At 43.6% G+C, this 71,365-nt stretch overlaps 3 protein-coding genes across 5 annotated transcripts; all 3 read right to left on the bottom strand.

The window, feature by feature from the left end:
- Window positions 1–3,545: 3,545 nt before the first annotated feature.
- LOC149285461 (ADP-ribosylation factor-like protein 8B) lies at window positions 3,546–8,543 on the bottom strand. Its single transcript, XM_089495392.1, has 7 exons — window positions 8,421–8,543; window positions 6,256–6,336; window positions 5,598–5,671; window positions 4,400–4,493; window positions 4,030–4,097; window positions 3,677–3,747; window positions 3,546–3,595 (listed from the first exon to the last, which is right to left on the bottom strand). Exons 1-7 carry the CDS (start codon window positions 8,541–8,543, stop codon window positions 3,546–3,548), a joined length of 561 nt encoding a protein of 186 aa, XP_089351518.1.
- Window positions 8,544–22,664: 14,121 nt separating this feature from the next.
- On the bottom strand, window positions 22,665–26,415 carry LOC149285460 (class E basic helix-loop-helix protein 40-like). Its single transcript, XM_089495442.1, has 5 exons — window positions 26,351–26,415; window positions 26,062–26,131; window positions 25,052–25,159; window positions 23,969–24,080; window positions 22,665–23,401 (listed from the first exon to the last, which is right to left on the bottom strand). The coding sequence occupies exons 1-5, from the start codon at window positions 26,413–26,415 to the stop codon at window positions 22,665–22,667; spliced, it is 1,092 nt and encodes a 363-aa protein (XP_089351568.1).
- Window positions 26,416–30,413: 3,998 nt separating this feature from the next.
- LOC149285459 (inositol 1,4,5-trisphosphate-gated calcium channel ITPR1-like) lies at window positions 30,414–65,652 on the bottom strand. 3 transcript variants are annotated; one of them, XM_089495399.1, is made up of 61 exons: window positions 65,561–65,652; window positions 65,304–65,374; window positions 61,193–61,308; window positions 60,671–60,757; window positions 59,704–59,862; window positions 58,920–59,018; window positions 58,713–58,796; window positions 58,094–58,240; window positions 57,275–57,370; window positions 56,914–56,958; window positions 56,056–56,210; window positions 55,801–55,900; window positions 55,492–55,652; window positions 55,274–55,415; window positions 54,970–55,128; window positions 54,248–54,420; window positions 54,015–54,134; window positions 53,729–53,923; window positions 53,391–53,642; window positions 53,135–53,276; window positions 52,811–52,961; window positions 52,486–52,676; window positions 52,276–52,402; window positions 52,093–52,151; window positions 51,753–51,914; window positions 51,502–51,666; window positions 50,618–50,683; window positions 50,401–50,538; window positions 50,110–50,235; window positions 49,795–49,995; window positions 49,346–49,597; window positions 49,087–49,212; window positions 48,866–48,994; window positions 48,191–48,311; window positions 47,789–47,976; window positions 46,791–46,939; window positions 46,595–46,706; window positions 45,744–45,776; window positions 42,823–42,831; window positions 42,052–42,078; window positions 41,303–41,350; window positions 40,843–40,966; window positions 40,574–40,761; window positions 39,100–39,283; window positions 38,621–38,874; window positions 38,188–38,388; window positions 37,596–37,706; window positions 36,552–36,647; window positions 36,330–36,452; window positions 35,615–35,722; window positions 35,301–35,493; window positions 34,970–35,092; window positions 34,692–34,867; window positions 34,329–34,493; window positions 34,023–34,218; window positions 33,867–33,944; window positions 33,602–33,756; window positions 33,285–33,450; window positions 32,701–32,861; window positions 30,750–30,911; window positions 30,414–30,500 (listed from the first exon to the last, which is right to left on the bottom strand). In XM_089495399.1, exons 1-61 carry the CDS (start codon window positions 65,650–65,652, stop codon window positions 30,414–30,416), a joined length of 8,226 nt encoding a protein of 2,741 aa, XP_089351525.1. The 3 variants fall into 3 exon arrangements, with proteins under 3 accessions (XP_089351525.1, XP_089351526.1, XP_089351527.1); XM_089495400.1 differs by lacking the exons at window positions 41,303–41,350; window positions 42,052–42,078; window positions 42,823–42,831; window positions 45,744–45,776; XM_089495401.1 differs by lacking the exons at window positions 41,303–41,350; window positions 42,052–42,078; window positions 42,823–42,831; window positions 45,744–45,776; window positions 56,914–56,958.
- Between the last annotated feature and the right edge of the window lie 5,713 nt (window positions 65,653–71,365).

The raw sequence follows: 71,365 nt of genomic DNA, 5'->3' as shown, positions 1-71,365 counted from the left end.
CAAGCCACCAAAATTCTAGGTCAGTTGCACACAGTTCTAGCTGTTGGTACTATCCCACCAGAATCAGGACAGTTGGTAACTAACTGGTTTCCCATGCATCCCTCCATATTAGGCAGCCTTTAACAAACACACTGACACAGGCATATTCTTTGAACCGGTTTATTTTAATTGTTTCATCTACAACTCACCACGGTGCAGAGTTCTGGCTGGAAATGAATTCAACATCATCTTTGCCATAAATAAAATACATTAAGCTTTGATTTAGAAACAAATTCTGTACAATTAAAATAGCCTATAAAACCCTCAGCTTCAGCGCACTCTAAGGGGGGGGGGTCAGAGACCAGACCAAAAGAAATTCAAGTATATTTACAAAAAACATGGACATTTACATGCACTTACTGAAGCGTCAGGATAGCGGGGGGACGCGGGACTATGAAGTCTTCAACACACACACAATCTCCCTTATACCGCTAAGGAGACTAGTCAATGCATTAAGCATTACCCAACATGTATAGAATGCAACACACAACTGGTGCTAAGAACGTAAGGCACCATGAGAGGTATGGGGGGGATTAAAGCAGATGTTACATGGGTCAAAAACAGGTGGCTCTCATGTTTGAACACTACAACTCTCATGATCCTCAGCATACACTAAGTATATTTATAGGCTCAGGATCATGGGGATTTTGTTTGGTGACTGATTGAAGAGCTGGCTGTTGATTAAAAGCACAATTATGTGCATATGACCGACATAACTAAGAATCGTCACTAAGTGTCAAGAGGTTTGATACTGAACAATCACATGAGCGTAACTACGGGCATCACAGAAGTTGATGGCCACTTTCAGGCTCAGACCTTAATCAGCCCTTGGTGTGATCTTAGATTCAGGATAGCTCTATGCCCATCCCATACACATTTAATAATCGGTATAATAAAACTTCCTCACGTTCCATCTAAGTCTCCGACCCTCCAGTTTTAGATTACGGCCACTTGTTCTAACATTTCTCCTCTGAAATAAATGTCTCTCCTGTACCTCGTCAAATCCCTTTATGTATTTAACTGTTTCTATCACATTTCATCTCTCACTTCTTCCCTCCAAGCCTTACGTATAGAGATTATTCATTCCTGATCATTTTTATCCTGTAAGCCATAGTAGAAAACATAAATCTATTCTTTCATGGCTGCTGCATGCTCCGGGGTCTTTAGGAATATATTTTTGCACCGTTATTAAGTTCATGTGAGAATCCAGTATGTCACCATCGAAAAAAAAATGATATGTGATATATATATATATATATTATATAATATATGTATGTATATCTACATATATACAGATCGGTACATAGCAGTAAGTGCGTGTATTGAAGACATAAAAGCAACAAACATTTTTGGGGAACTGAAAATAGATCCGGGTCGTACCGTTCATTACTTTTACTCAAGTCCCAAGTCTTTCTCCTGAAATTAAAGCTTTTCACGTGACAGGCACTACAGTAGCCAATGCATTCTGTCATAGCGTCATTATTTTTTGAAGAAGGCTTGTGACCGGTTGATGAGTTGATTCTGCTTAGTGGAGGAAAAAATAAACTGGTTTTGGGGAGAGAGGAACAAATTCTGACAATTTAGTTCAGATTCTGTACAATTTAGGCACAAGCGAACGTAGAGGGGTAAAAAAAACTACTTGTAAATAGCAGCAGTGAATGGTTAGCTATACAGAGGCTCTGTGTGATCACAAAAACTATGACTATGCTGGAGGGAAGAGGTGCTCAAAAGGCTTTTGTACGGTGCTTGTTCTAGGGGCAAGAAAGGAAGACAGCTCCGTGTAGGTGCTACGACTTCGTGTAAAGCTAAACATACCGGGCAGAAGAAATCCTACAGTACACTCGCATTCATCTAGCGTTAATAGCTCTGCGTGCTAAAAGGGTTGTATATTGTCATATGTGCCACACACTGCTCTGCACACAGTACCGACAGTAGCTACATCCGACAGTGTACCGTATGTATATATATATATATATATATATATATATATATATATATATATATATATATATATATATATGAATTTAAAAAAATTGAAGGCATCTCAGTGGAGGAAAGGCCACCCTGAGCAGTAACACCGGTGCCTGACCTCTGCAGTGGCAGAATTACAAAGCTAGGTTTCAAAATATACTCCGACACTCAGGTATATATATATATATATATATATATATATATATATATATATATATATATATATATATATATATATATACACCTATCACGCAAACAGCTGGCTACATTCAGTGTGTGCCCCTTCACATTAAGCCAGCTCGGACAGATCCACCTCTCACTTACTCAACGACAACATGATCGCAGAAAGCAATAATCAGCGACCCTAATATTTCCACATACTTTTAGAAGAGCATTACACAGAGTTAGTAGTTAAGGTTTCAGTAGTAAAAGTCTAACCTGTATACCACACTCATGCGGTTGTCTTATGAGAAGACGACTTTGGAAGCCACCAAAACAACACTAATGTTCATTCTTCTATACCGATTGTCTTCCACCCCAAGGGATGTATACATTTAGAGTAAAAGGACTGCGTCTGTCATGATGCTGGGACTGTCCAAATCATGATCCTGCTAGTATATCCAGAATCCCAAGAAACAAGGGACACAGGATCTTTGGATGTAAAGGAGTCGTAGCATAGGCTAATTCCAAAGTGAAGAATAAAATGATGGGTACAAAGCATCCGACTGCATAAACTAGTCTGTCAATCATATTATATATTGTCTGTCTGCCATGAGACCTAAAAATCTTAACGGGGCTTCAATTTATTTGCTTAAATTCTCTAGCACTAACAACCAGCACTGCTATAAGGCTGTTGTGTATATATTCACTATCTGCTCAGTGAAGCTGATCTTAGGTTATGACCTCTTGTTCCAACACCCCTCATCCGCTGTTCTTCCTGTCATATTTCTAAATATACACTAGTTATTCATGTAAATTATTTTCTCATTGTCCTCGAGGTCTACAGCCTACCTGAATTACATATGAATCAAGACCATACTTCATTCTACGTTATCCTCAAAAAGCACAAAAACGATCAACGTGAATGAAGCTTGACGGAAATGGTTATTTCAATATGAAGAGGGTAGGAAGTGGACAGACATGCCCTGATGTGAACAGCAAGAAGGATGATGCCACTTGTTGGAATAAAAGGCATAGTATTGGTTCTTCCCATGGACGAATAAAAACATTTGGGGGTTACCTTATAAGTGGACAATTAAGGGTCAGTCCCTTCCTATGACGGACAGCAGAAAGGGAACAGGTCTTTTCCTTTAGATCAAGAGGCAGAAGGGAAAATGGTCTCTTATTAGACGGCCACAGACAGCTAGGTGGAAGAGCCACAGACGATAAACCTTAAAGTCTGGAACCAAGCACATCCTCGATGGGCATTAAGGAGAGCTTTCAGGGATGCACGTTTTAGGGGTAGGGCGAGTCTCTGGGTGCAGAGCAATTGCGCTTGTCCAAGAACGCAGAGCAGCAAAGACACAAAGTCGATTTTAGCTGCGACGTGACTTGGAATGCTGGATGAGCCACTGCAGAGTGATATCTGAAAGGAAAAAATATTAAAATGTGACTGCACATAAAGTCACCGGCACAGCACTTGCACATAAACTTCTCTGCCTCTCACCTATGTTATCCTTTTCTTTACACGAAATGGAATAGCAGCAGATTTCCCTGTCCTGTATCGATGAAAGGTTCCTAGGCAGGGTGAAAAGGCACATATTAATATTTGTTATGATCTTAAGTAACCCACATCTGGAACAGATCCAGGAAAAATACAGAAAAATTGAGATTATACATATTAATGGGCAAATGAACCTTATGTAGCAGAGTGGCACACCGTATGAAAACCTGGCACACAAAGAGATAGCAACATGCATTGTACCATTACAGAATCATTAACAGTGGGATCTGGGACATTACGAAGCTACCACTATATTTATAATTCCCCCATTCACCCCCCCCCCAACCATCAAATACATTTTTTCAATCAGCTGCTTCTCATCCAGAGCGCTGGCAAGATCTCTCTTATTCCCAAGCACCAAGACCTGAAAATAAACACAAATATTTATTTCAGACACAACCATGCCTTATTGGATAGGTTAGCAGTGTTTCTACCTAACGTTTATATACATCTTATAAACATAATATAGGATGTAGCTATTATAGTCCCTTCTACAAATGTCTGCTTTGATTTATTATATTTGATATCAATTTTACTAGCACAGTTCTCTGCCATTTAAATTTCATTTATCGTCTCTGGATGACGGGGGCACTTTGTCTGTTGTCCTTGTAGCCCATTTCTTTTTATTTACAAAACAGTGTGGATCTGGAAGGGGTAATAACTCACCGGAATACCCTGTAACTGGGGTTTGTCCAGGAGATTATGCAGTTCATTCCGAGAAGCTTCAATCTTCTCTCTGTCTGCAGCGTCAATCATGTACCTGCCAAGGGAAACCAATGTCGGTCTAAGTGAATCCGAACCAAAAAGCGAACACAGCACGCTAATGTGAACCATCAATGAATGAGGTAACAGGGTTTACTCTGTGATAAAAGAATGAATGAATGAAAACCACATCAGCTACTTTCAGGCATCAGTAATGTCATCTCAGAGCATCCTAGATGAATCTACCTATAGAACAAGCAAGCCAAAGCTTAAAAAATACATCTCAAAATTGGCGATGGTGAAATTGACTCTAATTTGAACGTACTTTCTTTTGTTAGATCTAAAGGGAAAAAAAAATTGGAATGTACGAGCCTCAATACCAAGGAGTTTTTTAGTGATTTTTGTTTTTTGTGATATTTGGGTTCCGTATTAAAGGTTTTCATCGCGTGGAGAAAAAAAATAAATGCAGCTTTATGCTTTTCATGGCATATAAGGAAGACACAGTCTCCAATGGAATTTTTTAACCGAGGACATAACTTTTAAGAGCTTTAAAGGAATGAAAAGAAGGTGCTTGACATGTTTACATTAAGAGTTCAAGAGACACAATGAGTTTGCAAAAGAGTCTGATACACGGGCCAACGCCAGAAAAGCAAAAAGTAGAACGACTGCAAATATTGGACGGACGTTAAAAAAAACTCTACGAGCAGATTTCAAATTTAATAATAAAAGTAAAACTGAATTTCTATGAGCATTGGGTCGGCAAAACTGGAAAATATAACACGCATAGAACACACTTGATTAAAAGGGTTTTAGGGGTTAAGCACTAGAATATAACATGCATTCTTAATGTATCGTAGATGCAGTTTTTTCTCCCCATATTTAACTTAGAATAAAATATCCTCCCCTGCTCGCAAGTCTATTTTAGCTCTAAAAATATGTTTGATGCCCAATACAGCCATCATACACTTAGATCAGGGGTGTCCAACCTGCAGCCCTCCAGCTGCTGCAGGACTACATCTCCCATAATGCTCTTTCAGCTAAGGGGCTGGCTGAGGAGTATGGGAGATATAGTCCTGCAGCAGTTGGAGGGCAGCAGGTTGTACACCCCTGACTTAGATTTTCCCTTGACTTGCCCTGATGCACAGAACAAATGATAACTTACACTATTGCATTCACCCCACGACAATAACGCTCCCACATGCTGCGGAAACGCGGCTGGCCGCCAATATCCCATATCTGGAAAAAAAAAAGAAAGCGCCGGTTATATTAAATAAACGGATGTGTTTAGCCATGTACAAGAACAGCAGTATAAATAAATATTAGTATAAAGCAGTATAAGATCATAGAAACCTGGAGTAAAGACCTACAATGTGTTAAATTGCGCTGTGCATGTATAGGCAAAGAACCGAGTAGAGCTGACCAGGCAGCTGCACACACCCAGAGCTGGAAGCCATGCAGAGCATCTTACAGCCATTAAATCCGAGTGCTACAGCAGTGGTAGTCAACAGGTGGTGCTTCATGACATCCATTCGTATAAGAATAATAATAATAATAAAAAAAAGTCTGACTGGCAAAGGATTGTGGGAGCTGTAGTTCCACAGCAGCTAGATGCCTGTTACCCCTGTTATTGTGCACAGTGGACAGATTAAGACAAGTACTTTTGAAGGAGTAAAGGATTGCTTTGTGATATAAAGATGCTGCAAATGGGTCATGTTAAAATAATATATTTACAGAAGAAAGGCACAAAGTGTGAATACGCTGGAACCAATTAATGCCATTTCCACTGTATGCAGTACAGAGTTAATAGAAATACGGCTGACCTTTATTGTAACGTTGCCTTTGGTGACTTTGCGCATGTTGAATCCTACGGTGGGAATCATATCCTCGCTGAATTGACCTGACTGGGGAGAAAAGACAAACCATGAGACGTAAGAATCAGCATAATCACACATTACATCATAGCCCTGTTTACGACAGTCACCTACTCAAGAAATGAATCGTGATGCTTACAACAAATGTGATTAAATATGAGCTTTGATGTTGTTTTTAAGTGAAGAAGCGCATTACTCATCATGAGGTCATTCAGACTAAATAACTAATTCCTTCAGAGGCTGAGGTCATTGTAATGTTCTCCTGCATGGTCTGGAAACGTTTAACGAGCAGAATAAGGCAGGAACCTTTGCTGAGGTCGGGGAAGAGCTCCCTATAGTTAAGTTTGAAGAGATCACTGAACGATGTGTTTCTTCCATGTCAGCTCCAGTTATTCTTCACTTTCTGGCTCGGAGGCAAACATTTAGAGGCCACCAAAGTACAGGCAGACAACGCAACTAGATTGGATGTCATTTTCAGGAATGATTGGGCGTGGTGGCGCCCTTTAGATGTCAGAGACTCTTTTATTGCCAATAATCTGGTGCATAAATGAGAAGGGCAGAGTCACACCGTCTTAAGGTGATACTCGGAGTGTTATTTACTGATACGCCAGGTTAATCGGAGAAACCCAACATACATTGTATGGCCAGCAAGGATTGATGCGGACATTCCTGGCAACACATATCAGGGTCTATTCACTAAGAGGAGAGCTGCCTGAAGAGTTTGCAGGAGAGCTCCTTGACTTTACCATACATTAAAAAGGCTAGCAAGATTCAGCTTCTGCAAGAGCTAGGCTGGCCCTGTATAATGCATAATTAAATCAACAAGATGTCTTCAAGAAGTCTCCTCACCCGCTGAATTATACACTTCACATGGCCAGTTCAGCCCTTCTTACTGGAGAGAACTGCTAGCGTTGGCCCTTCATGACGACTAGTGAATTGAGAGTTACAAAATCAACTCTGTCTTTTCCGAATAAACCTCACTGAGGGTACAAGTCCAAGAATCGCCGCTGATATAGAAATCTCCGCCAAACTGAACCTGCTACCTGCACGAGGGGACAGCTTGGTTTAGAAGATGAAAAAGATGCAAAGAAATTTTCAGCCAACCATATAACTATACAGAAGCACAAACTGTGGTGTCTTTTGCACGCTTGCTTATTTTCTTTGATGGTATTCCTGAATTAAAATGACCAATTAACTCTGACAGCATTCATAATAGTACTCATGTGTTATATGACGCAATTGAACTTCTGAAAGAATAAGGCAAAGGTATAACGTTTTAAACATACGTACACACATATACACACATACCTATCTCTCTATTACTGTCATGTGGCCCCTTGAGTATGTGCTTACACATTGCAGACATGTTTCATATAGATACTCTGTATACACAAAATGAAAGATGAACTAAGGGAGACAGCAGGTAACATATAGAACCGTGAAAAGATCTTCACCTAAATGTAGGCCAGGAGAAGACACAACACGTTTGAATTGTTTAAAACCTGTTCATCCGGCGCTGGGATTTATCAGAGTCGTTAGTATGTATCAAGGTGATTAAGATATTAGGGTGTTAATATAAAAAAAAAAAAAAAAGTCACAGCTTTTAAATACTTCTGCTAAACATTTTAACACCACGTCGGAAATCCTATACATAAGAGCAACATTAAATATATATATATATATGTTGTGCCCTGAACTATAGTGAGTGATCGCAAATGAATTAAGCCAGCGAGGGGTTAATAGGGGCACATCATCCTCTCTCTCTTATATTTAATGATCATGTCTAGCACCATTACTACATTTACACATATAAACAGTATATATGTAAAAGCTACACAATACTACGGGAGCATACAATCCATCGCAGGGGCGGCAATGTTACTGGAAGCAGCTTTACATTATCTTCATGTGCATTGAGCGATGACCATCTCCAGTTTAAAGGGTGGGACTCACTAACTCCCATCATACACAGCCAGAGGTGGCCCGCCCCAGCATGATGGGAGTTATGGTACAAGGCAGCTGTAAAGACACGTTCCCATTCCCTGAGGCTCCCAGCTATGATATTTCAGCTTCCAGTCCTCCCACCCGACCCCGGTAGCCAGACCCTCTCTCACCGCTATGACATTGACAAACGTGGTCTTGCCCGAGTGCTGCAGCCCGACCAGGGTGAGCTCCATCTCCTCCTTCCAGAAGAGAGAGCGGAACCAGTCCAGGAGTCGGGACAGGAGGGACAGCATCGCGGAGGCTAGGCAGGGGCACCTGGGGTGAGGAGACTGGGCGGCTGCAGGGAGTCCGGAGATGGGAGATGGTGAGGAGTGTCTAGGAAGTGACCAGCGGAATCAGGGGCATCAGTGCTGTCACACACCGGAACTGTCAGCTGGAGGCTTCACGATCCGGAAGCGGAAGTGTCTCTACTCACATAGCACGCGAGTGCTCCCCCTGCTGGCTGGAAGCAGTACATATAGACTGATTGTATGGAGTGTGGCTTTTGGAGCTGACTGGCGGCCACTAATACATATAAAGAGAGATTTATTGTACGAACTAATTTGTAACCTTTTACTTGCCTAAAACTCCAAGAGCAACATAACCCATCAAGGCCACAGAAGTCTCTTGTTTATATAAAGAAGGCCTTTTAGAGCTCTTCTGTACACAATACCTTTGAATCCATGTGTGTCTGAAATATGAAAGATGCTGCTGTGTGCCATACCGCCTGGCATCTTGGTCAACTAAAGAAAATTACGCTCAGCCATCTTGTTAGACTCCCCACAATGTTTCCAGAGAGCCTTTACATCAGACACCAAACATGGGAGGCCATGGGAGGTAAAGGTACCTCTCCGCTATCATACGGATTAAAGTGCAGGTCATGACGAGAGTGCCTTTAAATATATAACAATAATACACACCGATCAGCTATAACGTTAGGACCACCTGCCTGATATTGTGTAGGTCCGCCTTTTGCTGCCAAAACAGCCCTGACCCGTCAAGGACTCCACTAGACCTCTGACTGTGTGCTGTGGTATCTGCACCAAGACGTTAGCAGCAGATCCTGTAAGTTGTGAGGTGAGGTCTCCATGGATCGGGCTTGTCTGTCCAGCGCATCCCACAGATGCTCAACTGGATTGAGATCGAGGGAATTTGGAGGCCAAGTCAACACCATGAACTCGTTGTTCCTCAAACCGTTCCAGAACCGTTTTGGCTTTGTGGCAGAGCTCATTACCCTGCTGAAAGACGCCAATGCCGTCAGGGAGTACCGTGTCCATGAAAGAGTGTACATGGTCTGCAGAAATGCTTAGGTGATATGTTCGACATCCACATAAATGGCAGGACCCAAGGTTTCCCAGCAGAACATTGCCCAAAGTATCACACTGCCTCCGCCAAAGTGCATCTTGGTGCCATGTGTTCTCCTGGTCAACAACGCACCTCACCATCTACGTGGTGGAAAAGAAAATGTGATTCATCAGACCAGGCCATCTTCCTTCATTGCTCCACGGTCCAGTTCTTATCCTCACGTGCCCATTTTGGCAGTGAACAGGGGTTAGCCTGGGCACCCTGACTGTTCTGCGGCTACACAGCCCCATACGCAACCAACTTTGATGCACTGTGTGTTCCGACACCTTTCTATCAGAACCAGCACTAACTATTTCAGCAATTTGAGCCTTTGCCCCCCCACATGCATCAATGAGCCATGGCTGCCCATGACCCTCTGGCTCGGTTCACTGTTTTTCCTTCCTTGGACCACTTTTGTTAAGTACTGACCGCTGTAGACCCGGGAACACCACACAGAAGCTGTAGTTTTGGAGATGCTCCGACCACTGGACAGTATAGGAGTGAACAGTCTCAATTTGGTAGGTATGTTTGCAGTAGGCCACTTAAGTCCTGCAGGTCAGTTTTCTCTAACAATGTCACAATTTCATGAAAAAGGGTTAGGTGTAGGAATTAGCATGATGGGTGATGGACGTTAAATCATATTATGCCAAGATTTGTATACTATATTGCACATGGTAGGATCTGTCATTTTTGTCAGTCGCTCCAATTTTGTCAGGAAAGCTGCCCAACAGAGTGGCGTTTTGGTGGCCGGACTAAATTTCTCTTATGACTCGTAAAGGAGATGGGCACGACTACCTCTTCAATAGTTTTCATTGACACTAGGTGTCAGCAAACTCAAATATTCCCTGAGCTCTCTGTACAAATGCGATGATTCGTGCATTGATTCTTTTTTTCAGATACTGTTTATTGCTTTTATATTGAATTGACAGCTTTAGTATGCCGGTTCTCCAAACTTTCGCAGGAGATCAGACTTCCCAATTCCCCTGCCCCTTCTTACCGTTTAACGTGCATTGATTCTTAGAAACAGCTGTTGCTTTTCAAAAAATATTTTCTCGTTTTTCACGAGATACCTCATTTCTTCTTGGATTTTGTATCTGGTGGTATATATAGCACTTTTTGAGCAGCAAAGTCTAATTTTTCCAAAACACTGATTGTATGAGGGTTCTAAGGAAGCTTCATCTGTTCGCAGATGACCCAAACTTTGTAGCAAGGTTGACACTCCAGTAGGGTTCCATTAAAGGTCGACACTCCAGCCACCATATTCACTTTAAATGCTGGCATCTTCTTGCATATCGGAGGAAGATAAATAGAAGTAACCACCTCCATGTCGTAAGTAACACGCATACGGGCACACATATTTACAGACATACTCTCCCACTAACACACACTTATTCTTCCTAACACACTCACACTCACTCAAACATACATGCATACAGCTTTTTTAATAGCCAGTTGTATACTCTGCAAGCAGCCTTGTTTTTACAGCGATGTTTTGTGACCCCATGCATTCCCACCTCCAACTTGGACCAGCCATGTTTGAAGAGTTTTGGACCCCCCCCCCCGAGTCCAAAAACCCACCCCTGGCATAGGAGGACACTGAAGAATCCCCACATATGCTTTGCCTGTCCCCCAGCTAGTTTGCCTGAATACATTGTCCTACACGTGCTATATTTGCCGCCAGTGATCTCCAGCAATGGCTCGGCAAACACCACAGGCTGGGAAAACGATCCCATTGATTTCTATGGGAGCATTAATCTGCCACTGATTAGCTGATTGAGGCAGGCAATAGGTGACAGCAGTGGTCGGGCCACGGAGAGGAGGACAGCTTCAGCTACAGTACTCCACTGTCCTTTCAAACAGCAAAATGACCTGGGGACTTTTTGGGACCTACCGTTTATTGTAGCAAAAGTATAAAACAAAGCATTTAGGACACAAAAATCCAAAAGAGAAAATGCGGCCTTGAAGTTCATTTGCTGAAAACTGCATCAGAATAAAGGGGTGAAATGCTATTTTCCTTCGTTTGGATGCCCAAACCCCCACGCCATTAATATCGCACTGACGTGAAGCTACTCATAAAGATTTGTTAGACGTCTCCCTTCCCTAACGCATGGACTTCAGATCGCCTCTAGGCATGTGCATGAGAACACGTCACTGCATGTACCTTTTTACGGGATGTTGACACGAAGAAAATATTTTCCATTTTTTTTCTTCATTCTGAGAAAGCCATTAGTAGGCTGAGCCGGCCTTTTCCATTTTTATTTTTATCTCTGCTCAAGGGATCTACGATATCCTCTCGGCCAAGTTTCCCAGAACGACTTCAATGAAACTGGAAATATCCAGCGGTGCTCAGCGGGGATGCCCCCTTTACCCCTCTGCTGTTTGAGATGGGGCAGGAATTCCTACTGCGTGCTGTCAAAGGCCAAACATGTACATAGCATCCCCCTTTATAAATCTCAATACATTTATACAGGCCGACAATATTATCGATGAGCCACCTCTATCGCATTCATTTTATCAACAAGTACACATTCTTACTGGGTTTAAAATCAAACCAATGGGAATGGTTCTTATTGATGCCTATGTGTATGTGTGTATATATATATATATATATATTTATACTGTATGTATATTGATATATATACATACTGTACACTACCATTTAAATGTTGTAACATAATTGCAAAAGGCTTTTCTAACAATCAATTAGCCTTTGAAAATTAAGCTTGGATTAGTGAACACAACGTGCCATTGGAACACAGGAGTGATGGGAGTGATAAAGGGCCATTGGAACACAGGAGTGATGGGAGTGATAAAGGGCCTCTGTACACCTATGAAGATATTCCATTAAAAATCAGCCGTTTCCTGCTACAATAGTCATTTGCAACATTAACCCCGTCTGCGCTGGATTTCTGATCCATTTCATGTTATTTTAATGGACAAAATGTGCTTTTCTTTCAAAAACAAGGACATTTCTTAGTGGCCGCAAGCTTTTGAATAGTAGTGTATATATAAAACATGCGCACACAAAGGAATCCTGGTGCTAAGTTTTAGAAGAGTCCTTATCACTATAGCAGCCAATCAGATGGACCATTCAAATAGTTGCTATAGTGACCCCATCACGTTTCAAACTTTGCTCCAGAATCACCTTTTATACATGTCCCTCAGTCACTGAAACTGTAATTTAACCTTTTCTACCCAGGAATGGTCTTAACTCCGCATTTTACTCAACTGTATATAAATAACTACAGGATATCCTAATTTTTTGTTTGTTAGCCAGATGGCCACCCCAGCAGGTGATGGACAGTATTCTCTGTGCTGTTCTTGTATTCTTTTGCCTGTTACCAGAAGGTATGTTTTCTGCCCCAATCTAAATATCTATCAAAATGAGAAAGGGAAAAAATACTGTTGAAACAATAAAAATGCTAAAAAAAATCCTCTTATCCTCCTTTGAGTTAAAAGAAAAATAATTACACAAAATAGTGTATATCAGTGTAATAAAGACTGCGAACAATCTGGAATGTGGCAGTTCCCCTTTAATAACCTTTAAAAATGTTAATGCGATAACTTGTCTGGACTGCTAATTCGCCCTCTTCTTAGTAACAAGGTTGGGAAACCTATTGAATTGGCCACACGTGTACAGCCCGTGTGCATGCGCATATCATGTACAAGCAGCAGAGGGAGCAGAAGTCCCGAGCCCCTCCGTTCTCTGAGACTCTGACCGCTCGCCGGCCCGTGACGCAGATCGCTGTATCTTGTTATCCACCCACAGAGTGAGTCACTGCCCTGAATTCCTATCTCTGCCCCCTTCCCCAGAATAAACAGCCTGCAGACAGCCCTGAGCTGCCAGCCCAGCTCACAGATCACTCCGTCACGTGCAAAGTGTGGCACTGACCTGCTACACACCTCCTCCGAGTGCAGAACGTGGCCATGAAACCCCCAGCTCACACGTATCGCATCAGCCAATAACACAAAACACGAGCACGGCATTACCTGTGTTTGCCTTCCAGAGCGCTCCTCCACACGCAGCAGATGTGATCCCCCCCCCATTTATTATAGCAGTGGAAACTGAACTCTAATTTAAGCATTATGAAGAATACTTCTTAAGAAGAGTCACTTTTTTCACAGAGCGCTCTAACTATGCAAACGTGCTTTTTGTATTTCAAGATTGGCCAGAAAAGTGCACCAGGCTGCAGGACCGCTACGCTGGTGTACAGACAGCGCTGGGCTTTTAGCAATGAGATTTATTGGGGCGTCATCTTAAACACAAGTAATAAAAAGCATAATTATGCATAAACGTGATGTAATATTTATGTATTTATATTGTAGTCATAACTATGAAGTGTGTCACAGGCTTCTCCCCGCATCTTCTACGAGGCCCTTAAGACAAATAGGAGCGGCTTTTTTTTAATTATTATTTGGTAGCGCTACCTCTCGGGGCTGGACTGGGAATTAAAATCGGCCCTGGCACTTTAAGGCCACCAGTTGTTCTTACACCGTCATGTGCCTAACTAGGAACTCTCCGGGATTTCGCCTGGAGACCTTGGAAGCACTGCTTCTTTGTTCTCCGGATTGACACCCGAATCCTCCGGGTCCTGACATGCCCCACTCCCCGCCGATTTCCCCCTTTAATGGAAGTGTGTCCCATGACATCAACAGGAATGTCCACCGATGTCAGCAGGTAGTCATGGCTTCATCCCTCAAGGGAGGGCTCTGGGTATCATGTAAAAACTTGACATGTGACTGTCTCAGTGGATTGTGGCTTGACATCACAATGAATCATATGAATGCCGACAGTACAGGCGCATGGATTTTGGGGTCTCCTTCAGTTTCATTGGCCAGTGGTGGTATGGTTGGCTGGATTACCCACTATAACGCCACGGTCCGCCACAGCTCAAAGGCCCATTGGTCATGTGCCACATGGAAAATCCAGCACTAGATACAACATTTGTACAAACTCTTATAGACGTTATCAGGCTCATTAACTTATTTATTAGTTATTAATTCTCCCCCTGCTTTTTGCCATGGGGGCTTTAGTTCCCCCTAGAGTGAATGAAACACATACCCCCGGCTGTGGGGTGTAGCTGCTTCTGTTAGTTTCATTGCCCTGATTTCACATTGTGTACAAACCCCATTCGTTATCAGGCTGCTTGAGCCGCACCCGATGGGAACTGATAGGAAAGTGAGACGGACCCGTTACCTGCTGTTCAGCCAGGAGTTCACCTAAGTGCACGCGAGATGCATGCGGGGGCGGAAAAGGGGACATCATAAACTAACACGGTAATCACAGCGTGTCACGATTCTGTTACCGTGTTTCTTCCTGTGCTTACCCTTCACGCATGTACTTGATGGGTATTAGTGTTATAAATCACCCATCTGAGCTTGAATATTAAACCTGCCTTCTGATTATTGTTTTTGAAAACCATAGAATTCTTAGGAAACCGGAATTTCAGTTTCAGACCAAAGTGCTAGAATGATATAAGCGAAATGTCACACAGCTGCGTGCAGAAGGCATGCGTCACACGGCCGCACACAAGTCAGACAGAGAGAGAAAATCGATTTTCACAATCTTTGATCACGTAGCTGCAGCGGTCACAGTTTTTTTTTCAGCTGTCTTAAGAAACGTCTTCCCCCGGATTCCATCTTTCTGGTTTAAGGTTCTAGATATGGCAATATCTCCATAGATCTATCGCAATCAAATTTTCTCACTTGTCCACTCACTATTACACTTTCAATTACCACATGCCTTCTGAGCTTACTCAAGAATATAAAGATTGACTCATGTTACTTATTATGAACCGGGCTGGATTTACTTGTCTTCTGTCCCTTGGGGCAATTTTGTGGTTGACTGAGTGAAAAGTTGCTGATCATAGATGAGAAGGGAAGAATTGTGCCCTAACTTCCACAAAAGGTTTGCCCAGACTGATTGATCTTCGGAGTCAGACTCAAATGTTGATAAAGAACAACGACGAGAAGTAATTACTTCACTCCATGAAGAACATGAGCCTGAGACCCTGAGTACATAGTACTATATCATAATTATATATAACTGAGCAACCAACCTACATCAACTTATTTTAGCACCAAAGCAAGCATTACTTCTTGGGTCTCAAGGAGACCATGAAAGGTGACTATGGCTACTTGGCCATAGTCATCTTCCATTCTGTCTTTCTACTTGCCAGTTCTACACACCACATATAACACCATAACTTCATAACTACTCTATCCAGTGATGGCATTTTGTTTACCCAAGTTCCAGGAACCATTTATTCAACCTTTGTCTTCTGTCCCATTTGATTTTATCCAATAGCCACTAATGCTGCTTTCTGAAGCCATTATTTTCCATACCACCCATCCCATTTCTCAGAAAAATACAAAGATCAAAACACAGCAGTTTGAGAATCATATTCAACATTTGTGTCAATTACAGCATTTCTAAAGAAAAACAAGATTTATAAAAACATTAGTTATGGAGAAAACCACTTAAGTTGTGCTTACAAATAGAAGGTGACATGATCCATATGCTACAAAAAGCTATTAATTTGCTGAACGAAGGAGTTCATCCAAAAATGTAAAATCAGATAACAAACTTTAAGGATGTTGGCTGGCAGATCCCTACGTTCACCGAGCTTACCATTGGGTGCTGGAGTGATGCTGATCGCATATGTCCAGCCGCATGCTCATACCTGGGAACTCTCTGGGTTGTGCCTGGAGACTCTGGGTGAAGCGTCGCGTCTCCACGTCAGTGCGGGACCTCCTACTCATGTCCCAAATGGGGGGCTCTGGGTATGCGCATGCCGCAAAACTATAAAAATGGGGTGTGTGGCTTCATGTATCCAGCCAGTTGGATTACTTCTTCTATTTTGGAGCCACTGGCCTTAAAGTGTCAGGGCTGCGTAGTCATCCCCCATTGTGCCTTGATCTAAAAAGTAAGTAAAACTCAATATTTTTATCTCTTTTTGACCAGCAGTTTAGAGACATGTAAATGGGAATCTTGAGCAGGGCCATCTTTACCTAATGTATCATGTTGTCTTAGTTTTGTTGGACCCTTTGAACGTATGGACTAGAAGAAGAGATGCGGACATCACTGGTTCTATATGAGGAAACGGTAATGATAATATATTTAGTAAGACATAAAGAAATTATGCACAACTTCTAAAAGTTCAGAAATTTACTTTCAGAATAATTTTCACTGTAAACCAAATCTAGACCAGATCATAGAAGCCAAAAGTGACATATCTCAGTTTGCATGTCCCCACCCAGACTCTCATTATAGTGGAAACATTTATGTGTTCATGCAAAGACAGGTTTTATAATTATCGAGACAGTCTTCAAAATGTTTGGCGATACTTTATACGGCAGGGGAATGCAGTCACATTTACCTCCCGACAACTACCCGCTTGGTTGCCGTATCTTGGATGGTTATGCGATATTGGAATGCGAGTTATTGCAATATTAAAGACTAAGTGTGATGCACCAAGGAGTGGAAGTTTTATAGCTGTGAGGCTGTGTGGGTACAGGGTGTGAGTCTGTGACATGAATTTTGGGGAGCGGGTCTATAATTTGGTGTGCAAGGTGCATTGCAACAGATTGCATTTGGCCATCCATAAGATTGAGGTGTTATGGATGAGTAATTCAGGAGCATGATGCGGGTAAGGTACCAGTATGACAGACGTCGTCTAGTGTTATGTATTTATTAGAATGAGATTGGGATATGATGCAGCAATTATACATGAGTTATTTGCTAAATCAGGAGATCCAGGAATGCTGAGAATTTACAGTATCTCACAAAAGTGAGTACACCCCTCACATTTTTGTAAATATTTTACACTTGGCTACAATGTAAAGTAGTGAGTGTACAGACTGTATAACCCCTCAAAATAACTCAACACACAGCCATTAATGTCTAAACCATGGCAACAAAAGTGAGTACACCCCTAAGTGGTGGGGAGCAGGTGTGTTAAATTTGGTGTTATCGCTCTCACACTCTCTCATACTGGTCACTGGAAGTTCGACATGGCACCTCATGGCAAAGAGCTCTCTGAGGATCTGAAAAAAAGAATTGTTGCTCTACATAAAGATGGCCTAGGCTATAAGAAGATTGCCAAGACCCTGAAACTGAGCTTCAGCACGGTGGGCAAGACCATACAGCGGTTTCACAGGACAGGTTCCACTCATAACAGGCCTCGCCATGGTCGACCAAAGAAGTTGAGTGCACATGCTCAGCGTCATATCCAGAGGTTGTCTTTGGGAAATAGACGTATGAGGTTGAAGGGGTGGGGGTCAGCCTGTCAGTGCTCAGACCATACGCCGCACACTGCATCAAATTGGTCTGCATGGCTGTCGTCCCAGAAGGAAGCCTCTTCTAAAGATGATGCACAAGAAAGCCCGCAGACAGTTTGCTGAAGACAAGCATACTAAGGACATGGATTACTGCATGAGTGCTGCCGGCACTGGGGAGCTACAGTTCATTGAGGGAACCATGAATGCTAACATGTACTGTGACATAGTGAAGCAGAGCATGATCCCCTCCCTTCAGAGACCGCAGGGCAGCATTCCAACATGATAACGACCCCAAACACACCTCCAACGACCACTGCCTTGCTAAAGAAGCTGAGGGTAAAGGTGCACTGGCCAAGCATGTCTCCAGACCTTAACCCTATTGAGCATCTGTGGGGCATCCTCAAACGGAAGTTGGGAGAGATCAAGGTCATGGAAGAGGATGCCAGTGGCAACCTGTGAAGCTCTGATGAACTCCATACCCAAGAGAGTTAAGGCAGTGCTGGAAAATAATGGCGGACACAGGTTGTTGCCAAGGTTTAGAGGTTAATGGCTGTGTGTTGAGTTATATTTTAAGGGAACAGCAAATGTACACTGTTATACAGGCTGTACACTCACTACTTTACATTGTAGCAGGGTGTCATTTCCTCAGTGTTGTGACATGAAAAGATATAATAAAATATTAACAAAAATGTGAGGGGTGTATTCACTTTTGTGAGATACTGTATGTGAAGAATTAGGGGTGTGAAGGACCAAGTTGGGGTGAGGGACAGTATTAAGACACATTTAGACCACATTAGAAGACTTCGTAGGATATCTAACTGCACTCGTGTTTGCCTAAAGGGGGTCAGAATCATGAATAATGCGGACTACAAACTATGACATGGCAACTAACAGAATTTAGAAATCAGTGGTGTCCTCCACAGCTGACGTTCAGAACAAGGCCAAGAGTTGTAATATTATTACAACTCTTATTATTGAGGGTAATATTAGTAAATTTGGACCTTGCGAGTATCCGTAAACAGGGGTAAGAGGGGACATTTTGCCTCTGGATTTATGCCTGGGTAATTGTAATGATGGAAATGTAAAAATCATAGAAAGATGGAATTTAACCATTTGGCCCGCTTAGTCTGCCCGTTTGTCCTGATTTAAAGACCTCAATCAGTCGTTGGTCTCGTCAGGATAGTTTTATGGCAGTCCTATACGTGTCTAAATTTCTTCACTTATTGACTGTACTGTATATTACTTAGATTCGGACATTGTCCAATAATAGAACACTTTCTGTGGACACCCAAAGCTCACAGAGATACCACCTCGTTTAGTCCCCTTAGTCACATAGAGACAGCGTTACTAATGTAAGACATCCTCCTGTCTCTTTAATCGTGATGTTCCAGAATTATACGGCTTGCATCATTAGGGAAAAAAGCGCCTATGGGAGCCTTAACTTGCGCTTGGAGATCATTTCCAAACTCCACGTACTTATGGGAGACTGGATTCCCACACGGTGATGCCTCTCCTCTGCTGATTCATAGCAAAGACAAACCTAATACTGCATTCCCAGGCAGGAAGTGTCTCAGCCAGAAGAAGGGGGAGGGCGGGAGGTCACAGGAACCCTCTCACCCTAACGGGCCAGCTGCCAAAGCTGTGTCCCAACCACAGCAGGTCTGTGCCCATAAAGGGTTGGAACACGCCACGGGGAGCTGCACACACTCACGTTTCATGAATGGGAGGGAAGGGTGAGGGGAGAAGAGAACATGATGTTACAAGAACAAGAACTGGGAGCCGTTTATTGAAAGCGACAGTAAATTCGTACCCAAACACCTGCTTTGTACGTAATACCCCACACGGTACACTGCGGGGGGGGGGGGGGTCGCTGCAGTGTACAGGGGTCACTACAGTATGGAGGTCTTCTCGTTAGTCACGTACACACACAAGCCAGCAGCTTTAAATATTTGTGTTCTCTAGTATGTTAAGCAAATAACCTTAACAGGTCTGTCATTCTTTGCCCAGGAGGATTAGTCACATACCGGTAAAAACACAGAAGTGTTTTGAGTTTCTATGGCAACATCCTATCAGTGCCTGATTTTTTTTTTGTCACGTGACGATTAAGTATTTCCAGGACAAAAAAAATGTTAATGAGGCAAATTTGACAGTAAATTGTTTCTAGTATGATTTTTGCACACTTCTACACTTGTTTTAATACTGCGTCCTGCCCCCCATGTCTGATATTCTGGAGGTCGGATACATACGTTTCTTCTGCTAGAAAGGAGCGGCAACTTACTGGGTATATTCACAAACTATGAGAAGAGGAAGGTAACATGGCTGCTAGCAAGAGGTACACAAAAGGTGGGTTTCCGATATATACATATTGGATATGTGTTCATGTGCAAACATTATTCCATTTGGAGCACAAGGACTTGACGCCATCAAGGTGCCACCATCCTTCTGAGTGCTATTTGAAGCCATAGTCCCCCCCTGTTCCCCTTTTAAAGAATGCGCTGCCGGAGTCCTCCATAGTGTTAATGGGCCAGTTGGGGGGTCTGCCTTTTCACCGGCCCGCAGTGCAGTGGCGCAGGGAGCCCTGATTGCCCAATAGGATTGGCTCGCTGTTATGCAGCAAATGGGCTGCCGCTCCCCAAGACCTCGGTCAGAATATCATTTGGAATGGTCAAAGAGGGGCACTTGATTTAGAGGGTGAGGTTAGGAGGGGAGAACATTATAGGGGCTTTGTGACCGAGTAACATACCCGGGAACTCTCTGGCTACCCGGAGCCACCCCTTGCGGGATGCAGGTAGGAAGTCCCGCTGAAGGTGGGCAGTCCCAACGACATCGCGGGACATACGCCATTTTTGGAGGGGTAGTGGGTGGGGAGTGAGGCGTGGCGCAACGCCAATCCTGTGACCCTGAAATTTCCTGTGGTGACCCAGAGAAGTGGTGCTTCCCCTGCAAGTCTCTGCGCATGACCCGGAGAGTTCCCAGGTATGCCTATTAATGACCATTTACATAACTGAGAGATCTAAAAAAAAAAGCAATAATCTTTACATAACATACGGGGACATCAGGGGAAGAAGAAGGGACAAAGAGATTAAGGTCCCAAAGGAAGACCAATCCTCCTAAACAGAGACAGTTGGGAGGTATGCTAATATATTGTTAATTCATTTATTTAGTGTTCCTGATCTCATCCACTTAAAGGAGTGGCAGTGAAGGGATAAATCTCAGGTGGAATCCCAACTCCAGGGAGAGACTCGGTGGGGTCAGAATGACCATGGAAACAGATTTCAAGTTATTTAAAGTATTGTACAACTCTGCGGAATATGATGGCGGCATAAAACCCCAAAAATAAGAATAATCAGAAGTTTGTTGAGGCTTCAGGGGAATGGAAGATAAGGGTGAAGCTGAGACGCGCCAAGGAGCATTATGGGAAGAGGAGGAGGTAGGGTGAATCAGTGGAGGGGGCCGGTGGCGTTGGAGCAGAGAGCACAGTGTCAGCAGGCTGCTTTTGAACTGCTGCCAGTCACGTCTCATTCCAGGAAGCAGGGGATACATTTAGCTCCAGGCTGCACATGAAAGCAGCAGTCGGAAGCCTGACTGTGTCAACATGCGCAGGGTGATGGGGAGGTGACACTGTCAAAACAAGTGAAGGGGAACTGATCTGTCTGCTTGACATCAAAGGGCCACAGCTCCTATATCTACCCCCCCCCCACCCTTACCATGAACCTAACCCCTCCCTTACAGGGGGTTCCTGAGAAAGGGCTTATTGTTTACACACACCTGGAGCTAGTGAGTCACACTATGGAGGAGGTGACCCTGAAAACGAGGGTGGAGGTAGACTAGACTGATAAGCCGCAGGGCTGACGTGAGGCAAGCGCAGAAGAAATCTGTGAAATAACCGGATTCAGCTTTATTACAGCCAACCGTGTGTTCTGAAGAAGGGACCTCTGAGGTCTGCTTATACAATGGACTGTAAGCTTGCAAGAGCAGGACCCTCTTCTTCTCCGCATTAACGTTATTGTCCATTTTAATGTAATTGCTAAATACGTGCACTGCCCCTATTGTAAATATATTGAATATAACAATACAAAAAAAACATAAACATAATACAAATCATAAAATGAATTATAGAGAACAACATTCATGAAATAAAGATTTTTTTTTATTTCTCATAAAAATACAATATTTATAACATTTCACGGACATACCCTCCTAGTACCCTCAGGGTACACCAATGGACAGGTATGAACAGGTGTATTTAAATAAAGTGCTTTGTCGTGTAGTCTCTGTACCCACTATTAGGGGTGGGCAGAGGATCGGGGCTAGTTTGCGAAGAGGTGTCTTGATGTGTCTGGTAAAGCCCCTCCAGAAGTGTTTCATTCCTTGAGACACTTTGAAACACAGGGTCAAGTTCAAGTCTGTTACCTCCCTTCATAACTGTCTACATAGTTTAGAAGCCTCCGACCCACTCCCAAAAACCGCCGGCCACCTGTTTCAATGCTGAGAATGTTTCTTCACATCTCTAAAGATGAAGGCTCACATTTGCAGCCTGTGGTGTCTGGCAAGATGGGACCAGGGCTGGTACATGGCACGTCTCTTTTCCTGTCATCTGCGACCTGGCGAACCAGCGGACTACTGCACATTGTCCATGGTCCGCAGACAGCTGGCGCCCACACCATTTTATTCTCACCAAGGTGGGCTCGTTTTTTCTTCTGATGAATAATCTACTGGTAGCGCTGCCTTACCGACATCCCTCCTGGGGATCATTCCTTAGAATCTGTACCTAGTTTGGGCATCTGTTTCAGTGCATGTAGCAATGCAGAAGAGTCCAGCGATGACATGGCAGGAGAGTGAATTTGCTGAGCCCTGTCCTGACTCAGTAAACCGGAGTGCGATAGTGTAGGGTACAGCATGGGCATAGATCCTGGATACCAGCACTTCTCCAGCATGGGGAGATAGGCAGAGGCTGAAGGTGGGATGAGATAAAAGGGCAGGCAGAGAGGATGAGTAGGGTAGGATTCTGTTGATTGTAGGTCATTGCTACAGAAGCGGTCCTCCCCAACGTTGGTGTCCAACCTAGGTCTCTTCTTGGGAACCTCATCTTCCTCTTGTTTGATGATGCGGTCCAAGCTTGGGGAACTGCTCTTTTCTTCCTTCCAGGTACCACTCTGCTCATGCGAAGACTCCACTTTATCTGCTTCCCCTCCATAACCACTATCCGTGTCTGTGTCCGTCCCGCTCTGTTCCCCTGATTGAAGAGGGGCTGCGCGCCGAATGACCGGGACACAGTTGGTAGCTTGTCCCTTGAGGACTGGTTTGTCAGATAGTTTTGGTGTCCTAGATGGGCTCCGGCTGAGATCGGAAGCCACGCGGTGCAGGTGAGCAACCAGTTCACGTCTCTCGCCACCCTCGAGGAAGCGAAGAGCCTCCTCAGCACAGAGCTGGAAACCAGAGAGGAACATCTCCTCGCCCGACATTCTGCTTCCATCAGAAGGTGAACCTGAGAAGATGCGTGAGAAGAAGCAAAGCCATTAGGATATGAGGAAAGTAATACATTGGGCTTGGTTCTGAATTCTCCAATAAAGGCATTGATAAAGAGCCAGCAGGTGAGGAAGGGCTGCTGCTGACTCATTTTGCAGACATTTTTAGGTGCAGGGTACACTGACCTACCTCATTCCCCTAATACTAGTATTAGAACACACAACATCACTAATATGCAGCACTTTATAACAAAAATAAGTGTGTTTTATTTTATAAAATATTTAAATATCAACACTTAAGAACGTATAAGGGTTAAATAAAGAACAGACGGTAAATCTGTTTCAGCATAGGAGAAATGTTCCAACAAGAGGTCATAGTCTAAAATTAGAGGGCGAGAGGCTTAGGTGTAATATAAGAAAGTATTCCTTCACTGAGCTGGGGGTGTATAAGTTGCACAGCCTTCCAGGAGAAGTGGTAGAGGTAAGGTAAGGGTTATGTTGGGGGAAAGATGGCAGACTACATGCATCTTTTTATATAATCTACAGTCGCAAGATGTTGGCTGATTTAAAAAGGGGAAGTTACTTACCACGTTGGAGGGTAACAATCTGCTTTTGCTGCTGCTCAATCAGACTGGATAAAGACTGGACATGTTTCAGGGTTAGCTCCAATACAACAGCTTTCTCCAGGTGCCCCAAAGTCTGCATAAATAAATTAAGAGGGGCAGAGAGGTTAGTGAAGTCTCACAATGCCCCAGTCATCAATTCAGGAATAAGTAACCCAAACTTATATAACCCTAAAATACCGCTGTTATTGATATATGGACACTGCTGGAAGGTACTACATACTCCAGTAGATGCTTAGGCTACCCCAGGAAGACACCTTCCCAGTGACACCTTGAGAGGCTTCAACATCTCAGTGCGAGTTCTGGAATAGCAGAGAACGTCTAATACATGAGTGATGTATTCCAGGCATCGGGGGCCACGAACAGACCAGGACTCCGGCAAAGCCTTTGCTTTAATCAGTTCCAACCAGTTTGGTTGAGATGCCGGAGCTCATGTGGGGATATCCAGAAGATCCGGCCTGGTTGTGACCCTCGAGACGCGGCATTTGATACCCCTCAGTATTTTAAGTGCTGAGAAATTCCAGCGGACGGGTGGGACACAGTGCGTGTTCTCCTTGGCAGTATCATTTGGCGGTCCTGGAATAAGCTTTGGCGGTCCTGGATGAGCTTGGATCTGGAAGGTGTGAAAGCCCATAAGCAGTTCTGAAGCTCGTGCGTTTTCCCCGTGCTTGTAGAATGGGCGTCTTTGTCCTGTGATGATCACATGTTCGGTGTGGTGTCCTGCGCCAGTCACATGGATCTGTGTTGCTTCCCATGGCTGTCACATGCATCTGCTGTAGCTTTTATTTACTTCCATACGCTCGCCTATTACTTATTAACCCGTGAAGCCCTATTCTATGTGGTTAAGAAGTCAGAAGAGATTTCTGAAGCTTTACTGATAATCTCCATTAATTGATAGCATCTTAAAGTGTAAGCTCTGCGGTATAGAACCAATATACAGTATTTAAAGCATACATTTTTCAATCTCAGATCAGTTTTTATGTCAGGCAGAGCAATCTCATCTACGACCCCGGACCCCCCAGAAAGAGCCATTAAGGTCTGACTCACCGTCAGTTTGAGATGCTCGGGTAATAAGTCCTTTAGCTGAGAAATACATTCATTAATCCTATCGCGGCGCTTCTTCTCAATCAACCGGTGCGGCAATTTATACGTGTCCTGGAGAAAGAACGGGATAAAGCAAGCTTAGACATAGATTTTACACAACAACATATCTGTTATTGTGTCTAAACCCCCCCCCTTGTAACACGTCTTCTACCCGGCAAGTGAAAGGATCTTAACTACATGTGACAGTACATGTGACATATCACACTGCACAAAGTACACACAAACCCGCACATTTACACACAATAAAGTCAGCACAGCGTGTAATAATCACCCACACGGATAACAAAAGTGTGCAAATACAATAACACAACATCCACACAGATCCGATACAGAATTCAATACATCAGTCCATACAGCCCTTAATCAGTCCTCCACCTTATAGTCCGAAGCCATATTCCTATCCATACATGTTTAAATTCCCCCATTGCCACATCTGCTGGGAGACTGTTCTGCTTATCTACTACCCTCCACACAGATCAATAGCTACAGGTAGTGAAAAGATCCTGGCCAACCTCCGATAAAGTAGAATACATTATGTTACGCTAGTTTATTAGCAGAGTTAGGTACGTGTTTACCGTCCATGACTACGGAATCCAGCAACCGCAGATCAAGACTTGGACACTCGTTGGAATCATAACCTGACAACCTGCGTCAATTTGCCTTTTTTTATTTTGTAACCACTTATGAAATCTGTTGACCCTTCCGTAAAAAAAATAATACGACCTGTATTAAAGGTTTTCACTCAATAAACCCAATATTGATTTTATTTTAACATTCCGTGGTTTAGGGCAAAAAAATGGTAATTCTGTTATCAGACTTAAATTACTTTATTACGCAAAATCTACCCCCCCCCCACCTGATGTTCCTAATTCATTGCAGATTCCTCCCCAATGGGTTCATTATACAAACTAATTTGTTTTGTTTTTTGGTCAGAGCTGCTCGCTTAGACTCACCTTGCTGTCTTCACATCTCTTTAGACCTTTTCTTGGTTTGAACACTTGATACATGTGCGAGAAATCCACCCTGCAATATAAAGAGACAACTCAGTACCCACGAGAGTCGCAACAGCTTAAACAACCAAACAAAAACTTTGCAACACAAGATACATTATATATACAATATACAATATATAATATATACTATATAGCATGTATAGCTTTTATATGATACATTGTATATTTATTTGATATATTATTATTCAACTATTGGCGGACCATCATACGTCCACGGCGGAAAACTTACCCAGACAAGGAAGGGGATCTTTCCAGACAGGCAGGAGGAGGCTGAGCACTGGGAATTCTCTCCATGTCTGTAAGATACAGCTGTCGGGTCCGTCCACGTAAGTCCCAGGTAGTGCAGTTCCTTACACGTCCAGCCCAAGTTCACCAGACAGAGTCTCAGACAGCTAGTGTTCCTCCCAGAGAGACGGCGCAAGCAAGTGAGTGCTACTCCACTGGGCGATGGTGTTATGAGCTGTAGCTTCTGGCTAGATGGGGGGGGAGTGGACGCTTGCTCTGGTAGGAGGGAGGTTGGTGGCGTGTCCCTCCCTGTGACAGCAGCACGCCTTGTGCCAAGTGAGCCAGCTGCTGCTTCTGTCATATGAAGCTCACGTGCTGCTCAATGCTGCATCTCGTACAGGGAGGGAGAGGAGCGTGAGCGAAGGGAGGGAACAACGAGACCTGTGTTTGAGGAGCTCTGATCATGCGAGGAGAGTGAGGGAGTGGGGGAAAAGGAGAGGGAGAGCTGTCGGAGTCTTAGGAAGCAAACTTATAGATAGGTAATAAATATATATATACACATATATATATATATATATACAGACACACGTATATACATATATGTTCTGTGAGCATTACATGCCCCTGTTCTGCATATTATGTATATGAAACAGAAAAAAATGTTCTTAAACAGAAGGGATCCCCGCATTCATCTCCGTGTTTTTATCATTTAGTATGAAGGATTATATCCACCCTTTATAAAAAGAAATGATCATCACTGCAAGATTTTATTGGACCGTGTGGGGGAATAAATTCATAGAGGGGTTTATTCACTAAAGCGGGAGTTGCCAGGAGTCTCAAGTCGCTCACTTCACTTATGAAGGTTCATCCTCAGTGAGTTGAAGCTCCAGGAATGATACCTGATTGAGCTTCCGCAGGGTCAGCTCGGTCCCTTCCGCCGGATATATTTACCAGGGATTGACCTTTAGAATGCAAATTCAGGGAATCAAAGGCAAAACTCGCGATTTAGTGAATAAGCCCCACGCAGTGTTTGGGCAGGTGGGTGACCCATTCACAGAAAGGACGGGGGTAGGTAGAGGTACACCGAATATTAATTCTTTCAACCAGCAGACCAAAACCCCAGAAAACCGAGATGATTTGCAAAGTTGCTCAAGTAAACAATGTGGCAGGGAAACAGCAAACACCCGTCCTCCAGGACTCCGGTCTGATCCCAGCACGCTTAATCCTCTATTCCATCAATGAAACGCTGCGAGTTAAGCCGGATTGTGTATCCGCAGAGAGCCGGTTATATAATGTGAGCTCTCACGAACAGGCACATGCCGAGCCTTGCTTCAAGGCAAGAAGCGCTGACGTTTTTAGCGATTAACCAGTTTATTTCACAGCTGTCTGCTTGAAACCGGACGGCTCCTCTGAAACCCTACGAGACGCGTTCCGCTTGGCATGCGTTCAGCAGTACAGTTTAGCGTAAGCCATTAGACCTTGGGGGTTTTTTTTACTCATCCCAGCTGCGAGCCTCACGTGCATTTACAGAACCCCCAGGCCGGCCCTGTGTAGCAGAGATCTGCCCAATGTATTTACTAGGAGACTAACCCAGATACTGAAGCTTTTGGGGCAACCAAGCAACCTAGCCCGGTCCGTCTCTTTATAAATAATTTATGGCCCATATTAGTTTTAATACCTTCCATCAGACGTTCTGCAAGAGGTAAACGTTCCAGAACTCGGAGATCCCTTCTATAGATTATACTTCACATCTGAAGACTTAAAAGAAGACCCAACGTTCTTATCTTATATCACAAGCTTCCTTGGATCATCTCCTCCGGGGCCAATATATAGTTAGATTTATTGGTTTATATAGCACCATCATATTCCGCAGTGCTACACAATATCCAATTTGGAGGCAACTTTACATACACAATATTTCGATTAAATATAAGATATTCTGGTTTAATTCATCGCCAGAGGCTTGCAGGGATCTTACAATATACTAAAATGCCCCCCCCCTTCCATTCAGCATTCTGCGCTGAAATATACTCCAGACACATGAAATAAAATCAATCCCACGTCCCTCCGCAGCACCGCAGCGTTCCTTCGCACGGCCCAGACACCTCCACACGGAGATCAGCGATGACGCAACTCACACGCCGGGAGGTTTTTGGTACGAGACGGGGCAGAGGAGGCGTTGGGAGGGGAGGAGGGGAATTCCAGGACTTCGAGCATCAAACACCGAACAGAATGACCAAGAATCACAAGTCTGCGCATGGATCTCAACAATTTACATTGTTAAGCAGCCCCCCCCCCAAAAAAAAAATATGAAACACGCATGAATTCTACATCTGTATTCCGGCACAGATATTTAGAGACACTGCTTGCCATCTATAAAGTGATTCTGATGCAGTCATCACCATAGCGACCAACAAAGTGCCCTGCTGATTGGGCCATTCTGTTGGTTGCTATGGTTATAAGATCACTTTTTCGAAGTTTGATTCAAAATGTAGGTTTGACTCCGGATTCATTGTTTTATCATAATGTCTTGTGATAATTGCTTGTGAAGTCTTGTCCACTAACGAGCTCCATTTACATGTCGCTACTTTGATGACGAAAGTTACATTTGGAGAAAAGGAACCCTGGAGACGCACTTCAACCGATGATCCCTGAAACCTAAACATGGCATCGAAGATGTGATATTTCAATGACAATTCAGGCCGGTCGTCCTCGATGATCCTCCTAATTCAGTGGTTTAGTTAAATTATAGAAATGTGTTGCTTGTACAGACCCCCCCACTGATACTTAATATTACCAGACTGTATATTAAACAAAACGATGGAAGATGAGCCATTCCGCCCATTTTTCCCCCAACGCAGGGAGTGTGTATAGTGTTTTCACCAGCATTGTACTTAAAACTGATAATCATTTTGGGACCACGGTGTTGTCAGGTAAGGGTCTTACCCTTATCTAGGGTATAATAGAATTTGATGGCAGATAAAACCCATTTGGCCCATCTAGTCTGCCCAAAGAATTGAGCCAGTCCTTGGTCTTGGTTCCAAATGTCTATCCCATGCATGTTTAAATCCCCTCACTGTTTTGGCCTAGCTACCACTTCTCCTGAGGGGCAGTGCTATCTACCACCATCTCGGTAAAGTAAAACGTCCTTATAGTAGATCTAAACCTCTGACCCTCTAGTTTCAGATTATGACCTCAAGATGGCTACAGAATTTGAACAAATACTACGACGATCTATTTCATTCAAGGCCACAAAAAAAGTCAGGCACTGATCAGACTGCTTCATTTTTATTTTAACCTCAAACTCGCACATTTACAAATTCAAGGAGACCCATCCCTGCACCAGAAAACAGAGTGTGTACAAATAAGAGCCACGGGGATGGGGAGAAATGGCTATAAATAGTGGCTGCCCCCCTCTGAAGAAGCAGGAATCCATCACAGCTGTGGATCTGCAGGGAATGCTGGATTATCGAGTCCAAAACCTGACTGCTCCTCAAACCCACCCAAATATACAGCATTTCACATAGTAGTTTTCTGGGAAATCAGCGTGGGAAGCACAGACGTTATCACCGCCGGAGCCTGGTGAGGTCATCCTGGGCAAGGAGCCACTTTCGGGGGGACAATCTACATGCTTCGAGGTGGATGCCTTCCAGTAATCCTGCTTGGGGGGCGGACGGAGAAGTCTCAGGAAAACGGGCCGAGGTTGGAAGCCGTTCTGCACAGGGTACCGTATAATTATATAGTGATCCGTACACTCAGATGTCATGATTTACAAAAAAAGTTTCATAAATAGAATCCTTTAGATTTGAAATATATAAAACAAACGCCTTCTATCAGTTCAATATATATATTTTTTTAATCCTCGAGTGCAAAGTCTGATTTCTTCTGGCATTCTGACGGCATTCTGACGGCATTTGGCACACGATTCACATTTTGTTGCCATCAGATCCTTGAATGAAGTATAGTGGTGGGACAAGGTGTGGGGGTCCAGGACAAAGTGGGTGTGGGGTGGGGGGGTGTTAGAGGCTGCCGTCAGATACACAGTCATCACGATGCAAGGCGAGACTCTACGCTGGCTGCTGGGGATTGATGTTAAGATGAGCGGGCTGTCCCAAGAGACCGATCCTCTGTTTCTGTTTCCGCTGTTCTGTCATCTGGAGAGGAACAAAATAACATATGTGACTACCTTTTTTCTTAAGCACACCATTACACCCACGAACATGCAAATAAGGTGGGGAAGTAGGCATGGAGTCACTCAAGTCAAGGACTTTCTTCTGGAGAGACCATCCCCAGAAGTTTACCTAGCAGTAGATATATACGCAACTACTCAAGCAACTTGGTCTCCCCTACATACATAACTCAGGCCCCCCCGGGGGATCCATGCATTTATCGCATCTCCTCACCTGATCTTTGAGCTCACTCAGCTGGCTGGACAGGTTTGTGACGAGACGCATGGTAGACTCCAGCTTTTCTTGCAGATTTCTAAGTTCGTTCTGCTCACCCTCAGAGTCGCTGCTTACCAAGGACATGGCTCGCATGCGCGGGAACCAGTCTAGATTCCGGTCCTAGGGAAGGAGGTGGGAAGAGTGGGAAAAAATTGAATAGCGTCTTATGTAAACCATATCTTTATGGGGCTGTGGAATCTGTTGGCGCTATAAAGCATTATCGGCCAAGCATTGCTTATCTTGGACCAGTCTGTCTGACTAAAGCTTCCAGTTCAAAGGTCTGATAACTCTACAACAGAACATCTCATAGCCATGCTGCATCTCCTATTATTGTGGCTCAAGAGGTGTCCAGCAGCCGTTACATTTACCAGAGCAGTAGATCCACGCAAGATCTCAATGTTTAATGTATAGAAAAAAAAAAGTAATCCATTAGCTTAATTTGCAGCTATCGTTCTTGCAGATGGAATGCTGAGAATCGCGTGTTATTATCGTTGCTCTACACAATCATACCTTTCAGCTCTTTAGGAAGAACCATTTAGAGTAGGATTCCTGAGCCATGGCTCAACCTTTTCTACCTGAAGGCAACATTACAACACCGTTCTCTGGTATTCGTTACACAAGAGAACGTCAGAAAAACCCAGCATACCGGGACAGAAGACGCTGAAATATTTTGTGCATCACAAAAAGGGGGCTACGTTGCCCTGTGTATGCGTGTCTAAACGCGTGTTTATGTAAAGTCTGCAGTGAAAAGTCTCTTGATCTTCTGCCATGGAGACGGTAGGAAAAGTCCATGTGTCTGGCCATCTCCGTCTGCTTTCCCTGAGAAACCAAACCCCGCCAGTACTCGTCAGCTGCTCTTTAACCTCCGCAGCGTGTACTTATCATCCGGGGCTCAGTTTTCCTCCGCAACAAATAAGCAGCTCTCACCCATTATCCACCCCCCCCCACCATAAACACACAGCCTCCCCTCCCTTCTTCCCACAACTTCCTCCAAGCAGATGTGCTTAAACCACATAACAATTCAATTCTAAGTAAAGTCACTGGAAAAGTCCCTTGGACACAAGCCTCTCGCCCAGACACGGGGGAGGAAAGCTCCGGAAACCTGGGGGGGGGGGGGGGGGGACTCGGTGCTATAGCGCTGTAGCGTTAGTTCCTGGGGTGACGAGGGCAAAAAGCAGTTTTTGGAGACTTCCCTAGATCTTACTTCTTTCATAGACCCGCTTCCTCAATGTCAACTTTGTCAACAGTGCAGTTTCAATTTCTCTTTGGCAATAGCGGGGTTAAACGTTCACAGTTCTAGCAAAGTGTGGTTAAGAAAAAAAACCCGTCGCTTATAGCAGCCACCAATATGACCCCATCTGGCTCCTTTAAACCACACATTATAAACGCAGCAGAACAGGCATCCAGCCGAGACGGAACTCGGAACACGTAAACGGCACAAAATAAATGCAGTGATCTCAACGTAACGTAAAGAGGTGTTCAGCAGCCCGCCACACTAAGGGTTAACCATTTATTTATAGAGCGCCAGATTCCTTGGGCTATTACAACCAGCACATACATCGCATGATGTTCTCTTTACGTAACTGTAGCAGACCTTGATAGTCAGGGTGATATTTTAAGACTGTCTGCCTATACACCCTTTATGTTAGAGGTCTAGTCCCGCAGCAGTCTTATGTGGTCCATGTTAACACACCCACGGAAGAAACACGCAGTCCACCTCTCAAACAGGCCAAAACCTACCCAAAATTGGCAAAATAAACACCAAGTTTGATTTACACAAAGGATTCTCATGAAAAGCGTATCTAGCAAACATTTTGGATCACTGAACAAAGGTTGGGATCGCATCGGTCTTGCAAACTATCCAGCTTTTTTCCAATACGGTTTGTTGAATGTATGAAGAAGTCCCCACCTTTATCATCTCCGCCACGTAACTCTCTGGTCCCGTGTACTCTGTGGAATCTTTCACCTTCACTAGCACTATAAAGAATAGATAATGCCACATGTTGTGTTCCTCCTTAATATGTTCTTCAAATGTCACCGTCTTATTGTCAAACTTGTCCCGTTCCAGCCCTGGATCAGGAAAAAAATGGCATTAATAATAACTATGTATCTACGAAAAAAACAAAAAAAGTATTCCTTACCTGCCATATACATACACAGTCCGAATGACCGTGCCACCCAAATAGCTAATTATTATTATTATTATTATCCTTTATTTATATAGACTAAAATGTAAGAAAACCCATGGAAGGGGGATTATTAGAATGTTCTTGAGCAAATGCACTACAATCCAAGCATGTGATTACAGAAAGTTACCGGAAACCACAACACATCGTCTCTAGTACTCAACTCCAAGCTCCCTTCACAAGAACAAAGTGGTTCAAACAATGGTAACATCCACAAACCACGGAAAAATGGTTTGACACCAGAAGACAAGAGTAGGAAGAAGGGGAGGTCTTCCTAAATGTAAAGGCAAAAAAAAAAACCTCTTACCACAAATAAAGCACGTCGTCTTTATAACTTCCTCTTTCTTCTGTTTTTCACTTCTCAAGTCAGCAAACGTGTCAATGATCACGCCAAAAATTAAGTTCAGAACGATAATGATCACCATGAAGAAGAACAGCAGATCATAGATCACCCGAGCAGCAAAAAGAGGCTCCTGTTAAAAAGTGACATTGATCATTGATCCCTGGTTTAGCTATTTTAGTGTATCTATCCAGACATGGGAGATTTCCAGTGTGCCCCCCCAATAACAAATAAAAGCAAACATGCATCAAATTTTCAATTCTGGAATAAAAACGCTGCGTTACCTCTTTGGAAGGTTTCCGGAGAACATCGCCAACACCACCACCACTCCGCAATCCGTGGCTCAGCACGGTCACAATGCACATTAGAAGGGTCTCACAGGTGTGCTCCTTTTCTTCTTCTTCCTCCTGCTCCTCCTCCAGACTTTGGGATAGCTCCTCTACTGGACAAGAGTACTGTTTAGACACAAGCCTGGAACTCCTGTTATGTAATGACTCTAAAATAAGTCACAGGCTTTTTAAATACACAACAGACTGTTCATGCATTTACCCTGCGTGCAATTTCTTCTCGAATCCAGCCGACAGACTTCTGGATACAATAACTCTCCAGTCATAGTGCCTCCAGTTTCTGCAAAGTAGACAAAAGCAGGGTGAACGTGTGAACTGCGAAGTCCAAGCCTTCCCAAAACAGGACATTCGCACTCACCTGGAAAGTTTGTCTCATTGGGCAGCCTATCCACTTCCAGTATAAAGTCATCCTTAAAGAAAAGATACCCAACAATTGAAAAGAGGTAGACCAGGATCAATGCCAACACGGCGGTGAGGATGATCGAGCGTCCATTCCTGGTCACACTCTTGATCACATTGAGAAGCGTCTCCTCTCGGTACACAAGATCAAAGAGCTAAAATGACAAAGTCCCATTAATCATTCAACTTTATCTACATAAAAGGTTTGTTTCTCAAAGATCATTCACATCAAGTCAGTAGGGACTTAAATTAAGGCGTAACTTACCAACAGGCTGTAAAAGAATTCATGTACAAAGACACCCATCGCACAAATCAGCAGATAGAGCAGGTGATACAGAAACTCCACATCCATGATCATTGCGCCATAACCCCGTGTAAAAGTGCCTCTGTTCCCCACAAAGCTGGTAAGGAATATTATCTTATTGCAGACCTGGTATGGAGAAAGCAAACTCAAACATCAACACTTTGAGGCTTCAAAATCCACAGGTTAAAAAAGGTTTGTCACACACAGCGCAGCCGTAAGGCAGTAAGGTCACCAACAAGAGAAACAGTATTGCTGAAATTAAAGGAACTGTTTAGAAATACAGGAGTAAATGGTAGACTATTAAGAGAAAAGAGGAAAACTCACATTGAAAGCTCCCAAAAGGAAAAGAGTGGGCTGCAGGCCAATTGAGAAGATAAGACGTAGGATGGTGGAAGCTATTAATGCACGAATTCCATGTGGCTTAGGTAAGACAATGACTATGGCTAAAGACACAAACATGGCTGTCCAAAGTAGGCCAGAGAGACGAGAGTCCAGGGTCCCTAAAATATAAAGCAATAAAGGGAAGCCAGGGGTGATGTTTCACATGTCACAGAGCAGTAACTAAATAAACACACACCACTACAGCCAACGTAGACATTTACCTCCTTTGACACCAATGAAAGGGTAGAAGAATGCTACGAGGAGGTTCATTAGCACGGCCAGGTTGAAGGAAATGCTGCTCCAGAAGGTCATGTTGCGTGAGCACCAGTACAGGACATGCTGCGCTGCAGAACATCAGGGAAAGAGAGGTCACTGATGACTACCTTTTGACTATTAAACCCATAAACTTAGTGACATTTTTGGACAGGTGGGCGAGACGTGCATTAGTGCCACGTAGGCCATTTTTATTTTTGTTTTAGACCAAAGTACTTAAGTGGTCATTGCCAAATCCTAGTAAAAATCCTCTTAAGAATACACCAGAAGCCTCCTCACCTCTCAGCTTCTTCTGCCAGTTCATTTCATTGAAGAGATCCTCTGAGCGTTGGAAAAAGTCATGAATCTTGCTGCCCTGTTCATCTCTTTCTGTCGTGTAATAAACACGTAGCTTTGATTCTTTGGTGAGGAACTCGCAGATACTTGGAACGGGAAACACTATCTGCTCCATGGTGCGGTCCAGACGGACAATCTAGGAGGCAGAGTGGATTCTGATTTCCCTGCAATAAGCTGCCCCGATCCATTCTTACACATTTACAGCGGGGTACATGCACTGACCACAAACAGCCCACCCATTCAGCACATTCCCTCACCTCTATCTGAGCTGTATGTTTGGCATAGAACTCCAGTGCCTCATCTCCCTCCCCGGTTTGTCCTCCTGGCTTTAACATATGCTGTAGCTCCTTGTTATGCCGCGCAAGCTGTGTACAAGGTTAAAATGCAATGGTTAAGTATGGCGTTTTCGTCTTAAACAGCACAAAAACGCCTGTAGATCCCACCCAAGCAAGACAGTCCCCACTTTTTGTATTTGAATATGGTAAGACACGGTGATGTTACACTGGAGCCATGAATGGAAAACGTTGGACGAACGATGCATCTAGATAAGGAGGACAAAGGGTCGCTTTGCTCTGCCTTGAAACCCTTCATTTATAGACTCGCTTATTCCATAATGGATGTTTAGGCAAGTAATGGACCATAGACACCAAGATAACATATAAAGCAAAGACATTACGGCTCAGTCGGCCAGGAATGTCAACATTCTCTGTTTGTACTACGGAGTGAAACCACAGCTCTGGGTAGAGTCGTGTTTTGAGTAGCACTATTGTTACACAAACACTGGATCGCAGCCCAGCTTGGGTACAGTTTACTTTTGGGTGCCCAGGCATGCTGCGTGCCACATGTGCTCAGCCCTGGTACACACCCAGAGCCGATGGATTCTAGGACAAATTGTTCATGGGAAGATACTTCACACCGCGTTCGAGAGTTATGTAATTAATGACACCTCGTGTCAGTACATATGAAGCCTACCTGATGTGCCAAGATATAAATATTGTGTCCCACATTGCGAGGAGATGCAGCATGATCCTCGGAGCCTTCCTCATCCACAAACTCGACCTCCCCTTGTAAATAAGCTTTTTTTATCACCTCCACCTAAAAAGGAAAATCAACAGGGAAATTAAATGAATGCTGTGGGGAAGGTACATAAAACGGAGGGAGAACCATTGTATAGCCTCACCCATGGAAACTCACCAGTTCCTTAGGTCGCATGTTGTAGAGAATACGTTCCGCGTTCTCGCTGTCGTGGCGAGACTCCATGATGGCTAGGAGAAGCTTTGAGGCATTGTTCTGCAACAAGACCAGCAATTTTACGTACCTTCTACAATTCTCCATGAAACAGTAAAGTAATAGGTTTACCATTTAATTCCGCATTTATACCCAATTTTGAGACTCCCAACAAAAGATCCGCATTTCAGAGATAATTCTAAAATATTCACACTCTTCACACATAACGCAAAACTTCAGCGATTAGAATTCCTCGAATAACGCATGGTCTTTAAGCCAGTCTTACGCACAAGTGGCTGAACCTTCGAATTCAGTTTTAATACTTTATAATATATGGCAGGGTTAGACAGGCTACTGGTCATCCATAAACTCTCAATGGTCTAATTTGGTATGCAGGTAACACGCTTAAAAATTATGTCATTCCACTACTATCGTATGTTTATTAAGACATTACGTTCACAAGTACAGGCATTGATCATTTTACTTAAAGTGCATTCAACTCCGTGTCTGCCAGAATAGGGAAGCAGAGTTAATAAGGTTAGAGTAAATGTTGTGGCTGTCAGACGGCAATAAGGCATTCATTCAGTGCCAGGTTTCACCATGGACTAACACAGCTTCACTAATGGGTGTGAACTGGAGAAAGGATGACTCAATCTTACGCATATATGTAGTAGCTACATATTTTATGTCTACATTTAGGCTACGGCCATGTGACTAACAGGGCTAACAAGTTAAATTGTGAAATCTGACAGTGTAGCACCCGGATCAATTTGCAAACATTCTTATATAAGTATCACTTTCCAATGTTCCACAGCAACCATTAGTTTGTTCAGAAGGCGCTGTGATGAACAAACCCTTCATGTACCATACATGTGCTACAGATTCTCATTGGTCCTAGAACCAGAAGTAGGGCTTATCCCTAAATATGACCTTAAGGTTTTGGGCGTTACCGAAAAGGCCAACAAGGCTATAATGGCTTGGACGTGACGCTAAGGACCGTCACATACCCACCTTTAGTTCTAGCACTAAGTCCATTCTCTTCCGTCCCAGGGGGTTGATGTCATTCAGAATCAAGGCTGTGATTATGTCTATACCGTTTGACTCATGGGTAGCAATGCAGTTCTGCGGAATAAAATGCACATTCGCCACTTCAGCTGAGAAAGTGAAGACTATGTACATATTGGCGATGCCTTTGCCGTTACCCCAACACAGTTACACTTTATTTCATGTACAACACATCACTACGTTGGCTCTCGGCTCATCGTCTCCGTACCGCCCCTGTATTAACGTGTGTATTTAGTGTATGCCCGTCCCACACGCATGCACATGTCGTGACCCAGCTTTCTATGCACAGAGTGGCTGCTCGTCTGCTGGGACACGCCTCAGGGCTTCCAGAGTAGCATCTTATGTAATAAAGCAAATTACTGAGCGTTCCAGGAACTATCCTACACGTGCCGTGTCCCGCTGTCAGCCCCGTTACGCAATAGACTGGAACGGAGTAGAGATCTGCAGGTACAAACAGCCAAGGAAGTCTAACCTACATCCAACCCACATTTACATGTGCTTTTATATAAACACGCAGCACAGCACGCATCTTGCAGACCTGGTTTTCATGGCAGGGACCCTGGCAGTATTCAGTCAAGCTCTCCAGAGTTTGGTTGATGAGGGCCACGTTCTTTTCGTTGATGTAGAGCCCCAGAAGGCCAAGGCCACCGGTGGTGCTACCGCAGATGCAGTCCAGAAACTGCAGGGTCTCACACACCAGGTTGTAATTTGTTTTATTGTTTTGACACCGCAGGAAATTCTGGGGGATAAAAAATAAAAAAAGCTTCAGTGTCTGCAAGATATTTCTTTCATATGAAGAAAAGCTCACTACCTCCGGCCCTCATCTCCAGGGCACAAAGCTGACAGCTTTAGCTCAGGGTTAAGGTCCCAATGATGACTTTCATTGCACAGATACTTCTTAGGCTCTTCAAACAACCCAGACCACAACAATAACTCTAGAAGCTGCTCTGATGCAAAGTATCAGTAATCACCTGCAGATCTCTGTTGTGGTTTTCACACAGGAGCTGCAGAAATCGCAGTATAGGCTGCATGATTGTGATCACTGCACTCATTTCAAGCTCATCTCGGCTCTTTTCAGAGTTCCCAAGACTTCCATCACCGGACGCAAAGTGGTCATCGGGGTCAGCTTCCCGGCGGAAAGAATTAAAGGCCTTTTTTGTGGCAACAGATGCCTCCAAGAGCTGCTCTTTGGCTTCTTCTGTAATCTGGGTACTGGGCTCACGGCCTGGAAAAGTAAAATGTAACACATGATACAACTTTTTTTTCTCACAATTTTTGTTTGTCAGCGATAAAAGGAACCACAACTCTACGTTCAAAGAATGCTGCAGAGCAGGTGACCACGAATGTGTTAACGCACACGGCAAAAATCAAATTCCAGGGACATTGTTAGGCCTCTTAAGCAACATTTAACAGCTAGGGGTGAAACCTTCTTAGATGTAACCAGTCTAACCTCTCTTGCCGTGCGGAGTCTCCCTCTCAGATTGCTCCTCGTCACGTTTCTTGCTCCCGAGGTCGCTTGTGTTTACAGTCACTGTGGCTTTAATCTCCTGTTGGGCCACTTTTATCCGGTCAAAGAAGACCTTGAAGAATTTCTCAGATTTCTTGTCCTCTGTTAGCCGGCAGAAGAAGGAATGCTACAGGAGAAAGCGAGGCAAAACATGGGCATTAGCAACGTGCAAGGGGGTCAAGCTAGACTTCACCTATGGCAGCTGTCATTAATAACCTTTATACAAGCTAGGTATAGTAAAAAAGTTAAATATGACCTAAGCATCAGACCCTTTTCATGCCGTGTTTGTCAACTGTACCCCAATCAAGGAAAAAGTAATGAATTTCTCAAAAAACATACAGCTTTTCCATGTCAACAGCTTATTATTGAACACGTTTCAGACTTAAGATCTTTAAAGCACTCAGTTGACCCATCAAGAGATCCAAAGGGGTATCACTTTTTCCTTTAAGGCAAGGTGAACTATTGAGTGCTCTAAATGAAGTCTGTAAAACATATGTATTATTTTATACTGGTATGAATGCAGGTATACCTTCAATGAGCAACTACCTCTCTCCATTAACAGAGATATCTGCGTGAGGTCAAATTTGAAATATCAAGATTTCAGGGATTTATGTGCAAAATGGTTAACGGTACACGCTTTCACACACTGGCTCCTTCCTGCTAGTTAAAATCTTGGACAGGTTTATAGCAAATACATCCAGTGAAGATCTGATGCTTTCCATTACAGCAGCAAAAAGCATCTCTAAAGCACATTCATGCTGAATTATATAATACAATCCTTAATACCCGAATGAGTTTCTGGTGACAGACAGACCTCCGTCTTGCGTGGGAACGGTTTATAGTTTAAAGCAGATCTTTGCCATCAGATAAAAAAGGAAAATATCCTGTATCTAAACAATGTGGAACGGAGGAAAGAGAAAATCTCTAGGGAAATTGTTACTACGGCAACTGCCTCGACTATTGACTGCACCATTCTGACGCACTAAGATCAGCGTGGCGAGGTGAGGGAATGAGGCCAGCAGCTCATTAAATCTCCTGCCTGCAGCCAGACGATATAAATAGACCTTACATAACCTCTGCCTGCGCAGGCACCGCGTACACTCCAGTCCTCACAAATGAGGCTTTTGTGGGCCCAGCGGTGCCAAGCAACGGGGGTTGTTGCCACCTAAGGACGCAAAGGCTTATCTTATGCTTGGCCGACGCCAGGAGGAAAAAAGTATTTAGGTAGAAACGTTAACTTCTGAAATGCCAAAAACTTCACATCCCATCGCTATCAGAAGGGCGCCATACACAATACGGTATAAGCAGCGGCATATTTAAACATTTAAAGGCTGCATGAAGACACTTAATTTGTATTGTATACTTATTTGATCCCCCTTAACACAAAATACACACTTGATAACATGCCCAGACTTGCCTGAATGGTAGTGTTGCCCCCTTCCAGCAGCGCAATGGCCAGTAGGATGCTCTCATGAAACACACGGTCGCTTGTGGCATTCATAATCAAATCTATTACTAAATCGGATGCCCCCTCTTTATCAAGGTGGCATTGAACATCAGACAAACTCATCTCCCCTCGACTGAGGATCGCTGAACTGGTGCCACCTACATATTAAGAGGAAAGGAGCTTGTGATTATTGATGGCACTTGAAGTGCAAAACGATGGAGGGAAGAGGCTGTACTCACCTCCAGACTTCCCAGAACCTACAGACACAGGACCATTCCCAAAGCTGGTCAAACTCTCTCGTCTCGCCGGTGAACGGATGTTCCCATAGTAACGATTTACCAAAATGATCCTTAATGCTTCCCCCTGTAATAAACAAAAATGTGAAGGAGGTGAACGCACATCAATCTATTTGCTCATAGGAGCAAAGTCATCATGAGTCTATATCCATGAGGAACCTCTTCAGAAGGAACATATCTAGCACAACCAGTGCAAAAACAGGAAGGTCCATGGGTTTCAACCATTGTTGAACTCTATGATATATAAAGGGAAGGGCATCAGGAGACACTGATGAAATCTAGATACTAAAGGGGGACAACAGACCTAACAAAATGGAAACACTGAACATGGTGTGTACAGACCTAACATAAATAGGGCAAGCATGTTGAAATACGCCAATGGAATGGTGACACTTTTACATACCCTCCTGACATCTTCCAGCTGCCTCAACGGCTGGGTCTGGCCAAGCTCCTGTCATTACGCAAAGACCATATTTAAAATCAAACACACTAGTTATTCTTACAGAAGATGTATAAAGAGGGAGCAGTAGCAGCAGGACATCACAATGGTGGCCTCCTGAGGTCTAGCACACGTGCCCATCCAATCCAATTACAATTCTCCTGAAACAAGCTTGGAACTATGTACAGATATCCCAAAGTTATTGGAAATGAGCACCAGGATCTGCACTTCTTGTCTTTTATAGCCTTTAACACCTTTGATGTGACTTTTATGACCGTGCAGAAGTAGATTAAAGCTTTAGAAGAAGTTCCAAGCAGGTTGAGCTCTTTTTTCGCAAAACTAGTATTTAGTTTGTTAATACTTCAGCCGAATACATAGGCCGTTTTTTTAAATCTGTTCGATTATCCAAGCCAACTAGTCCTTAATGGAACAAAAGCTTGTGTGCGTTCGAACACAGGAGGTGGACAGACTACTGTCCAAACTAAGAAGGACTAATGTGAAGGGTGGGAGGAGAGGAATGCGTATTACTTTAAGTAGGGTGAATATCACACAAACCATACGCAGAATGTAAGAACACGGAGTGGACACTGGGTGGGAAGTGGACACTGGCATCCACAAGTGGTTTCATGATTTCCATCTACAACTCCTCTAGAGTAGGGAGGGCAAAAGGTTGCAGGGGCTGGGGTCTGTGCACAACAAATTAAGTTACACACCTCTCCCGACCCCTGCGTATCCGGCGTCTGAAGCCAGGTGGCGTAGAGAAGTAAAAAAAAAAAAAGGAATAGTTAGTAGCAGGAGAGCAAAGTAAGGGTCACTAGGACAGAAACACGTAGGTGGCACATACAGGGGACGGGACGGGACGGTGCAGCACGGAACTGGAGACAGTCAGACTTAGAAAGGGTTAAGTCATGCTGCTTCCCACACAAGATCGGTGATTCAGAAGGATATTCCCTTTAGAGGAAGCTTGGAGACCGACTACGCAACAACTTGATATCCCTAAACTCACTAGTGGGTGGAACGGCAGGCAAATCATGTTCCATGAAATTCAGACGTATATAGTATGGCTCTATAGAAATACAATGAATAATATAGGTGCAGGGAGCTCTATCCTGTGGAGCAGCAGCACTACATCATCATCAGATGTCTGGGGCTACTTGAGGGACACAGAATCCTCTCGGCAGATTACGCTAGACAAGAGGCAAGCCCTGGTCTGTTACGAGATGTTGGAGGGGCTCCAGAGGCACATACGTCTTGTCGAGTGTCTGTTGTAATTGCTTGGCACAGAAAGTCTGAGGAAGAGCCCTGATCAACATGATGCGAACCTAGATAAGAATTAAGTAAATGTCCATCTCCTCTGCGCTCTTAACAGCGATGGGTGTATTGGCAGTTAGCGTGCGGTGAAGGTCAGAGCCGCGCAGCTCCAGTTCCAGGAAAAGGGGGGGGGGGGTATGTAATTTGCCTCTGTGGCTGGCATCTCAACAGGCCCGGGGCAGCTAAACTGTTCAATCCCTGATGGCCAATGTCTGTATTAACAACACCTAGAGGATATACAGGGCTTTAAATCTATTTAACAATGCAGCTTAAGGGTCTGGACAACAACCCATGTGGATGACTGATTTCTATAGTCAAACTTAATAACCCTTTCTGACTTCCAGGCACTAGAAAAACCCAACTAAATATTTCAGAACCAAAAATCAAATGCCCGCCATTCTGATCAGGAAATTTAAGAGGATAGGACATACATGAACGTAAATAAAGCTCCAGATACACCCTCCGAAACCTAACAGCCCTCTTGTAGGGTCTTTTTTCCTCGTATGTAGCATGTTTATATGATAAGGAACTAGCAACGTGTGCAAGGTAGGTTTTCGTCACTTGAAGCTGAAGAGCGCCATGGATGTGCCTTTGTTCCCATTCTGCCAGCGTGATCTACATAGAGAATTTTGTTTCGTCATTTCGAGCCAGACACTGAAGGCTGGTACTAGTCTGAGCGGATGTTGGAAGCAACGTATATGAAGCCAGGGTACGGTCGCGAATACAGAATATTCCCCGTTTCTGTGGCATTACATGGCTTGCGTTAGGATGCCAATTGAGGCTTACACATTAACACAATTCTGCGACGCAGTCAGTGCCGCCTTCTGATCTCCAAACAGGTTCAGAGTCACAAAAACTAGCCTCCTAAAAAGCCAGGAGAGTACTGGCATGGAACAATTATGCCATAGCACAACAACAGTATGGTGGGGGGGTTCTCATTTAACTCCTATACTATGCAATTTGGATGAGAGGTATCACTGGCAACATTTTACCCACTTTAGGGTCTCCAGCTGGATGAATCTGCTGACCTTGTATGATCGCATTGTAGTTTAAATGTCATATAGCTTTCATGGCACCCATCCCATCACAGGTTGTACCGTGCTGCATGATCTACTAGATTCCGATCGCCCAGGTTATGTTTTTTGTGTGTGCTGGAGAACACATTTATATCAGGAGTAACAAGAGATTAGGTTTTGAATATCTCACTGTTATTAGAGGGAAATAGTCTAATACAGATAGACTTTAGTATTAGGGCACTTTCCAATTAGACAAAGCAGTGTTTATGCTACAAATGTATGTACCAAATGTACTCAAAGACCAAATGCTTCTCTGTGGTCATCCGAAAAGATGGGTTGTGAAGATTTACCCCATCCGAGGGCCCAACTATAATAAGATGCCTCCCACACCACTCTCTTCTCCCGCTCCCCTGTGCCATTTAATATCCCACCGTCAAAACGGGAAAAGGTTCCGTCCTATATTTATTCCCACCTGTCCTGACACTCTAATCCCCTGCAGGTCTAAAAACAGACAGGAGAGATCGAGCCGGCATCATCCAGCGCTCGGGCCGGCCGGATCACGCACACACGTAACGCAGGATTCAGATTCCTCCCGAGAGATGCCGGCCAGGAACGCGTCCTGAAATGTGCCAGCTGACTTCCAGCGTCACCCGATCTCCCCTGCGGCTGCACGCAAGGACCAGATACTTCAGGCGGTGGGAGGACATAGAGCGTCTCCCACGCAACGCTACCGATTTATACATAAAAACAAGTTCGGAATGGGACGCAGCGCCGGGATACTTTTTAACCCCCTTAAGGACAATGGGTGATCCCTAAACCCATTGAAAACAATGCATTTTGAGCCCGTACATGTACAGGCTGTCATTAAGGGGTTAAACAAATGGATGCCGCAGTATATAAAACAAATAATATATAATCCTCCTTCAATAAAGCTTTGCTACAGCGGACACAAAACTGTGGGATACAAGCCTATTCCCATATGAAATACACAGAAAATATACATTATCTATACATATATGAGTATATGTCATCTGTTTAAGGAAAAGCCCTTAAATACAGATCTATATCGAGGGGAAACAAATAATTGACAGAGGATTGTGACAGGGGTGCACGGCCCCAAGGGCCATAAACAGGCCACACATTTTGGATATCCCAGCTTGAACACAAGCACCTCATTTAAAAACTTATTAAAGGACTCATTTTCAGATATGGACACACAGATTTCCTGGCCTGTATGTGGCCCTCAAGGACTGGAGGTCTACAGCCATGGATTATAGGAACATAAGAGTATTCTGATCCAAAAAGTTTTAGAAGTAGAGAAATTGCCTTAGACTATATTTGTTGAGAGAATACTGCTACAGCTTACCTTGGGGCTTTTGTAAGAGGTCAACAGTGAATAATTTTTTAATTTTTTATTTTTTAAATTAAATGCTTTGCCATAAAGCAATAAACGGCAGTCGGTGATAATGTATAATGAAGGGGGCTTCAGGTCATCAGAAAAAGAAACACACATTGGATACATATCGGGACCGCGCAGAAGCCGTGTACCGGGGCGCATAAGGGATCATCTCCCTAAACGCCCTCTCTCTTCACAATTCATTACGAAGGGCCAACAACGGCAGGTTTCTCCAGCAGGTGGGTCTCAGATGGCACTGCATGCTGTATAATTTAATGGGTGAAGAGGCCGTCAAAATCTCACTCCGTTAACGCCGCATGGTTATTCTACACTCTGGCGGCCACAAGAGGAACCGCGGTTAAAACGTTTGAGTAGAGGAACAACATCTCTAGAAATCAGCCGCTTAAGAGGCCATTGGACACACACTTTACAATATTACGTCTTGAAAACAGCCTATAGCTTGCATAGTAACGGGGTCTCATACGCCCTTCTTAACACAAAGCGACATACAACAGCAGCTAAAAGCACACAGGACAACAGCACGGAAACCATTATGTACAACGGCAGATACTGGACAAAACACCCTTCCACGTGAAACACCACACAGTAAGGGTCAAAATAACAAGAACCACATGTAACGGGGGGGGGGGGGGTAATTATAAGGTGACAAACAGGTCAAAACCTCTGAGCTTTCCTGAGTATTCAGAGCTACCAGCTGCAAGAGAGCAAAAAGCAGGTATTAAAACACTTATTACACCAGCCTGGGGGTAAATGGCGTCCGTTAGCAGAGACAGAAGATGCAACCCTGTAAGATTCCCGTTACTATCAGGGAAATGCACTACGGAGGGATATACACAGCGGGCTTGGCCACTTGCAAAACTTTTGACTGCAAAGAAGGGGTTGTAGGTTTAGGATTGGCAATGGCTTGGTGAAAACATGCGCTGATAGCAAAACTCTTCCTTGGAATTGTGACCAGTAAGATCGGGAAAATACACTGCAGCCTATTCAGAGCTATAGCCATATGTCTTGTACAGCGGGCAATTACTTTCAAGGGTTCCATGAATAAAGTGGATATGGAGGCAAAAGCTGATCATTGTTGACCTTATTTGCATGCGCCTACCCAGAATCCCTTGTGATTGTGGCAGCACCATGAGATTTCTGAGGGAAAAAACAAGCCTTCTGGCTTGTCTGGTGTCTGTAGATGAGTGTTTAATAATACTTCAACTTAAAATTAAGTGGGTAGTAGAAGGGTTTTCCCCATCACCTTTACCCACCATAACTTTTGTAATGGTATAACCATATGTAGCAGACAAAATATTACGTGGCAATGCTCTGCCACCTAGTGGCAAACTGTGGCACTACAAAGACAAATGGACCTGGAGTACCAAACATTGGACTTGGTTCCCTTGTGATAACTTCTTTAGAGATGCTGGAAACAGAACGCAGTAGAAGTCCCTGTCTGTACAGTTTCTTTTTATTTAACTTAATGGAAGGGACTATGCTTCCTTGGCCAGTGAGTAGAGGAGGACATACCTTCTCTCCAAAACCTCTGTCTTTTGCCATCATCTCTCTCAGAGTCTGCAAAACCTTAATGCAAAGCTTTTCTTCATTCTCCTCCAGAAGTTGCTTAGTGTGTCGTATAAGCCTAAAAGACAGCATTGTACGAAAACAATACTATTATAAGTGCTGATTTTGTGCTACCTCATACTAACTGGAACAACGCACCTACTTGCAAATGAACTGGCCACTTTCACACTTCCGACGCGCATCAGTGTTCTCTGGAAACAGAAGTTCTGGACGGTGCAAGACATCAACCAGTACAGAGAGCTCTGCCTGAACCAGAGGACGCAGACGATCTTCCAGAGATGACACTATGTCCTGAGGGGTGGGGAGAAAACGGTCAGAGATAAATCTTACAACATGTACCAGATCTGAGCGTTATTACTGTGTCCTCATACCATACTAAATCATCTCAGATTAAACCCATACATAAGACATGGCATGCTGCATTTATTGAGATATAGTTCTCGAATCTAACAGGACAGTGGCTTAACTACAGGGGTCACAGCTTGTGTGTGCATGGATGTGTAAGCATGTGTTAGCATGAGTGGTGTGAGGGAATGTGAGGGTTAGTGAGTAGGCAAAGAAGGCACAGACAAGATGCTTGAGGGCAATTATGGCAGACAAGATGCTTGAGGGCAAAGATTAGTATTTATTGTTTTATAAAGCGCCAGATTCTGCAGACAGGACAATTAGTAAATAAAATATGACATACAGAAACAGGTAAGGAGGGCACTGCTCAAATGAGCTCACAATCTAGAGATCTGGAATTGGCACAGATAAGCTGTTTAGGGCCAGTGAAAAGCAGGGGGCAAAGATGGCACAGACAGGCTGTTTGGGGCGTTAAGATGGCACTGATAAACCGCTTGGGACAAAGGCAGCGCACACAAGCTGTTTAGAGAAAGGGTGGCACTGTGGGACATGTTGCTGGGTGAAGCTGGGGGCCCCGGGGCAATAGGCCTAGTCCAGGATATCACTGCCAAAAGCTGCACCATTCAACTTCTAAAACCCTTGCCATATACTCAAAGTTGCTCATATTGATCATATTAAGTGTATGGGGGATACTTAGAAGGTACAAGTAAGTCTGGTATCATGGCATATGTGACCTGAGTAGTTCAGATTGATGGAAGTTGTGTCAGTATGGGAACTACATACTGCACTCCTTACCTGCAGCCTCTCGATGATATTGCGATAGTCTCGAGATGCTGTTAACACACTTGAGTCACGTCGAGCCGCGTTACGGGCAGACATGCGCCAGCTCATCGCAGTTTTCTGTACAATATTGTGGCTTTTCAGGAATAAGTTGTTCACCTGACTGTCCAGATCCACTGGGATGGCGATAGCACGGCTCTTTGCTGCAATAGAAAAGGAGACATTTTGCACACAACGTACAGTCTCCAGCCTCCCAACAGCACCCATCACATCCATTTGCCAACCCGCAACCAACTACATTCATTCACATCCTCCCCATTCGCCGCACACAACTGCATGCACAACGCTCACTCACATGAAAGTTAACCAGTTTCCCAGTTAACATTCATTACCTCTTCCTTGCCCTGCCCTTCTTACCAACATCTGACAGCACCCGGATACAGCTCTCAACTGATGCCTTCTGGACAGGCAGGAGCCAGCTGCAGTGATAGACCCTGAACACTGCTTGTAAGAGCTGCACAAACACCGGCTGCCGAGTCTGCGGAGACAAATCAATATGTCCTTTAAGCCATCAATGCAATGAAACCAAGTAGAGCCAAGAACCGGAGAAACGGGAACCTCATCCCCAAACTGCAGACAAGAGCTGCCTGTGTCTTCATTACACCAGGTGGAGTTGTATACTTGGATAAAGAGTGATGAACCCTGCGCGACCCATCACCTCTGCTAACAGGGGGAAGAGTAGAACACAAAAACCTACACCTTGTGCCCCTAGGCTCACAGTTTTACCTCTTTCAGTCTTTTAAGCATGGATCCCTGTGGTAAGAACAGTTTTGTTAGGATTAGATAAATAAAATTAGTTCAATAAACTGACCATACAGGGTTTTAAAATGATATGTTTAAGGTAACATCTATGAATTACTAAATTGGTCCAATTAAATGGTCATATAAGACCATAATCATGGTAACTGGCTTACTCTATTGGACGCTCCCTTAAGACCCAAATGTAAGAAATGTCTGATTGCAAAAACAAAGCCTTTAATTTGTCTTTTCCGACAACCTTCATGGCATTCATACAATGTTCCTTAGACAAACCTGCAGCGTCGTGCTCTGGTCAGAGAATGGAGAACTAAAGAACGTGTTGACGATGCTCATCACAGTCTCCGTAACGTAACGTTCCAGTACCAGATCTGCATGTTTTCGATCACTCGTACTGTTACATACCTGTGGAGGAAAGATTTAAAGTATATGGGGTCCACTAAGCTCACAAGATATATCTTACTCATTTTCTATCTGACCCACAACCCATTACTAACCCTGCAGATATCCACAAGAAAGTTCTCAAATAATTTCCACATGTGGTTACTGGTGTAAATCTCCTTCATCTCCACCTCGGTGTCCACGTAGCAGTGGTTAAGGAAGTTAATATAGGCAATCTTCACCTGAAAGAACAACTGTTACATCTAAACAGTATCACACCAAGAGGTAATTGACATGGCGGTAGGAACAATCAGCCTTTAAGACTCAGGAATGCCTTCCATTCCCCCTTGAGCACCAGACAGAGCTAGTTCTAACCTCGGGGATGCAGTCCTCGTGTGTAACGACACGGACAATGTCATCCAGCGGGAGCAGAGAGTTGCACTTTATCTCCGTATAAACATTCTTTCCTTCCGTGCAGACGGCCAGGAGCTCCACCAGGTGAATGTGATACATCAGCGGGCTGTTCTCATCCATCCGCTCCCTCTCCGAACGCATCATCTGTACCAGAGTCTGGAACGACGCGCGGTCATTGTAGAAAACCAGAACGTCCTCGCCAGAGTTCACCAGCTGTAAAAACCAAAAGCGGTCATTTTAATCCAGAATATTATAAATACTGATAATATTCATTAATAATAAATAATACTAATTAAACCCTCAATTATATATAATCCACACTACTAACCAAGAGTTTGTTCTGCAGTCAAAAAGACCATGTTATAAACCATCTAGAGCTGCCCAGCCCCCCTGTTTGCGTCTGGTTATACCTCTGCCATCACTATGTCCTGGCACTTTTTGATGAAGCGTGCTTCTGCCTTCACAATGGTTTGCAGAAACTTTATATACTGCACGCTACGACCGTGGGTCTCAATGCAGTGGGCAAAGTGTTGCACCACTCTCTCATTAATCTCGCTGCACAGCTGGAAGTTGTCCATGAAGATATGTTGCATCGTGACAGCCTCCAGGATCTAAAAAAAATTGTGAAAAAACATTCTGAGCCAATGCAGCTTAACCGATTTTTTCTTTATTACGGTTGGTCTTTTAGGTTCTCAACTCATTCACGGCTGTCCTTCAGTTCTCACCCCAGGAGTCAGGAACAGGTTGATGTGCTTATGAAGCAATGCTTGGTTTTGCTGGTTTCCTGCACAAAAGTTCTGCAGGAATTCATGCGCGATCCTCATTATCTCCTGCATTCGTGTGTCCTCCATCTGTAAGAAGGAAAGAAAAAGACCATTTCTGGGTAAAAACAGACGTTTCCAGTATATAGTAAAAAAGACTATCTAATAAGAGAGCAGAAAAGCAGCATCTGCAGCAATTCTAACCCTTTCTAAGCTTACAAGAGCCTAGAGATTTCACCCACCATGCCATCTTACCTTCTCATATGGAATTTGCAACAACTCCAGCACCACACTGTGGGCACCCATGTTCCGGAGTAGTCTTTGCTGTTGCTTACGGTTCCGCCGCCCGGATGTGTTCTCCTGCACACACAGTTTGCTAAGTCGCAGGAGTATCTGCATGGAGATAAAACAGCAGTGTTGTAAAACATCCCTAACATTTGCCAAATATATTGTGAATTGTTGTATGGCTTACCTCTTTTACTACTCGGTAGTTATAGCTGCTTGTGCTCTCTGGCTTCGTTGGCTTCCCAGATCCTTCCTGTGATCAGTTAATACGGTTAGAAGTGAAATATTTTTGTAGCTTAATGCCTACATTTCATACAAGCCACCAAAGAACCCCAGATCCCAACGCTGTCAGGGAGCAGCACAGATCACACCCAGCAGAAGGCATCGCAGCCGGACAGGAGGAGTATGATCATGTCTAACGGCTCCAGGAACGAGACAGTCCACCCAGACAGGAATAAGTTGGACCATCTCTACCTGTACTGCTCGTTAAGCAGCTGCCGCGAAGGCCATTGAGGACCCTGTATACTACATGTACAATGATAAATGCCAGCAGAGCGGCAACCAGTAATGCACGAGAAGAGGAGCAGCAGTTAATACAATGTAATAATGTATCACAAGCTACCTGTTAAGAGAACTCAAAAATCATCAGTTGAACAGCTGCAATGATACAAATTGCAGTGGTTTTCTTTTAAGGGAAAACGCCAGACAATATCGTATTGAAGTTGTTCCCGAAGGATAACACGCCAGCGAAGGCTCCAAGCATTTGCACATTTCCGTCATTACAAAAAAGTAAACTCTCATGCTGGCTGGGCAGTTTAGCGTGTGAGCAAGTTTTGGTTGCAAGAATTCTTTCGTTTTTTTAATATCCTTTTTCTGCTCAAATTGCTTGCTTTAGTATATGTCTTGCCTCAATAGACAAATATGCACACTTTATTGGGCCTTTGGTCTCAGATTCAGCATAGCCATATGCACATCCCATACATGTTGAAATTTTCTCACATTAATTATCTTTTATTTATACAGCGCCAACAATTCAATGAGTATTATTTTGTATATGAACATTTAATATACCTCCTTGTGACCGGCAGTGCCTGCTTGCACCTCTGGGGCATCCTCTGGTCCAGATCCCTTGTAGACCCAGAGTTCGGACTTCTCCACAATAGATCTTAACTGGTCCAGATCTTGCTTTATTTGTTTGTAGCTATCTACGTCCTGGCTGGTGACCAGAAGCTGAACCTGCAGGTGGGATTGTAGGTTAGAGAATTTCCCTCCACGACATCTTTGCGGAATAGAGGGATCTTTAACTTTTCTGAAATGCTCACCTGTTTGAAGGCTTGCAATACTTCCTGCCTTTGGCTGAAGTGTCGGAAGAGCAATTGCAAAGCCCCAGAAACCAGAGGAGGGTAATCGTGCATGGTGAGATGGAGGAGGACCCGGAGAAAGGTGCGTCCGCCATCATCATCGAGATCCAGTGGCGTGTTCTCCTCACTGTAAGGAAAACCTTAAGTCAGTAGCAACATCATGTACAGGTTACAAATGAGGAGATACTAAAATATAATGTTGTACTTTGTTTGCAAACAAATATACACCGAGGACAACCATGATGAAAGCTGTAGGTTCTACTGCATCGTTAACATGCAAATTTCCATAACAGAGCAATACTTTCCTTCCACCGAAGATTCCTTCTGCTTGTTCCTCAATGTGCTCAAAATCCAAAGTCCCTGTAAAACCAAATAAGTTACAATTCAACATTTTACACACCACACCTGGGGTAAAAGGAATACACTGCACTCCATCCTAGTCATGTTAACCACTCATTCCTCACTTTTGCCTCTACCAACTCACCAGGTACCACAGTGGCAGTATCCAAGCCAATTCCATCTCCAGTTTGTGTATTGCTCTCATCAAATTCATTCTTGAAGATACAAAGGAGGCAGGAGATCCGGTAATCCAAACGCACATTCAAAATGAACTGAACAAAAAAAAGTGTTGACAAAGTGATGAGATGTAGTTCACAGCCTGGTATATCATAGGGTACAAACTACACATATATACCTGCAGAATCTCTATGATCTTCAGCTTGGTGTCCATCACAAGCACATCCTCCTTCTCGGGCTCTCGGTGGGGCTTGATGACTCCTTCAGGAGCTGCAAGAGGGGTCAGTGGAAGAAATCCCCCTCCGCGCAACACCACTTGAGTCATAAGCTCCCCTACACCATGTATTGATCGCATCACATTACTGCCTCCTGCACAAGAAAGGAACAGTTGCTAGAGAACTCCAGGATGGACTGGTTAATGAAATTATAATATAGTGAATGTGTTTTAAAATATGACGAGTTTAAAACTACTTTTCTGTTGAAAATTGCTCTTTTGCACTGACCCTTCTCGTCTCCTTTGCCCATCTTGCCGGTTGGGAAACCGGCAGTCAGATGTACGCAATCCAGAATAGCCAGCAAGATCTTTGTTAAACGCAAGAGGTCACTGAAGTTGTAGAAACCAAAGTAAATGAGATTTCTAGCCAGGTTCACCACCTAAAGGGGAGTAAGAATGAGACAAAAGGGAGCAAAGACTGCAAGGTGTTCCATAGAGACAGGTTTGTAAAACAGGCTCCATTTTCAACTATTCATCAATTAAGCATACCCAGCGAAGGCTCAAAAACCATTAAATGACAGTTAAGCTGTTTATTTCTACCATACCACATTACCTCAAATGTCAACTTGTTCTTCTCCTTGTCTGAAAACGGGAACCTCTGACCCACAACGTCTCGCAAATATTCCTCCACAAACTCCATTGTCTGAGCAAACCGTTCTTTAATATCCTCTCTTGATGTCCCACTGCTGTCATAGCTGGAATCGACAATGCAGACCAAGTAAAAACACAGTTGGTACTTTATAGCGGATGGAATACATGTTAAACTTAAGTGATTTTGAAAGTTGACCACAGAGTTTGCTTAAACTTACTCCTCAATAGCAATCTCTGATGGTATTTCTGACCACAACCTGGCGTATTTCACTGGTGTTACTTGCTCCTGAGGGTCACGATCCACATGCATATGAAGCATTAGGCGACAGAAGGAGGCACGCAAGTCAAAAGGCAGGTTCTCATCAGACATACAACGCAGGATGAGGTCTACATCCAACTGGCCAGAGACTTCATTAATGGCCAGATACTGTCGGTCCAGGCACATGCGCGCAAAAAGGTTCAGCTGATACCTGCAACAATAGGCATTGTGATTTATTCAGGTTTTATACAGTATAATAGTAACCTAGCTGCATGATCCAGTAAATATCAACCTCACCTGTAGTAGCTCAGCACATCCTGGTCTTCTTTCTGACCTTCTTTAGCATCTTGTGCCAGCTCCCTGATGCTCTTACTTCGTGTTTCTTTATTGCTGTCTCTCCAAAAGAGCCATACCTCTTCCTCATCTTCTCCAGCTTCTAGGGGACTCTCCCCACTAGTAACGCCTTCAAACTCGAAACGGGACAGGACAAGCCTGGGTGGAGATCAGATTCAGCGGTCAAACACGTGTACGCCTTGCTAGGATGACCATGAGACCCATTCCACTAAACCAAAGAAAGTCTTACTTTGTTTCAATTAGGATGTCTGCGTTAGCCGGATACAACACAGCTTTGCAGATTAACTCCTGTGTTACTGGGATGGATTTATTCATTGACACACAGAGGTCAGACAGATAATCCAGGAACCTGAATAAAAGATCTGAAGTCATGCCATGCTTCCCTTGCATTATAGCACATTCAGGTTTTTGCTAGTTTTAAAAACATTTTAACCCCATTTTACGTTGTGTCCATTGCCTCACCTTGGTTCCCTGTTTTTTCTCACCAAGCTCACAAAGGTGTCTATCTCTGCTGCCGTGATGTGTTTCTCTAGGAGTTTTCGGTTATTGTGCAACAGAGCTGTAATAGTGTCTTCTGCCAAAACATCATAACCGATCTGCTTCTGCATGAAACCAAACTGCTTTGCGATGTACTCCTGTGAATCAAGAAGGTCAAAGCTTGGATAGCTGGTGGCCAATTCGGTAACATTAATCCTGATATCATGCCCATCTCTGCCGCAGACTACAGGCTCAAACTATGCTAAGAAGCCATTCCAGCAGACAAAGGAACTTGGATCTAGCTTTTAAGGTTACAGTAGTCATGTTTACTCATTGTACAGCGCTATGGAATATGATGGTGCGATAATAATGTAAGCAGAGCTGTTTTCCGACTATAGTTGGAATATATCTAGTGTTAGGGACAACTGTGGGTTAAAGGTTCATTCACTAATGGAAGGAAGGGAGGGTAGTTGTAATTTCAACTCCCACACTTTATTCATTATAAAAAACACCAATACCGGGATGTTCCCCCTGCAAAGATGTACCTGTATAACGAATAAGGTGAGGAGACTTTGAAGTCTTGTTTATATAAAACTATGCATTATCCAGGGCCAGACAAGATCTGCCTGTAGCTGACCCCCTATAGTCATCTCAATAAACCCTCAAACATCCATTAGTCAGGTGCTACCATTTGAAGCTCTCATTACCTGGTTTTTGCGATAGTCTTGCTGGGAGTGTCTTAGGACACGGTAACACAGTCTACATATATGTCTGAATGGTGCATGTCTCTGGTCTCCAAGTTCCTCTAGTCTAAGCATTGGACCGTCTCCGCAGTCTGTGAACGGAGCTTGCAGCAGCTTGAAGATCTATTAAAAAAAAGTCAAAGATGTAGACTTAGGCTTGGCACCAACCTCAAACCAACTACCTATCTCAAAAAAATTGATAGTCTCCAGATAAAGTCCAAAATTGCAGCCATCTACAGGTTGATTTTAAGGGGCGTTTGAAAGCTACCTGTTTGAGTATGTTCTGCTCCCGCATCAGTTTCTGACGCTCCCTGTTGGGTTTGTTCACAAGCACCTCTAGAACATCCTGCCCCGAATTTACCCCAGCAGTCACAAAATACACCAACTCCTCCAGAAGTTTGGTCACAGCTCTGAGAACATAACGACAAGAATCAAAACAGCAGCATAGTATGCGATCTAGAAGCATAGTCATTCATTATTTCTCACCTCCTCTCATTTTGTGTGATTGTGCCTTTTTCTAGTTTGCCTGCAATGGAAGACAGGACTTTGCTGGCATCGTTTGCAAAATCCAGATCACGAACTTCAGCTGGGGACACCGGGACGATGGCAAATGCTTCCTTGTCCTCCTTCACAGGGGATGTGCCAATCTATGGAATACAAGGGAATTGAGATATTCAACAGAAGCAGACAACCAACTGGTGAGCTAACTTACAAAAGCTTCTATGAGCTCCCTAAGTGCATTAAGTCAACGGCTCATTACTCTTTAACAACTAGACAGCAGCCTCATGTACTTACCCTCAACATAACTGGTTTCTCTTCATCTTTATCTATGGGGCTGTTCGTGCTGTGGACCCAGGTATTGGTGCAGAGATGCCGGAGCCGAACATACGAATTTCTGGGACAGGACAGGAGGGTGATATAGGAGGTTAAACATAGGCTTCCTCCCTACAATAAGGAGAAGTGAGAGAGCAAAGGGCAAGAAAGACTTTCCATGCAGAACACTTGGCAGACAGATCGTGGAACCGAAAGGTCTACCTAGCAGGATCTCACCTGGGTACAAGACTGTCTCCTCCACGGAGTGTAGTTGGGTCCAATTCAAAAATAGATGAAATATCATTTCCTTCAGGGACAGATACCAAAGTGCACATCATCTTCTCTGGCACAACACGCATGCGTGCCCGAGCCGGATCCTGCTCTGCATCCATCTGAGAATGAAAAGTACAGAGTCCTGACTGGTACAAAAAAGGTCAGAAGTAGCTTCCAGGAGGATATCTACATGAAATCCAACATGCCACATGTCGCTCTCCTGCCAGCTTCAGATAAAATGTTCCTCTCGAGTGAGACATTGAAGCCCTGAACAATTACACTTAGATTATTCTTCTGAAGAAAAAACAAAACACACAGCCTTTCTGGACCAACAAATCCAGGAACGAAAAAAGCTCCGACAAGGCAATATAAATGCAATTGCTGTGAATCAGTTCTCATTCCATACAGCGATGAAATATAAATAAGTTTAGTATTACATAGTCTGAGCATTTGCAACCTTTAAAATGAGTGGCTTTTAAACTCTAATCATGGTGCAGCAGTTTTAGTTGGATTTAATTGGGGATCACACAACACAATGAAGCTGAGTTTATTATGAAATTTCACACTGATTTGAATCCAAGTCTGATCTTTTTGTAACCAAAACGTTCCCAATTTTTTAGATCACCTGCAGTTGGGAAATCTTGAGATGGTCAGGCAGCAGGAGAAGCGAGCCAAGACCAAGCAGAGCAAACGCCAGGAAACAATGGAGAAGGCCATGACTGGGGATGGACTAATTAAGCAGGTTAAAGTGCAGATATATGGGATGACGGGAAGCAAGGGTCTGGTTGTTTCAGGGATTCTAGCTGCCCTTCCTATACTTACACAGACCTCAGACTCCAGGCAACCTGCCTCATAGTCAGGATTTACCTGGTGGAAAAGAATTGTAATGTGAGACTGGTCGGCTGTAGGGAAAAAAAGAAACTAGGTGGGGGGGGGGGTTGCAGACCCAAATCGCCTACAAGAGAAGACAAATCACAAGCAGGTGAACCTTTTTTCACTATAGTACATTTAACATGCGTTGGGTCAGCTGCAAATACTAATTAAGGAATATTTCTGGTTTTAGTGTAAGAGGATATGATTTGGCATCATTAGTACAGACAAATCCCACTCGGTCTGGATTGTTGCATCGCCTGACCTAATTGATGATGGATCTTCTGACCACAGACTTACAGCTGGCACTCACCTCAGCTGCCAGGTAGTGCCCCGTTGCCAAATGCTTGAATCGGAAAAGGCTGTTCCAGTAGCCGGCACCCCCTCTACAAGGGTCATGCTGCACGACCTGGTGGAAAGAGAATGCCCGTTAATGTTTACTTCCCTGGCAGGTGGCAGGTCTCACAAAAGTGATCATGGCGCTCTGTGGTTTTAACCAGGTGATGTTGGATACGAACGTTCTATTTTTCCTTTTATGCCATTTTATGTGGGAGACATTGTACATCTCGGTGTATAAATACCTACTTAATGCTCATCATGAAACTGTGTGATAAAGTTTTAGAACACTGCTCTCCAATTTCCAGTTGTTATACTTGCCTAATTTTCCCCTTATTTTCATTAAATTTATATTAAACATGCATTTTTGCAACCAATGTGCCAGCTAATCTCACTCTTTTTTTATTATATACATATATTGTTTTGAACGAGAACTTCCCTTATCTTGAAACTGCTAAAAACTGCATACTCAAAAAGAACTCTCCCGTCTCCTGATAAATTGGCATAATGTTCACAACCTTCTTAGAATTTCTAGTTCTATACTTCCATTTATGTTGCTTTGAGTTCAGAATGTGCCTTTTGACTGCTTCTGAATAGTGCGCTTTCCTCAACATTAAGAACAATGTTTTGGATATACCTTTTCTTTCAACAATCGGCCAAGTGTTTAATAATGCTAATGGGCGCACATTTTGTATTTTAGTGTTGAAGGGACCTACCGGATGGAGGGGAATATGATCAAGTTTTGCTTCATTGTACATTGCATTTGTGACAGATGTTTTTAGCACTCCTAACCCACCTCGACTTCCCATAATGCCTTGGAACTGGTAGCAGAAGTGGCAGACTGGCGGCCAGTGGTCCGGAGGAATACATACTGCTTCTTCCGGTGCTCGTCACATGTCAAGAACTTTTCCTGCTCTGCATGAAAGAGCCGCACAACATCTCCCTGACATGCAGAACGAGTGGGTTATGGACAACAGAAATAAAGAGCCTATATGATTTATGCGCATATCAACGGAATGAAGATTCCTTATTGTCCTCCTCATAGAAGTCTTTACCCCACCAGCCCATCTCTCTTTCTAATCTCACTTCTCCTTCTCATTGAACCTCCTGTTTTATATGCTTGCCTCCATGTAGTCTACCTCTACCCCACTCATCCTCTGTCTTCTCAACGACTCTCCCCATTATGTTCCTCCTCTTCTATATCCTTGCCCCCAGCCTGCCTCATCTGCTTACTGTCCTCTTCGCCCCTGCCTCCATCTTTATGGCAGTGACCTCCCCTGCAACTACCGCTGATTTTAACCTAGATTTTCGTTATGCGCTCATTATTCTAAGACAGTAGTAGATGCCTTTCGAAGTGTTACAGCATGCACATCTTTCCATAGTATATGTCACAAACGGCATGCAGCGGCACTCACTCCTTTCAGAATATCATCCTTGTTGTCGCTCCATTTCATGAACAGAACGATCTTCCAACTGGTGTTACAATTGACCGAGTTCACCTAAGACCAAACAGACGCTTTATAACAAATGACTACACAAGATGGCTTGTGAATGAACGGAACATACGGCAGGAGGAAAGCGACAGCACTGCAATACAGGCAGCGCGCCCCGCACAGTCTCACCTCATTGCATCCAGGGTTATCAGCCAGTTGGTGGCTGCTGGCATGTAATGGCTGGCCAGCATTTACTGGGTTAAGAACAACTTTATCACCAATCACAACCTGCAACACAAGATACATACTTTTGAAAACAAAAGGAGCATGGGTCATTCTTTGATATACATCTGCCAGGGATTGACCTTTATAATGTACGAGGAATAAGCATGAACCATCAGGACGCAGCCAACAGCTAAGCAATCAAATCGCAGCAGTCTGAGGTTTGGACGGTAATATAGTCTGCTTCATGGATGAGAAAATAAAAATAAACAGCTAGAAGATGTTGATATCAGGAGCTAAATAACTGTACTGGAGCTCAGCATTAAAGGTTGCACATCTCCTTAGGGGCTTCACCTTCGTAAATAATTACTGCATATTAGCAGCGATTTTAGGCAGAGCCCCAAGCCAGCCGAGAATGCCCTACTAGGCTGCTGATTTGGGTCATGCCGAGCGCGGATTTATGTACATTTCCTTTTATTCCCTCCAGCCTTTGTGGCTACGGGATAACAAGATGCGAGAGGGTCCATCATCCATTTGTTCGTAATGCGACTAAATTACACCCCGTTACTTTGAAGCAGTGATGTTGACAAATGCATTTATTTAATGCTATTTGAAGACCACATACAACAAAAGGGGTGATGACCATGAAAAAGGCTTGGCCCCAAAAAGTACCACCACAACGCCATAACACTGGTTTTAATGGGGGGGGGGGAGATGTACAGAAACAGTAGCGGGTGATTCACAGACTTACACTGTCACCGATGGAGCGCAGCTTATAAAAAGGCTGGATATAAAACCAGGAGCCTTCATTTCCAGCTTCATCCAATGTCACGCGCATCGCATTTTTCTCCAGGAGGGCCGGGAGTCGCTTGTTCACAGTAAGGTACTTGTTACTTTTCAGATGCAGCATCTGCGGGCAAATTTGTTTTAACAAGGCAGTAACCAGTCCCCATATTCATACACAGAGTGATTCCAATCCCACCCGACTGCATTCTGATCCAATCAGGTAATGGCTGATCAAACAAGAAGTGTTCCAGCCTTCTTCCATTTACCACCATCCCAACAATACCCCAACCCACTGTCCTGTGCTTCTAAATTTAGATATCATGAGAATCATCTTACTGCCTCCCAAACACCCAAATTCCATAAAGACACTTCATTACAAAAGATATCTTGACTTTTAGGGGGGTTAAGTGCTTTGTCACATGGTCCCTACCAACAAATTAAAAATCCACAATGAACTAAGGACAGATATATCCACAAGATATCACGAGGTGGACCAATACAACTGTTTGCAGGCTCATGACAACCAGCCGAATTTAACTTTGTTCTATTTTCCTAGAGATCATCATTCAATAGGCTTCCTGCTTTGAGAAGAAACTGGGCAGGTTGTATTGATGTTACCTTGTTTATCCAGACTCTGGAGGAACAGGTCCTTTAGAGAAAAGGTTGGGGGATCCTACCAGAATGGAATACAATAAGAGTACCAGCTCCTCTAATTAGTTTCCACAGGACTTATAAGCGGCGAGCCAGACAAAAGAAACACCCATGACCTCCCCATTCCACTGCTGATCTCATGAGGGCAACCGAGCGGCTCTGCACATTATGTTTATTGTTGAGTTTGAGAATTAGGTTTGCCGTGTATAAATGCGCAGCCACTGTTTGTGCTTTGACACACTTCCATTATATACAGAGGCCTCTCCTGATCTGAATGGTACCTGTATAACATTCCCGTACTGAATAACGGTCCCCAAGAGCTTGCGATTTTCAGTTTCATTTTGTTTTTTCTCCAGATCCGCTGCATGCTGTGAAAAGACAAAACAAATATTGTCATAAATGATTAGCTGGCAAAGGCAAAAACCTCAATGATCAGTCAAGTAGCGCTGTAAAGTTAATCATGAGCCGTCGCATTTTAGAACTAACTTACACACACATATATACACACACAAGCTGAAAAATCTTGAGGGCACATAGGATTAGCTGTAAATAAGTAAAAATCTGAGAATCTATAAAAGGAGGACTATGCATAAGAACCTAGAGAAATCACACTGCAGTTGTGAATGGATGCAGTGATCATGATGCGCCACAAGGGGTCCTCAGCTCTAAAAACGTAGCATCGTAAATTGACACAACGTAATCTGAATACTTACCGTATTAAAATTTACTATTTGTTTCTCTTAACAAAGACTAACAAATATAATCCCAGCCAACAGGTCAAGTGACTGATCAAGAGGACTCACGTGCAGTTTGTTGAGAAGAACGGTATCTGTCGTGTTGCTGGCCCCGGGCTTTGCCGCTTTCCAGAACTGCTTTTGGGCAGAATATCTGTTCATGGGGCAAAGTCTAAACAGACAGTCTGTAAAAATAACATAAGGTTTAAAAGCTACATGTGATAACAAAGGAAACTGACAACTAATGTGTTTTGTTTTATTTTTATTTTTTTTTAATATATATTTTGAGCCACATTTACACATTTCAGTTGACGTCTCACACTCATTGATAGCACTCCTCTAGAGCTGGGGTTTCATGCGCAGTCCAATAAGAGCGCAGCAGCTTCATACATGGACCGACAGTAAGATCTCAATGGAACCTTTATTGGGCATTGATGGGAAAACAAAAAGATTTGCCCTTTTTTGGCTTTAATAGAGGCAGAAGTGATGTGAGAAGTGCTCTACGGTTTTCAGTCCTTGATTCCATTATAGTTCTTCTTTAAGAGTTAAAAACGTGTAGTACGTAGCAGACACCTATATTAATCCCAAAATGGAAGCACTTCACAAGCCACAGAGCAACGAGCAGCGCAAGAAATCCTGCCCAAGGCAGAGCACATTCGGAAAGCCTGGCAGAGGGATTAGCGGAGGGGCCCCGGAGGATAATACGCAGACAGCTGGCGCGCACGGCGGCTTACGGGCCAGATGAAAAAATAGAAAAATGAAGTGGATTGCGCAGATTAAGACATCTGCACGGAGAATACACAGCAGAAAGATACACAAGAAGGGGGGGGAGCAGATCTCCACGGGGGGGGGCATAGGGTTTTCATCATAAAACCTTCAGAATGTCATCTAATTTATACATGTTTCAAATCTAAAGCTGTAATAAAAAGCAAATATGTACTTTCATGTATCTAGAGGCACAACCTCGTCAGTTCCACAGGGCAACTAATAGCATGATGTTTTGGAGATGCCCTTAGTGCCCAACAGCCGGCCAAAACCATCCTACCAACACCTGGTTTAATAACTTCCGATTGGTTTGATGGAGATCGACTTCTCTCTGTATGCTTGTCAAAAAATCCCACGTTTCAGGACTGAGTATGAGTAGGTGGGATGTTCTGCTGCCATCACATGCACTGGACACCCTTTAAATTATGCAGACCCCCCCCCATATTGATTTGCCCCATTCCACGGCCAGGTGATATGTTTGGCCGAAACATACATACATAGGTGAATTGTGCGTGTTTCATCAGAACCACGTGTTCATGCGTAGCAAGCGGCCCCACTGATTTCAATGAGTTTTAAATATTTTTTTGGCTTGAAAGAAGGCCCGTTGAAGTACACCGAGTACTTTAATAGGGGTGTGAGTGACATTAAACTGTCCCTCTAAATCATACAAAGAAGTTACATTTGTTAGGGACAGCAAGAACTGGCCCTTATCACTATTGACAACAGAAAGGAAGGGGTTAACCCTTTCCAAGCCTGGGAATCTGGAGCAATCCTGCCGAGGAAGGCCGTCTGGGAACAGAGCAGCCGGCTCCGGGACAGAGGCAGCTATCTTACCAAATAAGGGCAGCGCGGCTGCACAGGCAAGGGGGGGGGGGGGGGTACGCGGCTGCACAGGCGGGGGGGGTACACGGCTGCGGGTGTTTAATAGGAAAGGATGCAGGGTGAAGCCCCAGCACGGAGCGAAACTGATTACAGTAACAGAATCCGTGTACACAAGTTACATAGAAGGACACCACACAAGGCGAAGCTGGAAGAGACGCCAGGAACAGGATAATTAGACCTAATGTTTTAAACCAAGACTTGGATGTTCTTCTTAATTAAATTAAAAAAAGCCAAACTGCCTCTCTAAATTATTCTGGGGGGTGTGAGTGACCTGGAAGGGAGAAGAAGAAGAAGAGTCCTAGAGAGCTCCACGCCTTGGAGCGTTGTGGTCTGATGTAGGACTATCACATGCTCGCTGTGGTGCATTTACATCCGACCTGACCACGGCCCATCAGGAAGGGTCAAGTCCAATGAGCTTCTCCTGCTAGAGGGGCTTAGATGGTCCGGCACAATGCATACGTAAAAGGTACACTACATACTTTGTGTCATGCAGATCAGAGGCAGCCACCAGAAGGCATTTTGCTTGCCCCATCACCTACCCTAGCTGTTCGAATCACAGGGGATGGAAAGCACCTCCTCAATCAGCGCTGTTCATGCGCAACATACTCATCCTTGGCCAGCACAAGCTTGCAAGAGTGTTTTAAGGGGGTCTAGCGAGACCATCCGAGGGCATGCACAGGAAGTGCTCTCACTAGACCCCCTAGACTTCAATGGGAATGTTTTAAGTGATCAGCAGCTAAAACTGCCACCAACTGTGACGCGGGCTGTGGCCTGTGGCTCTGGAGACAGTCTTCAGAAGGGGACATTTTTTTACCCCCAGTCAAATACTTATCGATTCACTTTCCAAGTACTTTAATGTTCGGTGACGTAGTTTGGGCCTGTCCCTTTAAATATGGGATTTTCACCCATTTAACAATGCATGAGGCAGGGCCCACTCAGCTACTGAATGGTACTCTTTATACAATGATATCAACAATTGTATCGGGGAGCTGAAACTCCCAGTGTGGTAAATCCACTCCTGTGTAAATGCCCCAGAGGGCTGTAGGTGATAAGTCCAGAACACAAGTCTATGGCCAGGGTTATTTTCTAAATGCACAAAACTAAGCATGGTGTATTTACAGCCACACTCAACAACTACTACAGATGATAAAAGAGGTAAAGTAATAAGTCTTTAGAGTAAGGTAAAGCTGCAGGAATTTCAAGGGTTAATCGGATGCAGCGCAACTTGGAGCAGCTCAAGCCTCAGGCACGGTGCTGCCGGGAATTAGTAGAATTGAGGTTAATACATCACACCGAGAAAACCCCCAATTCAGCATTCTGTGTGCAGACCTCCCCAATATCTACTCCAGCAACGGAAGGGGTATTAACTCTTCACATGCTATGGCCAATTCAGTCCAGGGACCCACAGACTGCACACAAGCAGAAGTAATCTTGAAACCTTTATCCAACAAATCATCACCTTCCATGAGAAGCAGCTACTAGCGACTTGTCTCTGAAATTAACCCCTTCCGAGACACCCTGGAGAGGAAGAGCAGCCACCGCCCCACAGGGAGAAAGTCATTTAATGAGTCTTAAGCAGAAGAACCAATACCACAAACCCCCAACTTTGCATTTTCTAGACACATTTTCACAATTACTACATTTTGGAGCAACAAAACTAAACCGCTGGTAGGAGATTTACTTCCTTCTCCTGCGCACGACAGTGTAAACCACCTTTAACATGATAAAAATAGAGCGTGCGCGACCCAAACCCTGCAGCCATGTCAAACACCGCCGAATACATCCTTTTGACACATGATGTGTATTCATGTATGTATAGATATATGTGGATTTGGATCCACTGGGAACACCTTCACTCGATACAGTCACTGACCAAATATTTCCCCTTGAGGGTTAGCGGGTGCTCAAGGCGTTTGCTCTGAGCGTGCACTCAAATACACTTCGAACAAAAGGTTTAACTGCAGCTTGAGGAGAATCCCAGAAAGGCAATCAGAGGCCCTTCCAGAACACAGAGCAGGTCTGCTTACATTAGAAGGAAATGTCTGCAGGGAAACCCAGACCAGAGGTACTGGCAGGAGCCCAAACGAGACAGGAGGAGGGGGATAGGTGAGGACCTAAACAGGGATGTCACAGGGAAGGAGGACGCACAGGGTTATGGTCTTAAAGGTCCCGCTCTACACAACGGTGCTTTTTTTTCCCTCTGTAGCGATCAGCTTCAAGCAGGTGAACCGACGTTCAGAACTGTTAAGGGCAACAGAGTGAAGCTATAGGAAGAATGAATTTTGAAGGTTGCAAGAACTTTTTGAAGCCATGAGCCCAAGTAGAAGAAAGGGATATGCAACTGCAGATATCCCTCTGAGCAAGACCTCGCTGATACAGTATACGCGCTAAATAAAATTAATAGCACATAAAATACCTAAAAGTCCCTTTATAGATATCTTAAAAAAAACAATATAAACTCAGATAGCCAGATTCCTCTGCATAACCAATTGTTTTCGTTCCTTTGCCCTCAGCCGAGCGATGCGGCACTTACCTCTGAACTTCTTGGGTGGGTTATTAAGGTCCCCTGCCTCGGGCTGCACCACACACCGGTCATCCACCAATCTGCACAAAGTAGAGTTTAGACGATCACATTTATGCGATTAAGCTGAAATGCAAGATTCAGTGGTGAAAGTGTTATGTAGAAGACATTCTATCACAGTAGTGTGGGAGAATGGTAGAGCCATAGCTATAATTAGTTTGATAATTAATACTTCAGTGGAAGAAGCAGAAGAATAGCAAAAATCTTACCCCAGTGTGCTGATGAAGCCATTTACTGATCCCTCTGCGTACAGGGATACAACGTCCCCTACATGGAGAAAACTTGACATCTTATCAGACATCTTTGTAGATCCTGCAGGAAAAGTAATCAGTTATGGCACATATACAGACGGTAACAGTGTAACTCCTGCCTTAGAACGCGGCGTCTCGCTTAGCGCCATGACACAAAGCGAGCAACACCATGACTCATATTTAAAGTCACCTCTCAAACTTCTGTACCATGTGTCCCTGAACAAGATACATATCCACATTCTGTCAATGTAACGGTTTAACAAGTACTGGTAGGCTTTGTAAAAGCTGTGTGAGGAGAACGGAGAGAACTTCAGACAATGCTGGCCCTAGCACATGCAGCCATAAATCTCAGTTTAAAAAAGGAGGAAAAATAAATACGTGCAAAAATATTAAACTGATTGACATTAACTAAATGCCTTAATTTGTTAGAAGCTGGGGACAGCAACCATTCCTCTTGAAGCCTGATCATGGATTCTAAAGCTGAAAGATGTACAAATTAAAGAACTAAACTAAAAAAAAAAAAAAAAAAACCTTTGCCATTCCATATTTTAATGGAACTTTCACTTACTTTGCTTTTTGTGTTAGACTCGGAAAACTCCCTGCAAGTGAAAAAAAAAAAAGAAAAATATTCGACATACTTTTTGAGGATTAGAACAGAGGGGTGCCATAGTAGTCATAATTTACACATTAGAATGATCTAAAAATGAAACATTACTGTACGGTGTCAGAGGCTCTCTCTTAATGTTCTCCTTAACATATAACCTACGCCATTGTCTTAACTGATCAATGGTCAATGTGTGAAGAGCAATCATGGAAGAGATATATGTACTCATCGGGGGGAATACTACTTGACAGAGCTCCCTTCCTAACTGCTTGAAGTTACCGGAGAACACAAATATTCAAAACTTAATTTACAAATTTCATGAAACCCAGGAGGACTGAGAGATTAAAGGGATTAGCAACATCCAGTCGCTTATTGCAAACTTCAGAGAAGGAGTTAAAGATTCAGTTTGCCAATTTGTGCTTAATCCAAAATGACAGCCGGATTCTGACAAAGTGCATACACAAAAAGGAGGGGGGGGGGGGTGGAGAAAAATCTAGAGAGCTATCCAAAGGGAAAAAATAAATATATGAATTAGGCTATGGGACCGAGCTGGAAATAGCTTCTTTTCAGCCAAGCCCTGCAGCACCTTAAAACAAAACATGACCTCCCACGCTAAGCCGTCAGCTTGAACAATATGGGGAGGAAGTGGCAAGAACGTTGGTTGAGAGTCTACCAAGCGTTGTTTTAATGATCCTTGGAGACGAGACCCTTAGCAGAGCTGTAGGATAAATTGGAAACGTTAAATAAAGAGCTAATTATATTCCATAAAACCATCAGTCAAGAAACTGCACAACACAAGATGCTTCCAAGTTCTGCATTTTCTCCTGGACTTGCCAACACACGAGTCTCCTGAGTGCCAAGAAAGAAGCATGCATTTTTTGGACCGGGATCTAAACAGCACCCACGTCCGGGGTTAAGCTACACCAGATACAATTGTGACCCGAAAATCAGCTTCCACGCTACAAAGTTTAGCAGAGCCATGGGTACGATTGATCCTCACCAAGAGAATCCCATCGGAAGGGAAGCAGAGTACCGCCGGCGCTGACTAACCAGCGGCAATGAGGCATAAGGACTTTAATGACTGGGAAATGTATCTGCTGCTCGTTACGGAGAGGGCATAATGATAGTTTATTTAAACGGATGTGACACCTCACTGCCAAGCTGATGGGAAAATTGTGAAGCCTTTCCACGCTTTCATTAGTAATCTGGCTGCCATGTAAACTCACTGTCAGGATCTGGAGATTAGACAGGAAAGATGTAATGTAAACATGGACTTCCATCACAGGGCAAACATAACTGCTCATTATCTATCTACATGCCCCTTCTTCCTTAATAGCGATGGCCTTGCTCAGATTTATCGCCGTGGAAATTTGGCCAGGGCATCCTTGCCTGTCTGACACCGCAGGATTAAGAGCGGACTGGCTACTGCCCAACACGGCTCTACATCACTCATTTTATATTGTGTTTTGTCTTTCAGAAGCTGGAAACATTTTTCACCCCTAGCCAGAACATTAATGAGATATTAAAGGGCGAAATAAAATGTAGCCGGGAAGGGGGGGGGGGGGGGCTCAGAGGGATTTGTACAAATGTTCTATTTTAAAGCCATCATATGGTGACTTTTTAAATAGATATAGTTCAAAGTCAGCATTCGGACACTGGAGCCTGGTGTCATTCCCGAACATCTGTAGAAAAAAAAATTGCTTGCTTTCCTCTACCTGAAACTCAAATGATGGTGCACATCTTCTGGTCTGCATCGTAATATAGATGAAAAAGAAATCCAGTTCTCATCTTCCCAAACACCACGTTTCATCATTATTACAATCTAGTGCCGGTTCCAAGGTCACCTCCACGCCACGGTCTAGAACGCAATCTCAAAATCAATGTTTAGGATCGCTTCCTACTCCTCTACTCTCACAAATGTTCATACGTTTCTTTGGTGGAAGAAGCAATAAAAAAAAAAACTGTCAGGCAGCCAGGGAACTAAAGATTAAGCGGAGAAGCCAAGGAGGAAAGGTTCCAGCTCGTGTTGGTGGAATGCAGACGCGTTATTTAACAGCATTCCGCGCGGCCCTCTCCTTTCTGTCTCCAATCACCGGAGTATCCGGAGCCACCGACCAGGAAGAAGTGACGAGGACTTCACGCCAGCGTTTACACAGACGATCCCGCGCATGCCGGAGTAAAGTACTGAATGGGCGCTTCCAATGATATATTACATTTACTTTTAGCGATAACACCGTGGCTTTCGCAGAGGTATCCTTTCTGGTGTGGAGAACCACACTAAACGGGCAACTCACCTTACTATGAATATATATATATATATAAAAAAATATATCTGATGCATCACAATAGTGGGTTATTAATAATCCAAATTGTGGATTACGTTGCTTTGTTTATGTTGCTTTGTTTATTATCAAAATGTGACATTTGAGAATGTTTGTAACAGTTTTTAACCCTTTATACCAGCTTGCATGTTTCCACTACGAGATCATCAGTGTTTTATATAGCGCCATCATATTCTACAGCATTGTAAATTTAAAAAAATAAATAAATTGTAGAATAAGGCATTAAAGTTATTGTATAATTTCATATACCAGGAAAAAAAGTTCTGCCAGCCTGTTGTATTTAAAGATGCTGTCCCCAAATTTTCCATTTTTCACAACATATCACCGTTTTAATTTATAGTCACATGACAAGGGTTTCCAGTAAAGATTACGGACAAGGTCATTTTTTTTCTTGATTAAATGGATTCTGGAAGGGATGGAATTCTGTATTACAAAAAAGTGTTATATTCCGTTAAGTAGGTGGAATAGCAACTTTGAAATTAAAATGAAATTTGACATTTTTAACACGCTGGGTTGAAGGTAATATTGTGTAACGCGGTGCAGCTTGATTACATTTGTGTCTTTTTATATAAATAAGCACCAGTGTAAATTAAACGTAAACTATCATTAAAAATATTCATTGTTAATCGAAGTCACTGCCTACATTGTTATATTTAATACATACACAAAAATGCTAGCATCATAATGTTTTCTTGCAAATTGTTGATGTTTAGATATTTTATACTTCAAGGGAAAAAAACAACCATTTCTGAATAAATAACTGTGGCAAAATATGCCATGATTAATGAATACTTGGACCAGACTGATAAGGAACGTAATAATAATAATAAAAAAAATTAAAAAAACTCTTTCCATATATTTAAAACAGACTGAAAACGGATGGTGCGTACGTTCCACTTATTTATTCGATCGCGGTAGAAGACTTGACCACTAATTATTATATCAGGTTATAAACCATTTATAGCGAGCTATAATGACTTAGCTGGAGAAACGCCAAATTCATTAACTCACCTTTGCACATTAACATAGAGCTACCTAGAAACCAAATCTTATCAAGTTTGGTGTGCCCGGTTACCAGCGCTTATACATCAACAACGTGTTTATCACTAAATCAGACTTAAAAACACCCTCTAAGAAACCAATAGGATTTTTTTTGCAAACCGGCATGGTTTGAGGAAGAGTTATTTGTGCAAAGCTGCAACTTGGCACCGCGAAGGTCACATTACGTTTCAGGCGAATGTATCCAGATAGAATTCTACATTGAGATGAGCAGATGGGACGCTCCGATCGCTGCTTCCAGGTGACAGAGCTGCAGTCTGTCCCTAGGACAATATCCACAATCTGTCGCCATGATAAACGCAAAGATATAAACCCGATACAGCAGCAGCCATTACAGCCGAGTCCACGTGACGCTCCGTGCTGGAGGCTTGGCCAAACACTTATTAGCTACACTAATACAAGACATGGTCTTCAACTAAAGCATTGCGAAAATGGTCCAAATAAGTCCATGCTTTCTGTAAGCTTAAAAGGCAATGGTTTGTTTACTAAATGTAACAGATTTAGTAGCCAACTTAGTGCTAATGACTATACAAAGAATTGTGACCAAAAACATGCAATAGTGTGCCAGTCACGGGCCCCGCCATAACATCTACAACATGACCTGCTCGCGTTCCTTAATTTAACCCTTGTGTGTTAACTGCTTCCCTTCCCCAGTCCCAAATCTCTCACCCATTTAACCCATCTCCCTCTCCCAGTTTACTGTACTGATTATTTTCGGAACGTTCATCATGAGCGCCCTGTTTTGTATATGAAAAGCCTTTTTACCGCGAAAAAGTAATTGCCGGATCATGAAGTTTCCCTGCAGAGAATATTGTCCTAGTTTTTTTTTTTTCTGGAACATATACTTCTGCTCATTGATCTATCGTCCCCACGGCAGGCCAGTCTTATACAGGGGAAGGATACAGTATACTTTGAATTTTGCAAGTGGGATTTCTGCATTTGGGAGCATTAAACAAAAAAACCAGAGAACATTCAGATTCTTCCGCATTGAAAGACGCCTTAAAGCGGTCATGGTAGTCAATCCTGTAATTCGCCAGTCTTTTACCCTTTTTAGACACCTATATTCACCATCAGTCTTGAACCAATAGCCTGGATCTATCCGCTCTCTCACCAGAGAGATTTGAAAGACTCTCCTGCATTGTTTAATCATCAGCACATAATCGATGTTCTAGAAAACTTGGATCTTAAAGATCTGCCACAGGAGCCAATTACATCCCGACTTCTTGATTAAGACTGCCCTTGGCATATATATTAACTTGCTTTACTTAGATGATTCCTCTTTCTGATTCATCAGTTATTGGAAGATTCTGTCCAATTAGACCTGGACTTTTACAGTCCTCAGCGAGTTGGCAAGACAGCTGTGGTAACCAACTCACGCTTTTATGAATAACCTCAATCCTACAATTATTAATAAAGTCCACTGCTCCAGTCCCAAACGTAAACAGTAGACGTTATCAAGACACCTTCAAAGATGTAATATCTCCAATGACTACGTTCTGTTTCAAGAACGTCCAACTGGGTAGGAAACTCCAATATCTACTTTACATGCCGTAGCCTAAACATCGATTTTTGCAACATGTCCAACGGTCTCAGACAGAAAGGCTCCTAACGTTAACACCCTTCGTGGTAGAATTGTCCTCTTCTGGAGACAAAACGGTACAATCCTAATAGAGTCCAAAAAGGAAGAGGCTTCTTGTAAATCTTTGCAAGCTGTGAAACCTCCAGCTTCTGACAAATACATTCACTGAAGGAGGATGA

This window comes from Sceloporus occidentalis, unplaced genomic scaffold, assembly GCF_023333645.1.
Source record: "Sceloporus occidentalis isolate IW3139 unplaced genomic scaffold, rSceOcc1.0.p SCAF_79, whole genome shotgun sequence".
Taxonomy (NCBI): Eukaryota; Metazoa; Chordata; class Lepidosauria; order Squamata; family Phrynosomatidae; genus Sceloporus; species Sceloporus occidentalis.
This window is presented reverse-complemented; position numbering and strand designations above follow the sequence as displayed.

Excerpts from the sequence above, each read along its gene's own strand:
- LOC149285461 (XM_089495392.1), bottom strand. The coding sequence starts at position 8,543 with ATGCTGTCCCTCCTGTCCCGACTCCTGGACTGGTTCCGCTCTCTCTTC. Across the intron at positions 6,337-8,420 it reads CGTTTGTCAATGTCATAGCG|TCAGGTCAATTCAGCGAGGA; the intron begins GTGAGAGAGGGT and ends TTTTCTCCCCAG. Across the intron at positions 3,748-4,029 it reads AAGCAGCTGATTGAAAAAAT|GAACCTTTCATCGATACAGG; the intron begins GTATTTGATGGT and ends CACCCTGCCTAG.
- LOC149285460 (XM_089495442.1), bottom strand. The coding sequence starts at position 26,415 with ATGGAGAGAATTCCCAGTGCTCAGCCTCCTCCTGCCTGTCTGGAAAGA. Across the intron at positions 26,132-26,350 it reads AGATCCCCTTCCTTGTCTGG|GGTGGATTTCTCGCACATGT; the intron begins GTAAGTTTTCCG and ends TTTATATTGCAG. Across the intron at positions 23,402-23,968 it reads GATTGTTACCCTCCAACGTG|GTTCACCTTCTGATGGAAGC; the intron begins GTAAGTAACTTC and ends GCATCTTCTCAG.
- LOC149285459 (XM_089495399.1), bottom strand. The coding sequence starts at position 65,652 with ATGTCTGATAAGATGTCAAGTTTTCTCCATGTAGGGGACGTTGTATCC. Across the intron at positions 50,236-50,400 it reads TGCAAATTCCATATGAGAAG|ATGGAGGACACACGAATGCA; the intron begins GTAAGATGGCAT and ends TCCTTCTTACAG. Across the intron at positions 30,912-32,700 it reads ACGTGGCGGAGATGATAAAG|GACCGGAATCTAGACTGGTT; the intron begins GTGGGGACTTCT and ends CTCCTTCCCTAG.